Source organism: Bos mutus, chromosome 13 (assembly GCF_027580195.1).
Source record: "Bos mutus isolate GX-2022 chromosome 13, NWIPB_WYAK_1.1, whole genome shotgun sequence".
Taxonomy (NCBI): domain Eukaryota; kingdom Metazoa; phylum Chordata; class Mammalia; order Artiodactyla; family Bovidae; genus Bos; species Bos mutus.
The window spans coordinates 48,725,332-48,797,113 of record NC_091629.1 but is presented as its reverse complement, the minus strand read 5'-3'; the positions used below and the strand labels follow the sequence as shown (position 1 = coordinate 48,797,113).

The window sequence follows — 71,782 nt, the reverse complement described above, 5'->3', positions numbered from 1 at the left end:
GCTCTTAATCTGGTACTTAAATGACCCATTTTATGTCCCAAGACATTTATATAGACTATATTCAGAGCAGCCAGATCAGACCAGTTATTATTTCCCAAAGATATGGTGCTCCTTCACCCTGTTTGCCTTTATGCTATCATATCCATCCAAAATCCACTCATTATTCATTCATCAAACAATCATATATTGGATTCTGTTGTCTCAGAGGCCTCTTATGCTTTCTTCATTTTGTTTTTTCATTCTTTTTTCAATGTTTTGTTCTGTGGCACAGATTTCCACTATTCTATCTTCCGGGTTACTTATCTGTTCTTGGAAGTGAAAGTGAAAGTTTCTTAGTCATGTCCGACTCTTTGTGACCCCATGGACTGTCCAAGTCTACGGAATTCTCCAGGCCAGAGTATTGGAGTGGGTAGCTGTTCCCTTCTGCAGGGGATCTTCCCAACCCAGAGATCAAACCCAGGTCTCCCACATTGCAGGTGGATTCTTTACCAGCTGAGCCACAAGGGAAGCCCAAATCTGTTCTTACGCCTCAGTTATCCTGCCATTGATTCCTTCTAGTGTGTTGTTCATCTCTGTTTGTTTGTTCTTTAGTTCTTTTAGGTCTTTGGTAAATGTTTTTTGCATCTTCTCCGTTCTTTTCCCGAGATCCTGGATCATCTTTACTAACATTATTCTGAATTCTTTTTCTGGAAGGTTGCATATCTCCACTTGTTCAAGATGGTGCACTAGAAGGATGTGTGCTCATCTCCTCCTGGGAGAGCACCAAAATTGCAACTAGCTGCTGAACAACCATTGATAGGAGGACACTGGAACCCACCAAAAAAAGATACCGCATGTCCAAAGACAAAGAAGAAGCTGCAATGGGATGGTAGGAGGGGCACAATCATAATAAAATAAAATCCCATACCCTCCAGGAGAATAATAATATCAAAGACATTTTTCCACTGTTGAGAAGGTTCTGAGCCCCATGTCAGCCTTTCCATCCTGGGGATCCAGCAAAGAGACTGGGAATCCCCAGGGAATCTGACTTTGAAGGCCAGCAGGATTTGATTACAGGACTTCCACAGGACTGGGGGAAACAGAGACTCCAGTCTTGGAGGGCACAAATAAAATCTTGCGTGTACCAAGACTCAGGGGAAAGGAGCACTGATCCCACAGGAGACTGAACCAGACCTGCCTGCTAGCTTGATTAGCCCCCATTTGTTTATTTTTACTTTTATTTCTGTTGCCTTGGGAGACTGACCTAAGAAAACATTGCTACAATTTATGTCAGAGAATGTTTTGCCTATGTCTCCTTACAGAAGTTTTATGGTGTCTTTTCTTATATTTGAGTCTTCAAACCATTTAAGTTTATTTTTGTGTATGGCATGAGGAAATACTCTAATTTCATTTATTTACATGCAGCAGACCAGCTTTGCCAACACCACTTACTGAAGAAATTGCCTTTTCCCCATTGGATAGTCTTGCCTCCTTTGTCAAAGGTTATTGACCACAGGTGAGTGGCTTTATTTCTGGGTTCTCTATTCTGTTCGATTTATCCATAAAACCATACATATTGAATTAAATTAAAAGGAGGGAGAAGACTGTAAGCCAAACTACCCAGAAGGAGGCTTTGAGAATATATGAGGGCATTACTTGTTTAAATTTATTCCAGATTTGTTTACTTACTGTGTAAACTCAAATTGGGCCTTCAGTAGGCTGTCTACTGATGGGTAGGCCTAAGCCAAACATTCTGTGGTTGTTCCAGGAAGAAGAATGGGATTTCTAGAACTCTTACAGTTCCCAAATACCAGCTGTCTGGACTTAGGAACTTAAAATTCTAGTTATCAGACTTGGAAAGTAACTCAGAAATTTAAGTTCCCTTTTGGCAGAGTATGACTTAGCTAAGGACACATAGCTATGAACAAATATTCACATGTATAAGCATAGGCCACAAAGTGAAGTGAAGTCACTCAGTCATGTCCGACTCTTTGCGACCCCATGGACACTAGGCTCCTCCATCCATGGGATTTTCTGGGCAAGAGTACTGGAGTGGGTTGCCATTTCCTTCTCCAGGGAACTTCCTGACCCAGGGATCGAACCCAGATCTTCCACATTATAGACAGATGCTTTACCATCTGAGCCACCAGGGAAGTCAAACCTTCTAGTAACTCTTTACTGTGTAGAACTTTCTAGAAATGAGAATCATATCATCTCCCTAGAAGGTCAGAGTTACTCATCCCACTGTTTTTCAGATGCTTTACCTCTCCTTCTTCAGGATGTGAACAAGAACTTTCAAAAAAACCTGCAAGTAATCCCATTACCTCTACAACTTATGACTCCTGTACCTCTCACAGCATGGTAAAGGAGCACTAACAAAGGATCAAAAGTCAGAAGTCCTAAGTTCTGGTGTCAGTGTTCATACCAGATAACTGTGGAACCTCGGACAAGCTGCTTAGTCTGTCCCAGCTTTAGTTTTTCCATCAGGTCAAGAGTATATGACCTGATGAGAGTATATGGTGTAGGAATGCAAGAGATTTCAGTGCATTAATTTTGTGTCTTGGAACCTTACCAAATTCACTGATTAGCACTGCCATTTCTGGTGGCATCTTTAGGATTTTCTACATATAGTATCATGTCACTTGCAAATAGTGATTGCTTTACTTCTTTTCCAGTTTGGATTTCTTTTATTTCTTTATCTTCTCTGATTTCTGTGCTAGGACTTCCAAAACTATGTTGAATAATTGTGGCAAGAGTGGACATTCTTGTCTTGCTCCTGATCTTAGAGGAAATACTTTCAGTTTTTCACCATTGAAAATTATATTTTCTGTGTATTTTCAATATATGGCCTTTATTATGTTGAGGTAGTTTCCCTCTATGTCCACTTTCTGGAGACCTTTTATCATAAATGGTGTTGAATTTTGTCAAAAGCTTTTTCTGCATCTATTGAGATGACTGTATGGTTTTTATTCTTCAATTTGTTAACATGGTGTATCATATTGATTGATTTGCGTATACTGAAGAATCCTTGCATCCTTGGGATAAATCCCACTTGATCATGGTGTATGATCTTTTTGATGTATTGTTAGATTCTGGTTGCTATTATTTTGTTGAGGATTTTTGCTTCTATGTTCATCAATGATACTGGTGTGTAATTTTCTCTTTTTGTGTGTGTGTGATATCATTGTCTGGTTTTGGTATCAGGGTGATGGTGACCTTGTAAAATGAGCTTGGGAGTTTTCTTCTGTAGTTTCTTGGAAGATTTTGAGAAGGATGGGTGTTAGTTCTTCTCTAAATGTTTGATAGAATTTGCCTGTGAAGCCATTTGGTCCTGGACTTTTATTTGTTGGAAGGTTTTTAATCACAGTCTCAATTTCATTATTTGTGATTGGTCTGTCCATATTTTCCATTTCTTTGTGGTTCAGTCCTAGAAGCTTATGCCTTTCTAAGAATTTGTCAATTTCTTCCAGGTGATCCATTCTATTGACATATAGTTGCTTGTAGTAGCCTCTTATGACCCTTTGTGTTTCTGTGGTGTCAGTTGTAATTTCTCCTTTTTCATTTCTAATTTTATTGATTTGGGTCCTCTCTCTCTTTTTTTTTTTTTCTTGATGAATCTGGCTAAAAGTTTATCTATTTTGTTTATCTTCTCATAGAACCAGTTTTGGTTTCACTGATCTTTGCTACTTTTCTTTGTTTCTATTTCATTTATTTCTGCTCTGATTTTTATGATTTATTTCCTTCTACTAATTTCATTTGGATACACTAGCAATAAAAGACCAGAAAAAGAAATTAAACTGTAAGATACTGATGAAAGAAATCAAAAATGACACAGATTAAGAGAAGTACTATGTTGGTGGATTGGAAGAATCAATATTGTGAAAATGGCTATACTACCCAAAACAACCTAGAGATTCAATGCCATCCCTATCAAATTGCCAATGACATTTTTCAGAAAATTAGAACAAAAAAAACTTACGATTTGTATGGAAACACAAAAGACCCTGAATAGCCAAAGCAATCTTGAGGAAGAAAAACAGAGCTGGAGGAATAAGGCTCCCTAATTTCAGACAATACTAAATAGCTACAGTACTGGCACAAAAACAAAAATATAGTTCAATGGAACAGGACAGAAAGCTCAGCGATAAACCCACACACCTATGATCACTTAATCTATGACAAAGCAGACAAGAATATATAATGGAGAAAAGACAGTCTCTTCAATAAGCACTTCTGGAAAACTGGACAACTATATGTAAAGAAAGAAATTAGAATACTTCCTAACATCATAACAAAAACTCAAAATGGGTTAAAGACTTAAATGTAAGGCTGGACACTACAAAAACTTCCAGAGGAAAACATAGGCAGAACACTCTGACATAAATTGCAGCAAGATCTTTTTTGACCCACCACCTAGAACAATGAAAATAAAAATAAATAAATGGGACGTAATTAAACTTAAAAGCTTTTGCATAGCAAAAGAAACCATAAACAAGATGAAAAGACAACCCTCAGAACAGGAGAACATATTTGCAAACAAAGCAACTGATAAGGGATTAATCTCCAAAATATACAAATTAGCTCATGCAGCTCAATGCCAAAAATAACAAGCAACTCAGTCAAAAAACAGGCTGAAGGGACTTCCTCGGTGGTCCAGTGGCTAAGACTTTGAGCTCCCAATGCAGGGGGCTCAGGTTCAATCCATGATCAGGAAACTACATCCCACATGCCACAACTAAAGATCTAACAACTAAGACCTGGAGCAGTCAAATAAATAAATAAATTTAAAAAAAAAAAAAAAATGGGCTGAAGACCTAAACAGACATTTCTCCAAAGAAGACTTACAGATAGAAAGAGGCCCATATTTCTGTTTTTGTGCCAGTACCATGCTATCTTGACTGCAGAAACTCAGTCCCATATTCAGGCTGCATTTCTACGTCTAGTTCTCTTGCTATTTCCACACCATCTGCAGTTGCTTTCTTTGCTGAAGTCTTGAACTTTTCAAAGTCACCTGTGAGGGTTGGAATCAACTTCTTCCAAATTTCTGTTAATGTTGCTATTTGACCCCTTAATATACATGTTTTTTTTTTTTTTTGACTGTGCCAAATGGCATGTGGAATCTTAGTTTCCAGACCAGGGGTTGAACCCCACCCCCTGCACCGGAAGTGCAGATTCTTAACCACCGGACTGCCAGAAAAGTCTAGCGTTGTCTTAAATGTCTTTAATGGCATCTAGAATGGTGACTTTTTTCTAGAAGGTTATGAATTGACTTAGCCCAGATCCATCAGAGAAATCACCACTATGGCAACTATAGGCTTATGGAAAATATTTCTTAAATAAAGAAAGTTGAGGTTGAAATGACTCCTTGATCCATGGGCTACAGAATAGATGTTGTGTCAGCAGGTATGAAAATAACATTAACCTCATTGTCTATCTTCAGCTGAGCTCTTGGGTGACCAGTTGCATTAATGAGCAGTAATATTCTGAAAGGAATCTTTTTAAAATTTTTATTCCAAAGAAGTGGGTCTCAACAGTGGGCTTAAAATATTCATCAAGCTCTGTTGTAAACAGATGTGCTGTCATCCAAGCTTTGTTGTTCCATTTATAGAGCATAGGCAAAGTAGATTTAGCATAGTCTTAAGGGCCCTAAGATTTTCAGGATAGTAAATGACCATTGGCTTCAACTTAAAGTACCAGGTGCATTAACCCCTAACAAGAGAGTCAGCCTGCCTTCTGAATCTTTAAAGCCAGGTATTGACTTCTCTTCTCTAGCTATGAAAATCCTAGATGGCATCTTCCAATAAAAGGGTGTTTCTTTTACATGGAAAATCTGTTGTTCAGTGTGTACTGCTTTGTCTATGTCTATGGAATTCTCCAGGCAGGAATATTGGAGTGGGTTGCCATTTCCTACTCCAGGGGATCTTCCTGACCCAGGGATAGAACTAGTGTCTCTTGTGTCTTCTGCAGTGACAGGCAGATTCTTTACCACTAGTGCCACCGGGGAAGCCCACTTGTTTAGTGTGACCACCTTCATTACTTGGTAATTTGCTGCAACTTGTACATCAGCCCTGAATATTCACTGGAAGGACTGATGCTGAAGCTGAAGCTCCACTACTTTGGCCATCTGATGTGAAGAGCCAACTCGGAAAAGACCCTGATGCTGGGAAAGATTGAAGGCAGGAGGAGAAGGGGATGACAGAGCTCCGGGAGATGGTGAAGGACAGGGAAGCCTGGCATGCTGTGGTCCATGGAGTCACAAAGAGCTACTGAACAACAGCTACATCAGCGTTTTTGCTTTACCTTGCACTTTATGTTGCAGAGATGGCTTCTCTCCTCAACCTCAGGAACTACATTTGCTAGCTTCAAACTTTTCTTCTGTAGCTTCCTCACCTCTCTCAGGCGTCATAGAATTGAAGAGTCAAAGTGAAAATGAAATTTGCTCAGTGGTGTCCGACTCTTTGTGACCCCATTGACTATACAGTCCATGGAATTCTCCAGGCCAGAATACTGGAGTGGGTAGTCTTTCCCTTCTCCAGGGGATCTTTCCAACCCAGGGATTGAACCCAGGTCTTCCTATTGCAGGCAGATTCTTTACCAGCCGAGCCACCAGGGAAGCAAGTTAGGGCCTTATTCTGGATGAAACTTTGACGTAGGGAATGTTGTAGCTTGTTTGATCCTCTCTCCAGACCAACCTTTCTCCATATCAGCAATAAGGCTGTTTCACTTCCTTATCATTCATGAGCTACTGAAGTAGAGTTTTTAATTTCCATTAAGAACTTTTCCTTTGTAATCACAACTTAGTTAACTTTTTGGTACAAGAGGTCTAGCTTTCAGCCTATTTTGGCTTTCAATATGCCTTTCTCACTAACCTTAATAATTTCTAACTTTTGATTTAATGTGAGAGATGTACAACTTTTCCTTTCATGTAACACTTAGAAGCCATTGTAGGATTATTATTGGCCTAATTTCAATACTGTTGTGTCTCAGGGAATAGAGAGGCCCAAGGAAAGGGAGTGAGACAGAGGAACGGTCAGTTGGTGGAGCATTCAGAACACACACACACATTTAATAAGTTTGCCATCCTACATAAGCAGAGTTCATGGAGCCCCCAAACAATTACAACAATAACATCAAAGATCAGTGATCACAGATCACCATAACAGATGTAATAATGATGAAAAAGTTGAATTGTGAGAATTAACAAAAATGTGACACAAAGACAGGAGGTAAGCAAATGCTGTTGGAAAAATGCCTCTGGTAGACTTAATCAATGCAGGGTTGCCACAAACCTTCAGTTTGTAAAAAACTGCAATATGTAAAAGAGATAGGTAGTGGGAAGTTGCTGTATAAAACAACTCCCAGTCTGGTGCTCTGTGAAGACCTAGAGGGGTGGGGTGGGGGATGGGAGAGATGCTCAAGAGGGAAGGGATATATGTATCCTTATGGCTGATACACGTTGTTGTACGGCAGAAACCAACACAATATTGTAAAGCAATTATACTCCCATTAAAAAAAAAAGAATACCAAAAAATAAATAAATAAACACAAACCCACAACTCTGCAACATCTGCGAGGTGTAATAAAGAAAACACAATAAAACAAGGTACACCTGCATTGAGATATAACTCACACACCATGAAATTCATCCATTTAAAGAATGCAATTCAGTGTTTTCTCTATCTTGGGCAACTATCATCACAGTCCAAGTTTAGAGTATTTTCATTACCCCAGAAAGTAACCCTGTATCCTTTAGCAGTCACTTTCTCTCAACACCTCCTCCTCCCAACACTAAGCACCACCAATATATTTTCTCTATCTATGGATTTCCCATTCTGGACATTTCAGGTAAATGGAATCATGCAAGGTGTGTTTCTTTGTGACTGGCTGCTTCTTTCATTTATCATAATGTTTTCAAGGCTTATCCATGTTGCAGCACGTATCAGTACTTCATTCATGTTTATGGCGATGCAATATTCTGTTGTAGAAACACACCACAGTTTGTTTATCCATTCATCAACTGATAGATATTTGGATTGTTTCCACACCCTTTGACTGTTATGAACAATACTGCTATGAACATTTATGTAGAAGCATTTGTGTAGACATATTTTCAATTCTCTTGAGTACATTCCAGGAATGGAATTGCTGAGTCAACTGAAAAGTATGTTTAACTCTTTGGGAACTGCCAAATGTCTTCCAAAGTAGGTGTGCCATTTTATATTCCCAACAGCAGTGTCTGAGGGTTCCACTTTCTCCACATTCTCACCAATACTGGTTTATTGTCTGTCATTAAATTTTAGCCATTCTTGATGGTGTGAAATGGTATCTCAGTATAGTCTCAATTTGCATTTCCAACATGGGTTTGGGTGAACTCCGGGAGTTGGTGATGGACAGGGAGGCCTGGTGTGCTGTGGTTCATGGGGTCACAAAGAGTCCGACACGACTGAGTGACTGAACTGAACTGAATGACTAATGATGTTGAACATCTTTTCATGTACTTTTGACCACTGGCATATATTCTTTAAGAAATGCCTATTCAAGTTTTTTGCCTGTTTTTATATTGGATTATCTTTTTATTTTTGTGTTGTAAGAGCTCTTTATATATTCTCAATACTAGATCCTTGTTAGATATACGATTTACAAATATGTTCCTCTATTCTGTGGGATACGTTTTCATTTTATTGATAGTGTGTTGTGAAGCACCAAAGTATTTTATTTTGATGAAGTGCAATTTATCTATTTTCTTCCTTTGTTGCTTGTACGTTTTGTATTATAGCTAAGAAATCAGCACCCAATCTTAGGCCGATATTTATACTTACATTTTCTTCTAAGGGTTTCATGGCTTATATTTAGTACTTTGATCCATTTTGAGTTAATTTGTGTTTTTAGCATAAGGTTGGAATTCTGACTTCATTCTTTTGCATGCTGATATCCAGCAGTCCCAGCACCATTTGTTGAAAAAATTATTCTTTCTCCATTGAATTACTTTAGCAAATTGTAGAAAATCAATTGACCATGATATAGGGTTTATTTCTGGAGTCTTAGTCCTTTTCCATTGATCTATATGTCTGTTGTTATGCCTGTAAAACACTGTGTTGATCATTGTAGCTTTGTAGTAAGTTTTTAAATCAAGAAGTGTGAGTCCTCAACTTTTTTTTTCAATACATTTTTGTGAGCTATTTTTGGTCTCTTGCACTTCCATATGAATTTTACCAATTTCTACAAAAAAAAAAAAAGGCAGCTGAGATTTTAATAGAGACTGCATTGAATCTGTAGATTAGTTTGGAGACTATTGCTGTCTTAATATATTAAGTCTCTGATCAAGGAATACAGGCTGTTTTTCATTTATCTAGAACTTCTTTAATTTTTTTCGATAAAGATTTTTACTTTTTGTTGTAAAGATCTTATGTTCTTTTTGTTAAATTTATTTTTAAGTATTTTATTCTTTTTCATGCTATTATAAAGGGATTTTTCTTCTTTAATTATTGTATGGTTTATTGCTAGTGCATAGAATTATAATTTGTTTTTATATATTGATCTTGTATTCTGAGATGTTGCCAAATTTGTTTATTAGCTCTAAATAGTTGTTTTTGGTAGATTCTTTAAGATTTTCCACATATAAAATCATGTCATTTCTGAATAGATATACTTTTATTTCTTCCCTTCCAATCTAAGTGCCTTTTATCTTGCCTGATTTTATTCTTACCTGTAGAAACTGAAGTATTGATACAGTATTTTTAAAAAGTAGGTAGAGCAGAAATTCTTGTTTCTGATTTTAGGGAAAAAGTTAAGTATGATGTTAGCTGTGGGCTTGTCTGTAGATAATGTTTATAAGGTTGAACAAGTTCCCTTCTGTTTCTAATTTGTTAAGTGTTTTTCATGCAAGGTATTGGATTTTATCAAATGCTCTTTCTTCATCTACTGACTGGGTTGATTTTGTCTTTTATTTTATTGATATGGTGTATTACACAGACTGATTTTCATAAATTGAGCCATATATTTATCCCTGGGATAAATCTTACTTGATCATAGTATGTCATCCTTTTTATATTTTGTTGGATTCAATTTGTTAGTACTTTGTTAAGAATTTTTGTGTCTATATTAATTAGATAGCTGTAGTTGTCTTATAATTCTGTATCTGGTTTTGGTCTCAAAGTAATACTGGCTTCATAGGATGACCTGGAAAGTGTTCCCTCTCCTATTTTTTGAAAGAGTTTATCAAGGATTAATGTTAGCTCTTCTTTAAATGTGGTAGAATTCACCAGTGAACTAATTTGGGCCTGGGCTGGCATTTTTTTGTGGGAAGTTTAAAAATTACTAATTCAACATCTTTGCTTGTTATAAGTCTATTTACATTTTCGATTTCTTCTTAGTCTGGGTCAGTTGTTCGTATTTTTTAGGAATTTGTCAGTTTCCTCAATGTTACCTAATTTGTTGCCATACAGTTGTTTGTACTAATCATTTTCATTTCTGTGATAACATTTGTAATTTGATCTTCTCTTTTTTCTTGATAAGTCTAGCTAAAAGTTTTGTCAAATTTGTTTATTTTTTCAAAGATCAACTTCTGTTTTACTTTTTATAGTCTCTATTTCACTTATCTACTCTAAAGCTTATTAATTCCATTCTTCTACTTGATTTAGGTTTAGGTTGCCCCTCTTTTTCTAGCGTCTTAGATGGAAGCTTAGGTTACTGATTTGAGCTATTCCTTCTTTTTTAATATAGGCACTTAAACCTATACATTTCCCCCATCTCTACCTACCTAGCTACATCTCATAAGTTTTGAGATGTTTCACTCACCTCAAACTATTTTCTAGTTTACCTCACGAAATTTTTTTGACCCATTTTAAAATTTAGGAATGTGTTGTTTACATACAAATCTGTGAATTTTCCAAATTTTCTTTTTATTGATTTCTAATTTAATCCCACTTAATCCCAAAGAACATACTTTTAATGATTTTCTTTTTAAATTATTGAGACTTGTTTCATGGCCTAACACATGATCTGTCCTTGAAAATGGTCCATGTAAACTTGAGAAGAATATATATTCTGCCGTTGTAGGATGGAGAATCCTATAGATGTGTATTAGGTCTAGTTGCTTTATATTGCTGTCCAAGTCTTCTGTGTCATTATTGATTTTCTATAATTATTAAAAATGGAGTACTGAAGCCTGCAACTACTATTGCTGGATAGGAGTTTGCCAGGGAGAGAAAAGAACACGGCATGGAATGGCATGACCAGAAAGGACAAGGTATGGTGGGAAAACAAGGGTGGCTTGAAGGGGATAGAAGGTAGGTTGAGAGAGGGGGAGGATACTGTAGACTAAATGTTTGTGTCTCCCCCTCCCAAATTCAGATGTTGAAACCTCATCCTCATTGTGGTGGTATGTGGAGGTGGGACATTTGGGAGGTGATTAGGTCATGAGGGTAGAACATTCATGAATGGGATAAGCACCCTTAGAAAAGAGACTCCAGAGAGCTCCCGCCCCAATTCTACCTTATGAGAACACTAAGAAGATGGGCACCTGTGGACCAAGAAGTAGGCCCTCATCAGACACTGAATATGCCAGCAGCTCAGTCTTGAACTTCCTAGCTTTGAGAACTGTGAGAAATAAATGTTTTTTGTTTAAGCCACCCAGTCTGAACAGACTGAGACATAGGGGCTGACGATGAAGCTAGAGAAAAGGTAGGTTGGTGCTGGTTCATGGAGAGTCCTGAACTCCAAACTAAGGAATTTAAATTTTATCCTATACACAAGGGAAGAACTAAAGAATTCTGAACTGAAGACTGGCATGTTATAGAAAGCATTCTGATGGCAACTTTTTGAGGGGACTAAAAGAGAGTCAGATCTAATTCTAACAACTCAAGTTAGAGGTGGTGAAAGCCTGAACTACTGCAGCTCCAGCATTGATGAAAGGGGTGATGTAACATCTCAGAGAATTAGTACATCTGACTCACACTCCAAGACTTCACTCTTCCAGCTGGTTTCTTCCCACCTTCTCCTTTCCCTTTTGCCTCCTAACTTGGGAGAAGAGTTGGCATAGTCTTGATCTGGACAGTGTCCGTGCCAGGTCCTTAAGCTTAGGGTCGATGGGCCTTAGTCTATCTGCAGCCGAGGACTTCCCTGGTGGTCCAGTGGTTAAGACTCCATGCTCCCACTGCAAGGGGACAGGGGTTCTGTCTCTGGTCAGGGAACTAAGATCCCACATGCTGCAGGGTGTGTCCAAAATAAATAAATAAATACAATGCAGCTGAAAGGGGAAAGAAAACTTCAGCAGTTTTCTAGCCAACAACATGTGATAATTTTCCAGGTTTTTTTTACCACCTAGAGAATACTCCTTCACCAGGTATTAGAGGTTCAGTACAACAAAACCCCAGCATACTCTCGAGTCTCATTTTCCACTCTTCTATTCTCTAGTCCCACTGGGCTGGTTATCCTTCCTAACATCTACTCTTTTTTTTTCTTTTTCTTCTAACTCTAAGCCATTATTTAAGCTGCTCTATGTTTTCTATCTGTGCACAGTCAGATCTTACCCTCCATAAAACCCACCCCTTCCCCCCACACATTCCTCTGATGCTCTATTTTGGATGAGTTGAAAAACCATAAATTCCAGAACATGAAGACATGGGTTTGAATTCTGACTCTGCCACTTACTTTGTTTACTTACTTTACTTTTTATACTCTTCTAACTAAGCCTGTTTCCTAATTTAAAATGAGGAGACTGCCTTTCTTAAGAGATCTTATGCAGTATTAAATGATAAATGAAAGTTAAAGAATTTAAAAACTATAAAGCACTATGTAAATCACACCATAGCATCTTTATATGTTTCTTCCAGATATTAGGATATCTCAACTTTTTTTTTTTTTTTTTTTTGGCCCTGGGTCTTTGCCGTGGTGCTTGGGCTTTCTCTAGTCGAGGCTCATGGGCTCCGGAGCATGTGGGCTCAGTAGCTGCAGTTTGTGGGCTTAGTTGCCCCATGGCATGTGGGATACTAGTTCCCCAACCAGGGATCGAACCCGAGTCCCCTGCATTGCAAGGCAGATTCTTAAGCACTGGACCACCATGGAAGTCCCTTGTGTTGTATTATTTTTATTTGTGTATGTTTTATCTTGCCAAGTAAACAATGAGCTTCTCAAGAAGGATCATGTCTTAATCATTTAGTATCATCTGAAGTACATAGCATAAACCCTTGTATGTGGAAGTTACTGACAAACATTTACTGGATGAGTAAATGCACTGATAAATAAATGAGTAAATACAATAAGAGATATAGGAACATTTAGGGCTTTGTTTTGGTTTTCCAACATCTAAAGCCTGTCCTCTGTGCAAATCTTAACGAGAGATAGGGTCCCATCTCCCACAAGAGAAACCAAAGATGCTTAAAGTTTCCCTCTCCATCACCCCCTTGTAACTATGGCAAAGGCAACACGATCCAGGCATGGCCATTTGAATGCTTCCACCAGGACTTTGAATCTTGAACAAATAGTGTAAGACACAGGGTAGAATTTCTTTAAGATGGCACCATGCAGTGGTGATGAAAGCAGTGACTCCAGCTGTGGTATCCTTAACTAGATCATTACAAAAATGAGTAAGAGTCTATCATCATGGTCTAGTCAAAAGACTGAGAAATTTTCTCAGTTTGGAAACAGACACAGAGAGAGTCAGTCATAGGTTGGAACTTTGGGAAGCAGATGCCAAGACAGGATTTGAGGTGCAAAACATTAACTCGGGTCAGGAAATAAGATTGAAAAGAGAAGAAATCAAACTATAATGTAGGTCTGACAAAGACCCAGCCAACCTGGTGGGGAGCTCAGGAGTGAATACAGCTCATCAGAAACACAGTGCTGTTTCGCTGTATTTCAGTGACTTCCCTGGTGTTCCACTGGTTAAGAATCTGCCTGCCAAGCAGGAAACAGGTTTGATCTCTGGTCTGGTAAGATTCCGCATGCCCTGGAGCAAGTAAGCCCATGTGTCACAACCACTGAGCCAGCACTCTGGAGCCTGTGAATCGCAACTACTGAGCCCGAGTGCTGCAATTACTGAAGCCTGTGTGCCTAGAGCCTGTGCTTCACAACAAGAGAAGCCATCGCAATGAGAAGTCTATACACTGCAATGAAGGGTAGCCCCCACCTGCCACAATTAGAGAGAACCCAAGCACAGCAACAAAGACCCAGCACAGCCATAAACAAATAAATAAAACTTAAAAAGAAATACAGTGGGTCAGAATGGCTGAATCTTTATACTTTATACCCTGGTTTTGCTCAGTCACTGGGTGAGAACACTCCCAGGATGAGCATGACCTTGTGCAGGACTGTGCTCTGAAGTGAGACAGACACTAAGGGAACGGGAGTCTTTAGAGGTTATCTGCTGATTATCTTTCCTTGAAGGCAGAACTGGGTGGGATACCTGTTGTGCCTACCAGAGAAAGAGATGAATTATGACATTGTGAACAAAGCAATAGAGTGGAATGGAGGGAGAGGATTCTACAGATACTGTATTTTGTAGGTGGGGATGAAGGGGGAGTAAACGAAGGTTAACACTGAGGTCTCTACATTGATATGATTTGATGGTAATTCTGTTTAACCTGGAGTAAACAACAGATGAGAGAGAACAGGATTGAAGAGAAAGATAAGGAATATCATTTTGAACATGTTGACTCTGAAATGTCTGCAAATATTGAGGTAGAGATGATTTCAAAAATCAAGGCAAATGGGGGAGGATCAGGAGCTCAGCAGCAAGTGCCAAATTTATTAAGTATACATATATTGTCTTATATGGTGGTATGGTGGTGGTTTAGTCACTAAGTTGTGTCTGACTCTTGTGACCCCCATTGACTGTAACCTGCGAGGCTCCTTTGTCCATGGGATTTCCCAGGCAAGAAAACTGGAGTGGGTTGTCATTTCCTCCTCCAGGGGATCTTCCTGACCCAGGAATCGAACCCACTTCTGCACTGCAGGCAGTTTCTTTACTGCTGAGCCACCAGAAAGCCCATTTATCTTATATATATATATATATATATATATAAAATATATATATATAAAATTTAATGCCTAATGCCTCTATTAGGTAGGTATTGTTATACCCTTAAGGGTTATTTATTATATCCTTTTTGTATATTTTATTATACCTTTTGTTTATGAAGTGAGGAAGTTAAATGCCTGGCTCAAGGAGGTAAAACTTGAGTCTGTCTTATGACAAAGCACATGCTCTCAAAGACACCATGATGTTTCCCCACGGAAACCACCATATGTAGACAGTATTTGAAGTCATGGAAGTTAACAGGTCACCAGAAATGGTACAGTTTAAGGGGGCACAAAAGGAGCCAAAAAAGGAATTCTAAGGAAGTCACCATTTCAAAGGTGAATTGAGGAAGCTGACACATGCAAATGGACTGACTAAGAGGCCAGAACAGTTTTTAAAAGTGAGAAGTATGCTATCTCAGAAGTTAGGGTAAAAAGAAATTCCTAGTCCACAAAGTGAATTGTTGCAAATGTCATGGAAGATGAAGGTTTCACATGTAGAGGTCACTGATGATCTTAGAGCAGTTTATAGACAAGTCAGACTGCAGTGGGTTGGATAGTGAGTGGGAGATGAGGAAGCAGAAGCAAAGGGTACAGGTTAAGAAATTCTCTGGTTAGGGAACTAGATCCCACGTGCTGCAACTAAAGATCCCACATGTTGTAATTAAGACCTGGCACAGCCAAATAAGTATTTTTTTAAAAAGAAGTTTTCTCTTTCTTAAAAAAAGGTGGGGGGCGGGTGTATAAGTTACTTTCCCCAAAGTTTTGCAAAGTAGAGGAAATAATAATGCTGTATACATAAGTAAGGAATTTTATTAGTTATTATTATTGATTACTTAATAACTCCTTGCTCCCATATTACTTGAATTTCACACTTTCATCATTTCTCTGGTTACCACTACCTCTATTGCACCAGTGTCTCTTCCCAAATCTAACATCCCTGAAAGCACAGAATGTTGGTTATTTGGGTTGCGGATGACTTGTTTTACTTGGTTGTGTGTTTTGAATGCCTCAGATTCTGTCTTTGAAAGAAGGGCCATAGACCACCTCCGTTGCCCCAACTCCATCATCTGTTTTCCACAAATACAAATAAGCATTCACTTCCCAGACCAATTCAGCAAAATATAGGAGTTCTTTGGTTCTTAGCAAGCCGAGTACCATGTCTACCTAGGCTCCTCCCCTTCCTTCCCCCAAACTCTTGGTGGGCAGATCTCAGAGAAGAAATGAGCTGCCACTCTAAATCTTCTGGAATATAATGTCCCAGATGGAGAGTGTGCACAGTTCTGCAGTGAGCTGAATCAGTCTAGCCTTTTTCCAGCGAGGGCTGGAGAGAATCAACACCGCCGCCGTCCACCTGTGCACAGGAAGATGCCTACAGCCACTCCAGTGACGATGAAACAGCCCACCAGGACGCCCAGGACCAGTGAAGTGTAGGAACGGCCTGTTTGGCTTCCTGCTGAACGTGGGAAGAGTTAGCTTGAAGAACATACCCCCAAACAAGTGAGTCCATGGTTTGAGTCAAACCCCAAAGGATTTCTTCCCCAAAGGAAGTAGGGGAGGGGCTAGTTTACCAATTCACATAAGATGTGTGTACTCAGTCCCAAATCGCCAGCCCTGGGCCTCCTGTTGCTCAAGAGGTATCCATCTTTCAGTTCCACCCATTGGCCTGGAACCCACCCAACACATAGGTCCCTCCCTGAGCCCATCATACCTTTCAAGTTGTTCGTGGTGATGTGTTTCTGTATGTATTGCACACAGGTGTCCTGTAGAAATTCCCTCAGTTCGTACCGAGTTCGATTGTACTTGTTTAGCTGGTCAACCGTGTAGGTGACCACTCTGGATGGTGCATGAGGTTCCGCCACCCATGAGGCTGTTTTTGGCTGGAAATTTACAAAGGAGCTCCCATTCACAGCCACTTCGAAGAAGACACGGGCTTCCGAGCCCTCAGGAGGCAACTCGCAGCCCAGGAAGCAGCGAATGATCAGAGGAACTGTAGGTAGGGGATTCAGGATCAGGGGACAGTGTGGAAAAGGTGTCAGGTGTGAGGAGGAAACGGAGATCAGGGTGCAAGGTGGACCAGGGACAGGGACTCCCAACAGGGACTACCCCGAAGCCTTGCCAAGCAGGAAAAGGGCCTGAGGGACAGTACAGTACGTCAGCTAGGATACCGACTCTTCTCCAGCCTCAAGCACCCAGCCCAGTACTCGGCCCGACTCTTTCTTCCATAAGCCCGCCCCCTCGTTATGGCCCGCCCACAGGCCACGCCTCCCATCTCAAGAGGGCCCGCCCTCGCCAGCCCCGCCCCATGTGCTTCACTCACAGGTCACGCCCCGCTCCTGGTGCACCACCTGCACCAAGCCCACGAACTCCTCCAGGTAGCGATTCAGGTATCTCTTCGTGAGTGCCCAGCTGTCGGGCTCCTGCAAGGGCTGCAGCTGTTGGATCGAGACATTGTGGCCTGGGCCTTCCAGCACGTGCGTCAGGACCCCCCCCAGCGTCGCGTTGCCCCGGTGCCACACTTGAGAGGGGTTGCGGAAGTAGGAGACCTGGGTCATGTGGAGGTCCCACGGGCCTGGGGGCGGAAATCAGAGCGTCTGGTCCGGGCCGGCGTGGGAGGGGTCAGCGTGTAACTCGAGATAATAACCCCCTACCCAGAGGTCAGCCGCCCACCCTGGCCCTTTATAAACATAAATTGCCCTCCTACCCTTCCACCCATTTGACGCTGTCAAGTAACCCTGTCAGGAGGGCAGGACAGGGGTTATTATCTTTGTTTTACATTTGAGGAAACTGAGGCTAGACGTGCAGAAGCCACTTGCCCCAGGATAATCCAGACGAGTGGAAGAGCCACTCTGACATCCTTTCAAGCTCTCACCCCTTCCTCCCCCGACCCCCTCCCCATCCCCCCGCCATTTCCAGTTAGTTATTAAATCCTGGTGGCTCAGACACCTGCAATGAGGGAGACCTGGGTTCAATACCTGGGTCCAGAAGATCCCCTGGAGAAGGAAATGGCAACCCACTCCAGTTTTCTTGCCTGGGAATTCCCATGGACAGAGGAGCCTGGCGGGCTACAGTCCATGGGGTCGCAAAGAATCGGACATGACTGAGGGACTAACACATGTTCACATGAAGACCCAATTTCATCTCCTATTCTCTGCCTCTTCTGCCGCTGCCCTACTTCAGGCCTTAGTCGTTCTCATCTGGACTGGAGTAGTGATTTCCTTATCCCCTCCACTCATCCTTTAGTCTCTCCGCTTTTTATCTGACCTCCACCCGGCCCAGAAATAACACTACAGCCTTCTGCTTAAAATCTTCCAGGGACACACTCCTCTATCAACAGCAACAACAATAATAGCTGCTGCTGCTAAGTCGCTTCAGTCGTGTCCGACTCTGTGCGACCCCATAGACGGCAGCCCATCAGGCTCCACCGTCCCTGGGATTCTCCAGGCAAGAACACTGGAGTGGGTTGCCATTTCCTTCTCCAATGCATGAAAGTGAAAGTCACTCAGTCGTGTCTGACGCTTTGAGACCCCATGGACTGCAGCCTACCAGGCTCCTCTGCCATGGGATTTTCCAGGCAAGAGTACTGGAGTGGGTTGCCATTGCCTTCTCTGAATAATAGCTATTGAGTGCTTATTATGACCTGGGCACTATACTTTACATGCACTATTATCTTATTTGTGCCTTCCTCCCATTAAGTTGATGTAGTAGCTACTATTATTAACCCCATCCATATGGAAAACAGACAAGTGGCATAGGAGAGTTAAGATTAGCATGCAGGCCGTCTGAATCCACTCAACTACACTGTCTCCCTATAAGCTATCTGTCTATAGAATCAATCTAAAGTCTTTAGCCCGACATTCAAAGCTTCCCGAAGGCTGGTTCCCCCACCACCCCCTCGCCATCTCCCCCTCCTCCCAGCTCTTTTGGTCTCTTCCCTATGCTTAGATAGTACATCAGTACTTGGAGTCTGTCATGCTGCCTTTCGGCTGACATGTGAATAGCATGGCAGGGTTGCTCTGCCTCTTGGCAAACTTCTATTCATGCTTTAAGGCCCAGCTCTATTGCCCTGTCCTTAGAGAAGTTTTCCTAATGCTTCTCCTCTTTGCCCTCCCATACACAGTGGGTCAATTTCAGTAATCCCAGATTCTGCATAACTATCTTCAAACACACAGACTTCCATCCCTCTTGGTGCTGGAATCATGTCTGGTTATCTCTGCCTCCTACACCTGCCAAGGGCCTGGCATGGAATTGGTGCCCAGAGAATGTCTGAGGAGGGAATGAGTCCCAGGTTGTAAATCTGTGTGGGGGGGGATGTCTCTGTCCATGTCTGCATCTGAGAAGTTGTGCTCTGTATCTGTAGATGTGAATAAGTATATCTGTGTGGGTCACCCCCAGACAAGGTTCTTACCTGCTAGGTGACCAGTCTCCTTTGTAAAATGGAGATAATAGTATTACCCACCTTGCAAAGATTTTGTGGAGGTTAGATGAGTCAATACATGTCTTAACTGTAGTGAGCACTCATTGAATACTGGTTATTTGCTGTCTCTCTGGGGCAGGGGGTAGGGGAGACTGAAGCTACAGGGACTGCAGGAGAGGAGAGAGGAGGCCCTTGTGCAATTATAATACAGGGTAGAAACTCCCCTTCTCTGCTTAAATGGAGCCACTGTGACAGCCTGATCCCCATTAAGTTTTCCTACTAACTACAGCTTGTCTTTCCCCTGAGTTTCCTCTCACCAGTCTTCCTCCACTGTCTCTAGTCTCCTCTTCTGCCTCACAGTTCTCAGTCCGAGTCTTTCCCAAAAACTCCCATCACTTCTCCCAGTGTCTCTCATTCCTTCCATCTCTCATCTCATCTCTTTTCCCATCTTCCCTAAACTCACCTCCATCCACCATCACCCTCAGACCTCTCCCTCTCCAGACTTTACCCACCCACCTCTCCCCTCTACCCATGGCTAATTCTCTCACCCTTTCTACCAGCCCCTTTCCCATTTGTCTAGTTTTGTTTCCCCCTAGCCTCCTCCATCTCCCCCTTCCCAGGAGCTGAACTGTAACTTCCTCAGCTTGGCTTGGGGACACAAACCAGTCCCTAGGATCGCCTGCCCACTGGAGAGATCCAGCTGGCTGCAGGCCCAGAACCTGGGGATAAACTCTCCTCTGGTCTTGCCTGGGTACCCAGACAGGCTGAGAGTCCCTGGAACCATCCCAGGACAGGACATATGCCATCGACTCACCATCTGAGGCTTCCTGGCTGCAGAGGGCCCAGCCGGGCAGGAGCAGTGGCAGCAGGGGCAGCAGTGTTGTCAACATTCTTTGCTGAGGTTCTCAACCCCACCTGGGCTCTTGGCTCTGGCAGACTGGGGGCTCCGGCCGGCTGCTGCCTAGGGGAAGAAGAAATGAGGACTGTCTGGGAGGGGAGAAGGCTGGACGGAGGAGGCTGGAAGGTGGCCAGGGCTTGGGAGGAGAAAGAGGGCGGCAGGCTTATAAAGCGTTATTCTTACCCTGTCTCATTTCCTACTAGGGGGCTGGCCTCCCTCTTCCCCTCCCTCTGCCCCGCCCGCATCACACCCTCCTGCCCAGACCTGCCTTTTCCCTTTTCCCTGGGCCACTTCCGAGGAACAGTGAGCGGAAAAGGGGGAGAAGGGCCAGAGAGAAGTCCTGCCCTCGCTGAGTCAGGGGGTGGGGCATCCACTTAGAGCAGATTTTAGGATGTTGAGATCAGCATGCTTCTGATGAGGAAACTGAGGCCCAGAGAGTACCCAAAGTGTGTACATCATGGTGATGACAGATCCGGGGTTAGAATTCCGTTTTCCAATATGTTGACTACATTTTATCAGAATTTTTAGTAAATAGTAATTATACAGTCAGGGATCTTGTTCTCAGAAATAGTCACAAAATGAAGTAAAGCAGCTTCATGCAGCATTGTTTGAAACAGGAGAGAATCACAAACAATCTAATTCTCAGCAGAGAACTGGTTCCTTATAGTAATATTTTTCAAAATGAAGTCACAAACTATTAGTGGGCAATGAAGACAATTAGGCAGATTATGATTAGCAGGGTTTTTCCTTTGAATGAAATAGACTTGAATGAATAGACTTCTTTCCTTAGAATGAAATAGTATAAAAATTTTCAGTGCATCACCCTTAATCAGGGTAAATATTATTTCATGAAATATTTGTTCAACTGTATGTGTGTGTGTATTGGTTTTGTGCATGTAGGTTTCTATGATGGATATTAAATAGCAGTATAAAGTGTATTTCTTACTCGAGGAAGCAAATACAGTAAGTCCCCTATACACAAATGAGTTCTGTTTCGAGATTGCGTTTGTAAGTCCAATGAAGTTAGCCTGGGTACCCAACTAACACAATTGGCTATATAGTACTGTACTGTAATAGGTTTATAATGCTTTTCAGAGAAATAAAGCAAGCACAAAAAATAAAAAATTTTAATCTTCTGGTACAGTTCCTTGAAAAGTACAGTAGTATAATACAACAGTTGGCATACAGGGACTGGCATGCATGTTTGCATCTTTGAACATTTGCAACTTGAAAGTTCATATGTAGGGAACTTACTACCAGTGCCCGCTCTATTTTCATCATATTACTTAGCACTACCTGAAATTATATTACTTACTCATTTACATGTTTATTGTCTGAATGTCCCATCAGAATGTAAGCTCCATGAAGATAGAGGCTGTCCATCTTATTTGCTTCTATACCTAGAACAGTGCAAATAATAGCATAATAAATAATAAATATCAGCTAGTGGATGACAGAGTGAGATAGTTATAATATGTAGAAATCATCAGGAGTAAGTTATGGAACATTATGTACAGTTTAGAACCACTTACGTGTCAACCATATACACAGCAACTAAACAACCTATTTCTTTGTGGGAGTAAATGAATCTGGAAGGATATACATCAAATATAGCAATGGTTTATCTCCAGGGAGGGGCCTGAGATTAAGAGAATGTGTGTGTCTGTGGTGTGTGTGTTAGGGATGGCAATTTTGTGAAAGGTTTTCTCTATTTTGTGAAGGATTTTATCATTCTATCTGTACTGTTTGAAAATTTTGCATCTAGAATGTGATCATGTATCTCTTGTTGAATTAAAAATAGAAGTTTCAGTAACAAATTGTGGTAGAAGAAGGTGGCAAATCACTATGAGCTGATGTGTTGACTTGAGACACTGATAAATGAAAAAAGGAAGTGTGGAACAATACATATAGTATTGCTGTGCTGTATTTAGTCACTCAGTCGTGTCTGACTCTTTGCGATCCCATGGACTGTAGCCCACCAGGCTCCTCTGTCCATGGGGATTCTCCAGGCAAGAATACTGGAGTGGGTTGCCGTGCCCTCCTCTAGGGGATCCTACCAACCCAAAGATGGAACCCACGTCTCCTACATATAGTATTGGGCTGGCCAAAAAAGTTCATTCAAATTTTTCTGTAAGATACTACAGAAAAACCCAAACAAACTTTTTGGCCAACCCAATAAAATTCCGTTTATTTTTAGTTTAAAATTTTTACTTCTGTCCATGTAATCCATATATAATTTGATTATTATATTAAAAGAAACTTTATGTGTGTACCTATGTATTTGTATATGCATAGAAAAAATGCCTGCAAGGGGACTATCAGTAGAGAGTACCTCTGGGAAATGGGATTAGGTAAAGGGCTGATGGGGGAATTTTAACTTTTTATTTTACATACTGTTTCTCAGAGGGAGAATTGATGTCATAGAATTGGGGCAAATCTTGGGTACATACCAGGCTCCCAATTTCTGAGCTGAAAATATACAGGAGTATCCATACTCACCTCTCAGTTGTTATAAAACAACATAGAAAAAACAGTTTTTTCCAGCTCATCAAAACAATCTAGTCTGAAGGAGAAGATGGGCTTTGTTTTCCTGAACTAGGGCTCAGAAAAAGCAGAAGAATTTAAGTCACTGCCAATTATATTGTCTCATCTTTTATGCAAAATTCAGATCAGTTCAGTTCAGTTGCTCAGTCGTGTCCGACTCTTTGCAACCCCACGGACTGCAGCACGCCAGGCTTCCCTGTCCATCACCAACTCCCAGAGCTTACTCAAACTCATGTCCATCAAGTCAGTGATGCCATCCAACCATCTCATCCTCTGTTGTCCCCTTTTCCTCCCGCCTTCAATCCTTCCCAGCATCAGGGTCCTTTCTAGTAAGTCAGTTCTTCACATCAGGTGGCCAAAGTATTGGAGTTTCAGCATCAGTCCTTCCAATGAATATTCAGGACTGATTTCCTTTAGGATTGACTGGTTGGATCTCCTTGCAGTCCAAGGGACTCTCAAGAGTCTTCTCCAACACCACAGTTCAAAAGCATCAATTCTTCAGCACTCAGCTTTCTTCATAGTCCAACTCTCACATCCATACATGACTATTGGAAAAACCAAAGCTTTGACTAGATGGACCTTTGTTGACAAAGTAATGTCTCTGCTTTTTAATATGCTGTCTAGGTTGGTCATAACTTTTCTTCCAAGGAGCAAGCGTCTTTCAATTTCATGGCTGCAATCACCACTTGCAGTGATTTTGGCGCCCAAAAAATAAAGTCTGTCAGTTTCCACTGTTTCCCCTTCTACTTGCCGTGCAGTGATGGGACCAGATGCCATGATCTTAGTGTTCTGAATGTTGGGTTTTAAGCCAACTTTTTCACTCTCCTCTTTCACTTTCATCAAGAGGCTCTTTAATTCTTTGCTTTCTGCCATAAGGGTGGTATCATCTGCATATCTGAAGTTATGATATTTCTCCCGGCAATCTTGATTTCAGCTTGTGCTTCATCCATCCCAGCGTTTCTCATGTTGTACTCTGCCTATAAGTACTCTGCATATAAATTTATACAAAATTAGTATGAAATAATTCATACTTGAAGAAGTCATTCACGCTTGAAGAATTTTATCACATACACACACAAGCCCCCAGCACTCAGTGTAAGAAGTAAAATATTACCAATATAATTGAAGCCCCTTCTATACTCCTCCCTAATGCATCTCTCTCCCCCATGGCCCACCACCAAAGTAACCACTAATCAGATTTTGTTATTTTTTACAGCCTTACATTTCTATATTCCTATATGGCATATGCATTTACTCTTAAGTAATATATGGTGGTATTCTGCAAAAGTTGGGCTTTATGTAAATGGTATTGAAGTGCTTGTATTCCTCTGCAATTTGCTCTTTTTCACCTGACACATTAATAAGGTTCATTCATGCTGCCATGTGTTGGTCTATTCATTTCCACTGCTTTATGACATGTCATGATTATGAACATATCACAATTTATTTATCCATTTTCCTATTGTTAGACATTTCAGTCTTTTTTTTTTTCCTAGCTCTTTGCTATTATAAACAACATGAATGTTCTTATAAACATTTTCTTGTGCATGTGTGGGAGAGCTTTTGTAGATACAAACCTGGGAGTGGAATTGCTGAGTCAAGGGTATATGCACATCTTCAGTTTGACTAGATATCGCCAAACTGCTTTACAAAAAGTTTGGGCCAGTTTAGCCCCTCATAGTACATGAGAGTTCCCTCATCCGTCTCCCGGCAGGCTGTAGACATCGTCAGATGTTGGGTATCAAATGGCACTTGGTTTTGGTCTTCCTTTGCTTTATCTGGTTCCTAGTGAGTCTGTGCATTTTTGCTTTGCCTTTTGTCTCCCTTGGGGGCTTGAAGGGTACTTTGGGATAAAGTACATGATTGAACCAATTTGGAATTGAAGGCTGTGAGTCTTTGATCTAAGTAGATAGGGCCCGGGTTACTGGGATTATTAAAGTGGATCCATACCAGAACTTCCCTGGTGGTCCAGTGGTTAAGACTCCATGCTTACAATGCAGGGGATGAGGGTTTGATCCCTGGTCAGAGAGGGAACTAACATACACGTGCCAAATGGCCAAAAACATAAATTAAAAAATAAATAAAAATTTTAAAAACTGGATCCACTCCAATACACACAGAGCTAATTACAGAGAGGTCTTTCCCACCAAGCTAAGATCTGTCGTGGACACAGTGGCAACAGCCACAGCTGTTTCCCAAGCACCCTCTTCACACACCAGTGCCCTGAAAATTAAGCAGCAGAGATAGCAATTGTTATAGGTAACATTTATCGTGGCTAGGAACAGTTTTAAGATCTTTATACAAATAATCTCACATTATTCACATGCCAGCCCTACCAGGTAGGTTTTATTAACGTCATTTTATAAATAAAGAAACAGAGGCTTTGAGAGGGTAAATGACTTACCTAAGTTCAGTTCAGTTCAGTTGCTCAGTCGTGTCCGACTCTTTGTGACCCCGTGAACCACAGCACGCCAGGCCTCCCTGTCCATCACCAACTCCCGGAGTCCACCCAAACCCATGTCCATTGAGTCGGTGATGCCATCCTAAGATCATATAACAAAAGCTCTAATTTGAAACTACAACTCTCTGATTCTGAAGTTTGTGAATTTAAGCTCCACATAGTATCTCAAAAACTCGGGGAGCTAACTCTCCATCAATATATTTTTGAACACATGCTTCCAACATGCTTGAATATTTATGTTATGTATATCATGCCAAAAGTTCATACCAAGTGTTAGACCCTTAAAGCTTCCTCTGGGGCAGGTAGCCCCAGGCTCATTGTCTCCATGTGATAAATTGGATAATTAAAACACAGAAAGGGTAAGGAACTTGCCCAAGGTCACAGAGCTGAGAAGTGCAGAGCAGGGACTAGAACTCGAAGAGGATGGGGTATGGGATTGGGCACAGGAAGAACAAAGAAAATATTGGGGGTGAGGAAGCTGGTAAGTGGGGGCAGCCCATTCCCTTTCTAAAGCCAGGGATGAGAGTGGTAAGAGAAGAGAAACACTGCGCTTGGAGCCAGAGCCTCTGCTGCACCTGGCCTGGGTGGCCGAGGGGGCAGAAAACCACCAAGCAGAGTGGGCATGGGGCCAGACGCTGGAATTTGACTGAGACCTAAAGAATGAGGGTCCTGTGAGCAAAGGGAAGTGAAGGAAACAAGTGGTAGGATTTCCCACTGCAGAGAGCACCTGCGGGGGAAAGATAAGGGAGACAGGAAGCTGAGTGGGGGCCAGAGCTGGTGCAAACCCAGTGGGCGAGGAGAGGCCCTGCCAGGGCCGCAGGAGCTGGGCTGAGCTGGGGACTGGCAGGGTGCCCCGCTGGACTTCCGAGGACCAGCCCTCTGCCTCTGTGTGAGCTACTAAAGAGAGGCAGCTTAACCAACCAGGTCCAACTCAGATAACAACAAATAACAGGAGAGTGTGCTTCCTTCAGGGATCACCTCCCCCTGAGGATGTGAAAAAACAACAATAATATGTATTGAAGCTTATTATGTGCTAAGCATTAAGTCAATAGAGTACTTGTGTTTTATTTTCACTAGTGCCCTATGAAAGCTGTGAAGGCACAGTCATTACCCCCATTTCACAGATGAGGACACAGAGGCACAGAACAGTGAACTGACCTGCTGGAAGACACCCAACTGGCAAAGACAGATCTTAAATCCAGGTGAGCTGTATCCCAAATATGCTTTCTTAACTATGAAGCCATCCTAAAAGGGTAAATGAGATGACTCATACAAAGTACCAGAACACAGTACTTATTCAGTAGGTGGGAGAGATCAGAAAGGAACTTGGCTTCGGGGGCAGCAAACAGAACTGACTGTACAGCAGGAAGAACGGAGGATAGACATTAAGTAGGATGTCCTGAAAGAGAGGCAAAGGAATAGAGATGAATCTTGGTCAGGATTTCGCCTTGTACACACTCGCACAGCCCAACTTAGGAAACACGAAAAGATGCCCCTAAAGTAGGATGATTCCAGCTCCTGCCTTCCCAGCAAGTGGTGGGAGCCTAGCATTCCTGGCTTGGCACCTGCCCATCTTTCCAGCCTTATCTTTCCACGTATTCCAGTCTCAGCCAAATCTGCTCCTCTTGGTTTCCTGAGCAGAGAACACACAAATGTTATCCTTTCACTTTATCTTGTCTTTAGATAAACAGAAGTTTCTAACATTAGCCTAATCAACTTTATCATCTTTTCTGTTAGTCTGGGAAATCCTTCCCTACCCTGGGATCATGAAGATATTCTCCTATCTATTTTTAAAAGCTTTATAGTTTTGTCTTTTGTCTTTAGGTGTATGGTGTGAAATAGAGATCAAGATTTGTTTCCTGTATGTGGAAAGCCAATTGTCCCAACACCACTTCTTGAAAGTCTGCCCTTCCTTACTAATTTGCAGTGACATCTGTGATTTATAGTTAGTTTCTTTTGTTTCGATGGCCTATTCTTCTCTCCCTGCCCCAATGCCACATTCTCTCAATTAGTATAAACATAATACATCTTCATATCTTGCAAATCAAGTCTTCCCACCTTGTCCTTCGAGAGTGTCTGTTGAACTTCTGTACATAAATTTTGGAATCATTTTAACAAGTCACTGGGATTTTAGTTGCTTTTATTAATTCATATAACATGTTAATGGCTTTGGGGAAAATTGACATCTTCACAATATTGAATCATCCAACACCTGATAGAGTATATTTCATCATTTATTTATATCTCTGCTAGTGTCCCAGTGATAAAGGATCCCTAGTGATAAAGAATCCACCTGCCAATGCAGGAGATGCAGGAGACCTGAGTTCAATCCCCAGGTGGGGAAGATCCCCTGGAGTAGGAAATGGCAGCCCACTCCAGTATTCTCGCATGGAAAATTCCATGGAGAGAGGAGACTGGCAGGCTACAGTCCATGGGGTCAGAAAGAGTTGGACATAATTGAGTAACTGAACAAGCACGCTGCTAGGGTCTCCCAGTGTTATATGAGTTTCTCTCTAGACATCTTGCCCATATTTTGTTACATTTCCCCCCTATGTCCTTCATATTTTAAAATGTTATTGACAATGGTGGCTGTGAAAGTCATTCAGTCGTGCCCAACCCTTTGTGACTCCATGAACTATACAGTCCATGGAATTCTCCAGGCCAGAATACTGGAGTGGGTAGCCTTTCCCTTCTCCAGGGGATCTTCCCAACCCAGGAATCGAACACAGGTCTCCCACATTACAGGGGGATTCTTTACCAGCTGAGCCACAATGGTATTTATAAGAAATTTCATGTTCTTACTGTTTATTGCTATATATAGAAATACTGGGACTTCTCTTATGGTCCAGTGGTTAACCCTGGTCCAGAAAGATTCCATGCTGTGGGGCAACTAAGCCTGTGAACCACAACTACTGAGCCCATGCTCTAGAGACTTAAAGCCTGTGCTCTGAGCCACATGCCGCAACTGAGCCTGAGCACCCTAAACCCTATGCTCTGCAGCGAGGGAAGCCACCACAGTGAGAATCCTGCACGCTACAACTAAAGAGTGGCCCCCACTCGCTGCAACTAGAGAAAGCCTGCCTGCAGCAATAGAGACCCAGTGCAGCCAAAAATAAATAAATAATTAAGATACTGATATTTTTGGTTGCATTGATTTTGTATATAGAAACTTTAACTGTTTTATTTATTCCAATAATTTTGGGGGATTCTTTTAGATTTTCTACATGCATAGTCACATCACTAGTAGAAAGTGACAGTTTTATTCCTTCCTTTCTAATTTTTATATAGTTTCTTTTTCTTAACTTATTGTTTTGGCTCTGATCTCTAGTACAATGTTAAATAGAAATGATAGAAAATATAGATGAGTATTCTTGTCATTTTCCTGCCTTTAAAAAGGAAAGTTTTTTGTGATGTTTGTTGTATAAAAAAAAATAGATACCCTTTATTGGCATAAAGAAGGTTCTTTTTATTTCATTTGCTGAATTTTTATCATAAATCTTTTGAGTTTTTCAAATCCTTTATCATCTAATGAAATGATCATATGATTTTCCATCTTTAATTTGTTAATGGGGCAAATGGATTAAATTTCTAGTGTTAAACAAACCTTGTAATGTTGAACAGTTCTTCATGAGGTATTATCAATATAACATATATTTTACTATTCTGATGTTTTTCTCAACTTTCCCAAATGGAGAGTGAGTCCTTCAAAGCTCTCCTTGGAGATCACCTCCTTCTGAAAGCCTTCCAGCATGCCCCCAGCTATGGAACCAATGGAACATTGCCTCCCTATGTAGCTTCATCGTTGCCATATTGTCACTTTTTATCCCCTTGTCTTCTCTCATGGACTGTAAACTTCTTGAGCGATCTTTGTGCACTCTTCTCAGCCTTCTTCCTCCTCCCAGGACCCAGAGCAGAGGTGGTATCAAGTGTAACACCAAGGATGAGGCCATAGGTTCTGGGGTAGAGCTGCCTGGGCTCACATCTCAGCTTGGCCACTTGTTAGCTGTGGGATTTAGGGCATGCCACTTGGTCTCCCTGAGCCCATCCGTTAAATAGGGAGAATAATAGTACCTAACTCATAAAGTGGTTTTGAGAATATTTTTCTTGTTATCTTAGTCCATAGCAATTGCCACTACAGTCTATGCTGCTCTCCCCCTCTTTTTTCTGTGCTTCACTTGCTCTGAACTACTCACAATTTATTTCCAAGAGTCTCCTTTTCCTTTTTTTTTCACCACACCACTGCTTGTGGGATCAGCTTGTAGGATCTTAGCTCCTCAACCAGGGATCCAGGGATTTAAATTGGGCCACAGCAGTGAAAGCACTGAGTCCTAACCACTGGACCACCAGGGAACTTCTTATTTCCAAAGGCTTCTGAGAGCCATCTCATCTTCCTTTGTTTCCTCTAAAAACTGTTCTTATGCTGCTTTGTTCTTTCATTCAGTGGGCATTTATTGAGCAATTACTTTGTGCTAGGACCTGAAGCAGACAACCAAGCAGAGGAGAGAGACATAGAGGCGATCCCTGATAACACAATGTGACAGATGTTAAGAGAGAGGGCCAGGGAGATGGAGGACTGGAGCTGGGAAGCATGGATGGGGATTGAGTTTATGTGAGTAGAGTCCTCTAATTTAGCCTGGGGATTAGAGAAGACTTCTCTGAGGGCTTGATGCCTAAGCTGGTCCTGGAGGGTGAGTGAAGGATGGGAGGTGGGGGGAAGGCAGAAGGTGTGGGAAAAGTGATCTCAAATAGAAGGATAAAGTGCAAAAGAAAATAATGCAAAAAGAGAAAGAATATAACATGCTTGAGAAATTGGTAGTACCTAATTGTTGACTCATTGGAAAAGACCCTGATGCTGGGAGGGATTGGGGGCAGGAGGAGAAGGGGACGACAGAGGATGAGATGGCTGGATGGCATCACTGACTCGATGGACGGGAGTCTGAGTGAACTCTGGGAGTTGGTGATGGACAGGGAGGCCTGGTGTGCTGCGATTCATGGGGTTGCAAAGAGTCGGACGTGACTGAGCGACTGAACTGAACTGAAGCATGACCAACTTGCCTTGATTCATGGATCTAACATTCCAGGTTCCTATGCAATATCACTCTTTACAGCTTCGGACTTTGCTTCTATCACCAGTCACATCCACAACGGGGTGTTGTTTTTGCTTTGGTTCCATCTCTTTATTCTTTCTGGAGTTATATCCCCACTGATCTCCAGTAGTATATTGGGCACCTACCGACATGGGGAGTTCATCTTTCAGTGTCCTATCTTTTTGCCTTTTTATACTGTTCATGGGGTTCTCAAGGCAAGAATACTAAAGTGGTTTGCCATTCACTTCTCTAGTAGACCACATTTTGTCAGAACTCTCCACCATGACCCATCCGTCTTGGGTGGCCCTACATGGCATGGCTCATAGTTTCATTGAGTTAGACAAGGCTGTGGTTCATGTGATCAGATTGGTTAGTTTTCTGTGATTGTGGTTTTCAGTCTATCTGCCCTCTGATGGAGAAGGATAAGAGGCTTATGGAAGCTTCCTGATGGGAGAGACTGACAGAGTCTTGTTCTGATGGGCAGGGCCATGCTCAGTTCAGTTCAATTCAGTTGCTCAGTAAATCTTTAATCCAGTTTTTCTGTTGATGGGCGGGGCTGTGTTCCCTCACTGTTATTTACCTGGGGCCAAACTATGGTGGAGGTGATGAAGATAATGGTGACCTCCTTCAAAAAGTCCCATGCACGCACCACTGCACTCAGTGCCCCTAACCCTGCAGCAGGCCACCACTGGCCACTGCCAACCCATGCCTCCGCTGGAGACTTCTGGACACTCCCAGGCAAGTCTGGGTCAGTCTCCTTGGAAAGAAAGTTATGACCAACCTAGACAGCATATTAGAAAGCAGAGACATTACTTTGCCAACAAAGATTGGTCCAGTCAAAGCCATGGTTTTTCCAGTAGTCATGTATGGATGTGAGAGCTGAACTATAAAAAAGCTGAGTGCCGAAGAATTGATGCTTTTGAACTGTGGTGTTGGAGAAGACTCTTGAGAGTCCCTTGGACTGCAAGAAGATCCAACCAGTCCATCCTAAAGGAAATCAGTCCTGAATATTCATTGGAAGGACTGATGCTGAAGCTGAAACTCCAATACTTTGGCCACCCGATGCAAAGAACTGACTCATTTGAAAAGACCCTGATGCTGGGAAAGATTGAAGGCAGGAGAAGGGGACGATAGAAGATAAGATGGTTGGATGGCATCACCGACTCAATGGATATGAGTTTGAGTAAACTCCAGGAGTTGGTGATGGACAGGGAGGCCTGGCGTGCTGCAGTCCATGGGGTCGAAAAGAGTCGGACACGGCTGAGCGACTGAACTGATTGAAGCGTGACCAAAACAGACCAGGTGGTGGGGAGAGAGAAGAGGGGGAGTGGTGTGAAAGAGGTAAGCGGGAGTCAGATGAAGAGTCTGTCATGCTACACTAAGGAATTGAGACTTTATCTCCTTTTTTATTTTTAAAGATTATTTATTTATTTGGCTGTGCCAGGTCTTAGTTGTGGCACCAGGGACTGAAGCCTGGGCCCTCTGCATTGGGAGCTTGGAGTTTTAGCCACTGGACTACCAGATTTTATCTTGAACTAATTCTCACCCCTTTCTTTGGCCCACCTAACACCTGAGTGCGTGTCACCTACTCCAGAAAGCCTTCCCTGACATGCATGCAAGTCTGTCTTGCATATTTCCTCTGTTTTACCATAGGCCTTTCTTTTTCCTCATCACAGCCCTAACTTCTTTCCATGATAATTGTCTAAGCATCTTTCCTCCACATCAAAAGCTGTAAGAGAGCAGGGAATACTTTAACATTTCTGTAACACAAGACTAGTAGAGTACCTGGAACATAGTAAGTGCTCAATAGATATTTATTGGATGAATGAACAAATGAACAGAACAACTAGGGAAGGAGAGAAAATTATGAGCCGCAAAATGCCTGGCACAAAACTGGCCCTTAGAAAATGATTTAATCTTTTAGCATGTATCAGTTTTTTATCTGGAAAATGGGGATAAAAAAGAAATTACCTCAACAGGATATCATGGGTCTGTGAATTGCTTAACCCAGGATGTGACGCTTAGTGTAAAGGATAATTCTCTGCGTGTTAAAAACGTAATTCTCATACAAATAGACAGTGAGCTTGGGTCAAAATTTCATTTAACTCATTAGTAAGGGGGCTAGCAGGATGACAAAGCCAGTTCAAAACAGGTTTTTTATAGTCAATGAAAAATAAAAAATTTGCAATGAGATTGCTAATTTATATACAAAAGGATTAATGTCCTCCAGGGTTAAAAAAAAAATAACCTTTAGGATCATCTTCTCTACCAGACAGAAAAGGAAATCATCTCATCTTATTACTTCACAGAATTGTGAAATGTCTGGCCCCAATCATTTGTGTAAATAGTGTTAAATTTCTCTTCGGAGGCAAATGACTTCTTTTTAATTGGTAAGTTTGTTTGTTTGTATTTATTTTTTAACTGTACTGTATGCTCTGTGGGATCTTAGTTCCCCTACCAGGGAGAGAACCCTCACCTCCCGCATTGGGAGCAGGGTCTTAACACATGGACTGCCAGGAAAGTCCCTGAGGCAGATGACTCCTAAGTAGATTTGCTAATCAACGTTTTATTATGACATCAAAAGGTCACATAATCATCTTTTTAGTTTAGTAACATGTTTTAGATAGTTTTTCTTAACTGGTAAGTTAAGTTTAAACTGGTAAGTTTAGTTTAATAGATACCATTATTATAATAAAAAGTGAAAGTGAAGTCTCTCAGTCGTGTCTGACTCTTTGCGACCCCATGAACTGCAGCCCATCAGACTCTTCTATCCATGGGATTCTCCAGGTAAGAATACTGGAGTGGGTTGCCATTTCCTTCTCCAGGGGATCTTCCCGATCCAGGGATCGAACCCGGGTCTCCCGCAATGTAGGCAGACACTTTACCATGTGAGCCACCAGGGAAGTCTGTTTACTCCCAGTAAATATTAGTGGAAAGAATTTTTTTTGTTCCATTAGGCTTTTTTCCTTCTCTTCAGCATCAGAGTTTGGGATCTACATTACTGGTAGACTGAGGGGGAACCCTGCAGGGCCCTTGTGCTCTTTCTTCCCTCAGCCTGGGGCGGTGTCAGGCTAATTATGTGTCATTTAACAGGCAGAGGAAGTATCTGCTTTGGGCATCAGTAAAGCAGGCACTTACCCCTCTCTTCTCCCAGGATAATTTTTTTTTTTTGGTAAGAACTGGATATTTCCAAAAAGGTAGTGAAGTAGACACCATGGGAAAAAATCAGAAAATTTGAGTACCACTATACTATCCATTTTTAGGGGTCTATTTTTCAATTTAGAAAATTGTGGTAAATGGGAGGGATTGGGGGCAAGAGGAGAAGGGGACGACAGAGGATGAGATGGCTGGATGGCATCACTGACTCGATGGACATGAGTCTCAGTGAACTCCGGGAGTTGGTGATGGACAGGGAGGCCTGGCGTGCTGCGATTCATGGGGTCACAAAGAGTCGGACACGACTGAGCGACTGATCTGATCTGATCTGATCTGATATATAACATAAAACTTACCATCCTAACCATCTTAGATGTATAGTTCAGTGGCATTAAGTATAGTCACATTTTTGTGCAGCCATCCATCTCCAGAACTCTTTTCATATTGCAAAACTGAAACTTGGTACCTATTAAACAACAACACATTGCCCTGACCCCAACCCCTGGCAACCATATTTCCGCCTTCTGTCTGTGAATTTGACTACTCTAGGTACCTCATATAGATAATGGCACACGATATTTGTTCTCAGGGACTTCCCTGGTAGTCCAGTGGTTAAGACTCCTTGCTTTTGAGGGACATGGGTTCGATCTTTAGTTGGGGAACTGAGATCCCAAGTGCTGTGTGGTGCAGCCAGATTTTAATACATAATGTAGCATCAAAATATTTTTTAAAAATTTGTTCTCTTGTGACTGACTCATTTAACTTAGCATCATGTCTTCAAGGTTCATCCAAGGTAGCACGTGTCAGAAGTTCCTTCCTTTTTAACACTAAATAATATTCCATTGTATTTATATCACATTTTGTTTATCCAGTCATCCATTGATGGTTACTTGCATTGCTTCCATCTTTTGGCTATTGCCTTCTTTTATTTTATAGTATAAGATTGGTTTTGTTTTGAATTGCATTTGAGGGATGGATACCATTTTCAGGGCTTGAGATCTCAAATATTGTAATCTGGCTCAGAGCCTGGGACTGACTAGACTGTGAGACCATCTGTAGTCACTTCTTAATTCTGTACTTTTGCCTTAATACAACCAGGATGACTAGGTTTCTCTAGGCAGATTTAGCCACATGTCCCTATTTACATGGAATACATTAAAAACGTGTTCTTGGGCTCTGATGTGCTCTAAATTGTGTATACACTGGGGACAAGGGGAATTCAAGCATTTCGACAAAGGAACAGATGGAAAATTTCCCAGGGATAAACTAGTTATTTCTTGGCAGTCCAAAAGTATGTCATTTGCAAGCTCTGCTCTGGGAGTTGGGAGAATACACTTGAAACACATGACCTCTTGATGCTAGAAAAGGAATTCCCAGATACTTCCCTGATAAAAGTAGTGAAGAGTATGGGGTCAAATGAGGACTAAAATGCTTTGGCTTCCAGCTTCAGTGAATTGAACCTTTTTTTTCCCTTATATTCCAGCACAAAGAAAGGGAATAGTGATTGTATCCCCACTTTTTAATTCTGTTTTGGACTTCTATTTATACAATGGTCATCAGTTTCATCAATGTAGTAGAATATAGACTAGCTCTGAATCTTGGCTCTATTACTTGTTCAGTGTGAGATACTGAACTAAACTCTCTAAACCTCTAAACCTCTCTTCAGTTTTTAAAATCTATGTCTCGATTTTTAAAATCTTTAAAATGGTTCTAATAATAGTATTGTCTCAGAGTATTGTGGTGGGGACTAATACCCCAGGAACAGTGCCTGGGACATAGTAAATGCTATATAAATTCTTACTCTTATCAATATATTTTTGCCTCCTCCTCCTCCTTTCCTCTTTGTTATTATTACCATTATTATTTAGTTGGTAAATAACAAAATTTTATTTTATTTGGAGTGTCTTCCTATAGTTTCTGGGGGGAAATTTATGTAGTTAATGTGTATTGAATTCTGCTTTCTGAGTTTTTGCAATAACTCTATGAATCTGTTAATATTAATATTTTCCTTGTACTGAAAGGTAGTCTTATTCTTTCATTTTCCAGATTTGGAAACTGAATCCCCAGAAGGGAAAGCGACTTGCCCAAGAGCACACAGAGACAGTGACTAAAGGACTTCTGACCATCAGTCCACAGCTTGTTCCACTTGACACAGAGTCCAAGAATACTGACCTTGTATTAATAAAAACACTCTGCCCATCCTCCAAACACCCACAGGAAGACTTAAACGCTCTATGATTCCAAGTAGTCTCCAAAAGATGTCTTTCCTTTCTATCAAAATTGCGAGCATTTCAAAGGAAAGGTCTGTGCTTGACTACCTTATCATCGTCATTGTATGCCCAGCACTATGCTTCAGGCTCTTGAGGGCAGAAATTATTGCCTAACACCTAGGATTGTTAGGGGCAAATGCTCAATAAATAGGACTAATTAATACACCCCCACTTTTAAAAAAGAGGAATAAGGTAGTGGAGAAAAGAGAATATATATTAAGAAATCAATATGTTCTGGTCACTGCATTAGAATTTTCACCACTCTTCCATTTCCTCCCCAGATATTCTTTACAGCATTATCAATTTCCAGATTTTGAATCAAGAAATTAAGGTTACTCTGAGTTTTCATGACTAAGTATTCAAGACTGACATTCCTCTGGTGGACTACAACCTTTTAGAATCTCATATGATAACCATGGAGTGAGAGGTAAAGCCAGGAATGAAGAGACCTAATACTTTCCAGAAGGTTAAAAAAAAAAGTTTTTGTCATGAACAACCATGAAATCCACCATATAAATTGTGAAAATAAAAGTCATGATCGTATTTGCTCTGACAATGTGGAAACATACATTTTCATCAAGCTAAGAAAAAGAAAACAGGGACTTCCCTGGTGATCTAGTGGTTAAGAATCTGCCTTCAATGCAGGGAATGCAGCTTCCATCCCTGCTGGGAAGCTAAGATCCTACATGCAGTGAGGCAACTAAGCCATGGGCCACAATGTAAGATCCTGCATGCCACAGTGAAGATCCCATGTGCTGCAACTAAGGCCAAATACATTTTTTTTTAAAGATCTATATTATAAAAAAGGAAAAAACAAAGAAAAATTATGAATATTTCAATCATGCTAATAAAGAGAGACCCATCATTACCAAATCCAGTTAACCTGATTCCACTCTCCCTGCGAACATCATGCTTGAAGTGGAGAAGTTTGTGTTTTGGACATCTGAGAAAGGCTAAATCCCCAACCTGCCACAAGGCTCCTTTTGCAGGTCTTGTTGATGTGATAGAATCAAAGCTTTGTGATGTCTCTCCTTCCAGGAAGGACTGAAGTAGAACTCCTGTAGGTCCAGGTAGCTCCACGGCCTTTGCAGTCATGCTTGTGTTAAGACTCCGGGTCTATCACTCACCATCTGTTTCTTCTGAACCCCTTTCTACATCTGTGAAAAGGGAATGATGTCTAGTTTGGAGAGTTGCTAGAATTCCACGAGAAGGCGCACAAGTATACCCATGACAGGAGGTTCGCGGCGCCAACCTGGCCCGCCTGCTCTGCGGTTCACGCTCTGCGGTTCACGCTCTGCGGTTCACGCTCTGCGGTTCACGCTCTGCGGTTCACGCTCTGCGGTTCACGCTCTGCGGTTCACGCTCTGCGGTTCACGCTCTGCGGTTCACGCTCTGCGGTTCACGCTCTGCGGTTCACGCTCTGCGGTTCACGCTCTGCGGTTCACGCTCTGCGGTTCACGCTCTGCGGTTCACGCTCTGCGGCAGCTGTGCTGGCACTGCAGGCTCTTTGGCTGTCACGCTGCCCCTTCCGACAACACAGCACCATGAACTCGTGAGCCTGGTGCTGTCCGGACTTGGCAGCATTGACAGCAATGGTGTGTGATTCCACTTGCTAACTGTGACGCTGTTTCCTTGAGGCCACGACCTGTCTTCTTTGCTGATAAGGCCACGACTAGTCAGATATTGGCTTTTCAGTGTTCTTTTTCTCATCACCAGCTTGCTGGCGGCTTTAGTGATTCTGTTCTGTAGTTGTTAAGGTGAACCTTTTACTTTCTTTTCTTTTCTTGGTTTGGCCCAAATTTGCAGGATTTTAGTTCCCCAACCAGGATGGAGCCTATACACTCAGCAGTGGAAGTGAGGAGTCTTAACCACTGGACTGCCAGGGAATTCCTGTGGTGGTCCTTTTCTTTGAAGAAGTGGACTTGTTTTATAAAGGGTAGTTAGGGGTGGGAGCCAGAGAAGGCAATGGCACCCCACTCCAGTACTCTTGCCTGGAAAATCCCATGGATGGAGGAGCCTGGTAGGCTGCAGTCCATGGGGTCGTGAAGAGTCGGACACAACTGAGCGACTTCACTTTCACTTTTCACTTTCATGCATTGGAGAAGGAAATGGCAACCCACTCCAGTGTTCTTGCCTGGAGAATCCCAGGGACAGGGGAGCCTGGTGGGCTGCTGTCTATGGGGTTGCACAGAGTCGGACACGACTGAAGTGACTTAGCAGCAGAGTTTTTAATGGAGACAAGATAAACTACAGGACTTGTATGGAGAAGAACAATTAGGCCTGGGCAAGTTTCATAGCGTGAAAGGGCTCAGACCTGAAAAATGCTTAATACCTGTGCTAGGCTAAAAATAAAAGTGGTCCCCTAAAGGTAATTAGGTCCTGTGTGTGTGTTAGACGCTCAGTTGTGTCTGACTCTGCAACCACATGGATCGTAGCCCACCAGGCTCCTCCGTCCACGGAATTCTCCAGACAAGAATATTGGAGTAGGTAGCCATTCCCTTCTCCAGTGGATCTTCCCAAACCATGGATCAAACCCAGGTCTCCAACATTATAGGTGGTTTCCTTACCATTTGAACCACCAGTGAGGCCCAGTTAGGTCCTAGTCCCTGGAATCTACAAGTATGCCCTATTTGGATTTGGAAAAAGGGTCTTGGCAAATGTGATCAAGTAAAGGATCTTGAGATGAGAGATTACACTGTATCATCTAGGTCAGCCCCAAATGCAGTCACAAGTGTCCTTAGAAAAGCAGAGAGAGGCAGAGGGAGGTATGATACAGATCCACAGAGGAGGAGTTGGTGTGAATGTAGAGGCAGAGATTAGAGTGATACAGGCCAGGAATGCCAGCAACATTCTCTTCTCCCGGAGAAGCTGGAGAGGCAAGCAGCAGATTCTTCTCTAGAGGCTCCAGGGGGAGTGTGCCGGTGCTAATATCTTGATTTTGGCCCACTGGAACTAATTTCAGACTTCTGGCCTCCAGAACTGTGGGAGAGTACATTTCTGTTGCTTTAAACCAACAAGTTTATGGTAATTATAATTTACTAATACCGTGCCCCTGTGTTGTTATCCAAGTCTCAGTTTACTGTCATCTCCTTCCCCTTCCATCTGGTACTTCCAAGAAGAGTTTCCAAAAGCATCCTAGAGTTTCCAAAGCATCCTAGCATCCTTTTGTTTATCTCTTCTGCCAGGCACTGTGACAAGTACTTTACAAGTTCACTGAATCCTCATAAATCCTATTAGGTAGATCCTAAAGTTATTCCTGTTCTACAGATGAGTAAGATGAAGTTCAGAAGAGAAGCTGGTGAAGCCATACTCATAATAGATGATGGAGCTAGTATTCCAACTCAGGTCTGCTTAGATTTAAAGCTCACACTTTTAACTTCTATATTGTACTACCTCCAGCTCTCTGGATTAAATCAGGGTTTTAATTCTCATATCTACTGCTGATGTTTTGGCAAGTTCATCTGAGGGATATTTTCAAGGAGTCTGTACCAATGGAGACCAAACATGTCTTTGTTCTAGCTCAAGGAACCGAAGTGCCATTTTTTAGAAAAGAGAAGAAAATGGCCAATTCTAGCATCACAGAAAGCTCAGTTTAAAAAGACATCAGAGATCCATTTATTCAAATTCCTCATTTTATATATGATGAAGCTGGGTTTACAGAAGGAGAGGGGCTTGCTTACGGTCACCTATAGAGGCTTTAACTGGTAAAGTTGGAATTGAAGTCCCAGTTGCACTTCAAACCTGGGGTTGATTATTCTGCACTGTTCAAAGTCAAGTGTGTTGCTATGGTCTAAAAAGCTGATGAAATTCTGGGAACTTGCAAGCAGGAAAATGGAAAAATGGGTCCCATCTTTCTTAAAGCTATGGTGCCCAATTTTCACCTAGGATAACCCACAGGGCTGCAGCCACTGAGCTGGTCCAGAGGATTAGGAGGAGAAGCTTCTGCACTGGGATAGAGATTGAAGAGACCATGATAATGTGACCATGTCCCAAATGGGAAAAAAGATATGACAAGAATTCATGAATTCCTAGAACTGAAGAGATTTCTGAAAATCTTGACAGTAGCAGCTTTGAACAAATAAATGGAAGTAAGTTGTATCTTACACTTAGCAAGGTACTTGTTTGGGAAACTCAACATGTCTAATTATAGTAAAGGGTGAACATTCTTTATTCATCTTTAAATGCATCCACTAATAAATATTAAATCCCTGCAGATCTCTGCTTTCATGCATAATAAGGTGGTTTTTTAAAAACATAATATATTTAAAGTACTGCATACAGTCTTGGTAACAAGTCCTTTAAAATGCTGTTACTAAGAAAGAACTTGAAGATGTCACAAACAGATGGAAAGATACAGTGTGTTCTTGAATTGGAAGAAATAATATTTTTAAATGGCTATACTAACCCAGGCAATCTATAATTTGATACAGTCCCTACCAATCTACCAGGGCATTTTTCACAGAACAAGAACAAATAATTTCAAAAACTATATGGTAATACAAAAGACCCTAGATAACCAAAACAATCTTGAGAAAGATCAACAAAGCAGGAAGAATCATGCTCTCTGACTTCAGATCACACTATAAAGCTACAGTAATCAAGACATTATGGTATTGGCACAAAAACAGAGACATTATGGTCAATTAAACTATGACTAAGAGTCGGACACGACTGAGCAACTTCACTTTCACTTTTCACTTTCATGCATTGGAGAAGGAAATGGCAACCCACTCCAGTGTTCTTGCCTGGAGAATCCCAGGGATGGGGGAGCCTTGTGGGCTGCCGTCTATGGGGTCGCACAGAGTCGGACACAACTGAAGTGACTTAGCAGTAAGGAAGCAAAAATATGCAAAGAGCAAAGACAGTCTCTTCAATAAGTGGTGCTGGGAATACTGGGCACCTAGATATAGAAGAATGAAATTAGAACATTCTCTAACACCACATACAAAAATAAACTCTAAATGGACTAAAGAGCTAAATGTAAGACCTGAAAACATTAAACTCCTAGAATAAAACATAGGCAGAACATTCTTTGACACAAATCATAGCATTGTTTTTTGGATCAGTCTCCTACAGCTAAGGAAATAAAAGCAAAAATAATCAAATGGGACCTAACCAAACTTACAAGCTTTCGCATTGCAAAGGAAACCATTGATAAAACAAAGTGACAACCTACTGAATGGAGTCACTTCCCTGGTGGCTCAGTTGGTAAAAGCATCCACTTGCAATGCAGGAAACCCAGGTTCAATCCCTGGGTCAGAAAGATCCCCTGGGGAAGGAAATGGCAACCCACTCCAGTATTCTTGCCTGGAAAATTCCATGGATGGAGGAACCTGATAGGCTACAGTCCATGCAGTCCCATAGACTCGGACACGACTGAGTGACTTTACTTTCACTGCATGGAATAAAATGTTTGCAAATAATATGACCAATAATAGGTTAATTGAAAATATATAAACAGCTCATACAACTCAATATCAAAAAAACAAACAACCCAGTTAAAAAATGGGCAGAAGATCTGAACAGACATTTCTCCAAAGAGGTAATGCAGATTACCAATAGGCACATGCAAAGATGCTCAAAACTGCTAATCATCAGGGAAATGCAAGTCAGAATCACAGAGAGCTATCACCTCCCATCCGAAGGAATGGCTGTCATCGATAGGACCACAAACAGAACTACCATATGACCTGGCAATTTCACTTCTGGATATACATTTGAAAAAAATGAAAACACTAATTGAAAAAGATACATGCACCCTAATGTTCATACCAGAATTATTTACAATTACCAAGATATGGAAGCAACCTAAGTGTCAATCAACAGATGATTGAATGAAGAAGATGTGGTATTGATATATTTATTTAATGGAATACTACTCAGTCATAAAAAAGAATGAACATTTTGCCATTTGCAACATCGATGGATTTGTGAGGGCATTCAGTTCAGTTCAGTTCAGTCGCTCAGTCGTGTCCGACTCTTTGCAACCCCGTGAATCGCAGCACGCCAGGCCTCCCTGTCCATCACCAACTTCCAGAGTTCACTCAAACTCGTGTCCATCGAGTTGGTGATGCCATCCAACCATCTCATCCTCTGTCGTCCCCTTCTCCTCCTGCCCCCAATCCCTCCCAGCATCAGTCTTTTCCAATGAGTCAACTCTTCACATGAGGTGGCCAAAGTATTGGAGTTTCAGCTTTAGCATCAGTCCTTCCAAAGAACACCCAGGACTGATCTCCTTTAGGATGGACTGGTTGGATCTCCCTGGAGTCCAAGGGACTCTCAAGAGTCTTCTCCAACACCACAGTTCAAAAGCATCAATTCTTCGGCACTCAGCTTTCTTCACAGTCCAACTCTCACATCCATACATGACCACTGGAAAAACCATAGCCTTGACTAGATGGACCTTTGTTGGCAAAGTAATGTCTCTGCTTTTGAATATGCTATCTAGGTTGGTCATAACTTTCCTTCCAAGCAGTAAGTGTCTTTTAATTTCATGGCTGCAGTCACCATCTGCAGTGATTTTGGAGCCCCAAAAAATAAAGTCTGACACTGTTCCTACTGTTTCCCCATCTGTTTGCCATGAAGTGATGGGATCAGATGCCATGATCTTCGTTATCTGAATGTTGAGCTTTAAGCCAACTTTTTCACTCTCCTCTTTCACTTTCATCAAGAGGCGTTTTAGTTCCTCTTCACTTTCTTCCATAAGGGTGGTGTCATCTGCATATCTGAAGTTATTGATATTTCTCCCAGCAATCTTGATTCCAACTTGTGCTTCTTCCAGCCCAGCATTTCTCATGATGTACTCTGCATATAAATTAAATAAGCAGGGTGACAATACACAGTCTTGACGTACTCCTTTTCATATTTGGAACAAGTCTGTTGTTTCATGTCTGGTTCTAACTGTTGCTTCCTGACTTGCATGTAGGTTTCTCAAGAGGCAGGTCAGGTGGTCTCGTATTCCCATCTCTTTCAGAATTTTCCACAGTTGATTGTGATCCACACAGTCAAAGGCTTTGGCATAGTCAATAAAGCAGAAATAGATATTTTTCTGGAACTCACTTACTTTTTCCATGATCCAGCAGATGTTGGCAATTTGATCTCTGGTTCCTCTGCCTTTTCTAAAACCAGCTTGAGCATCTGGAAGTTCACAGTTCACGTATTGCTGAAGCCTGGCTTGGAGAATTTTGAGCATTACTTTACTAGCGTGTGAGATGAGTGCAATTGTGTAGTAGTTTGAGCATTCTTTGGCATTGCCTTTCTTTGGGATTGGAATGAAAACTGACGTTTTCCAGTCCTGTGGCCACTGCTGAGTTTTCCAAATTTGCTGGCATATTGAGTGAGCACTTTCACAGCATCGTCTTTCAGGATTTGAAATAGCTCAACTGGAATTCCATCACCTCCACTAGCTTTGAGGGCATTATGCTAACTGAAATAAGTCAAAGAAAGATAAATACTGTATGATATCACTTATACATAGAATTTTTTAAAAACCCAACAAATTAGTAACTATAACAAACAAGAAACAGATTCATGGATATGCAGAACAAACTAGTGGTTACCACTGGGGAGAGGGAAGTGAGGAGGGGCAATGTTTTAAGGGTAGGGGATTAAGAGGTACAAACTGTTATGTATAAAATAAGTTACAAGGATCTATTTTACAACACAGGGAATATAGATGATATTTTATAGTAACTATAAATCGAGTATAACCCTAAAGATTGTGAATCACTATACTGTAACATATAATATTATACATCAACTATACTTCAATAAAAATAATTATTTAAGAAAGCTTTAAAACATGCTGTCGCTGCTGCTGCTGCTGCTAAGTCGTTTCAGTCGTGTCCGACTCTGTGCGACCCCATAGACGGCAGCCCACCAGGCTCCCCCGTCCCTGAGATTCTCCAGGCAAGAACACTGGAGTGGGTTGCCATTTCCTTCTCCAATGCATGAAAGTGAAAAGTGAAAGTGAAGTCGCTCAGTCGTGTCCGACTCTTCGCGACCCCATGGACTGCAGCCTACCAGGCTCCTCCGTCCATGGGATTTTCCAGGCAAGAGTACTGGAGTGGGGTGCCATTGCCTTCTCCGATGCTGTTGCTAAAACATTAATTAATAATAGTAGCTGTAACAGCCACTATCTTTAAGACACGTTCGCTTCAGAGACTATATATCCCAAGCTCTCTTTGCTTGCCTTCCATCGCCCATTGCATTCTGGGGCTTGTAGTCCGGAAGTGAGTGGATGATTCATGGGCACGCAGGCGTAGTGTCGCAAACTCCCGGAAGATCCCGCTGGGGCTCGCAGGATGAGCGGGTGGTGGTGGCTGCTGCTGCAGCGGCGGCGCTGACAGGACACGAGCTCTATGCTTTTCCGGCTGCTCGTCCCGCTTGGCCTCCTGTGTGCACTGCTGCCCCTGCACCATGGTGCACCCGGCCCTGATGGCACCGCACCCGACCCCGCCCACTACAGGTGAAGTGGGGGGTCGAGCTCCCTGCCCTTCCATAGTTGGGGAATAGGAAGCAAAGACTTGGTCCCTTCCCTATTCCCTCCATTCCGGGACCCCCATCCTGACCTGCTGGCACCCAGCTTACTGGGCTCCTGGCAGAAACCAGGTGACAATTCCCACTTTCCGCCCTGTTTCTTGTCCTTCCCCTGCCTGGTTTCATTTGGTGACCCTCTGCCTTATTTCTCGTACCCTGCACAGGGAGCGAGTCAAAGCCATGTTCTACCACGCCTACGACAGCTACCTGGAGAATGCCTTTCCCTACGATGAGCTGCGGCCTCTCACCTGTGACGGGCACGACACCTGGGGCAGGTAGTGCGAAGGGAGGAGCAAGGGGGAGGCTTGGGTCTAGCAGTCTGGTCCTAGGCCGGCGGGTCTGCTGGAACTGGTGGCTTCATGGTCTCCTCACGGGGTTCCAGAAAAAGCTCCTAGCCAGGGTGGGGTCGCATTCCCCTCAATTCAGGCCCACGGCCACCAAGATCCACCCAGCCTCCTGGAAATTTGTATCACAAGGTGGGAAAAGGCTGGGTTATCCTAGTGGGCTGGATCTCTGGGCTCTGGCCACAGCAGTAACAGACATCAGCTGTTGGGACTTGGGCAAATCTCTGGAGCCATAGGATGTGTGGAAGGGCTTCAAGAAGTCAGAAGACCCAACCCCTTCATGTTGTAAGTAGTCAAACAGGCCCAGGAGGAGCTATAACTCTTCCAAAGGTGAAACTTCAGAGCCTTGGTAAGTGTAACTGAAATGCACTTCCTCCTTTATCCTCACATCCTTGACTGCTTCTTGAGATTTCAGCTCAAACTGTCACCTTAGTGTCAGTTCCCTTAAATACCCATCCCCTACTAGTCAGTCTCACAAACACACTTTTTTATCTTCTTTGTAGCATTTCTCACTCTGATACTGTCGTTTTCACTTATCTGCTAGTTTGTGTTTCTCACTTCCACTAGAATAAAAATCTATGAAAAAAAAATCGATGATATGGAATCCTCTGTCTTGGTCCTTGCTGAGTGAGTGAAGAATCATTGCATTTAGCGAAACTGACATTGAGGAAACACTGTGCTAAGCATTTTCCTTGCCTCATCTCGTGTAGTTAACATCCCTAGGCGTTAAGTGCTGTTATCTCCATTTTACAAATGAATATGCTAAGAACTGGAGAAATTAAGTAAAGTGAAAGTCGCTCAGTCATATCCAGCTCTTTGGGACCCCATGGGCTATGCAGTCCATGGAATTCTCCAGGCCAGAATACTGGAGTGGGTAGCCTTTCCCTTCTCCAGGGGATCTTCCCAACCCAGGGATCGAACCCAGGTCTACTGCATTGCAGGCAGATTCTTTACCAACTGAGCCACACGGGAAGCCCAAGATACTGGAGTGGGTAGCCTATCCCTTCTCCAGCGGATCTTCCTGACCCAGGAATTGAACTGGGGTCTCCTGCATTGCAGGTGGATTCTTTACCAACTGAGCTATGAGGGAAGCCCCCAAAATTTGTTGGGTTGTTTTTTAGTTGAAAAACTAATGCACGAGAATGGCAAATTTAAGCAGTACAATGTCATATAATAAAATAAATATCTCCCATATGCTAGAACTCCAATCACTGTTAACTTTCTTGTGGGTCCTTCCAGAAATATTTTTGATTTATACCATCCTATAGATATGTATATATGTATCTTTCTAAATTAACTTTTAGAAAGTGTAATTTACATGAAATGCACCCACTATAAGTGTGTAGCAACCACCATCATAGGATAGAGAACCATTTCTGTCACCCTAAAAAGATCCCTTATGGCCTTTTATAGTTAATCCCTCCACCACCACTGGCCCAAAAAACTGCTAATCTGCTTTCTGTATATATGTCTGTTTTTGACAATGCAGTTAGAACATATGACACTACCTATTCTGTAGCTTGTTTTTTTCATTAAACTAGATAATTTGAATATTTTCACATTAGCCCATAGAACTCTTGATAACAATCTTTTTGACAACCTCATAGTTTTGCACTGTTTGAATATATTACGATTTGGTTACTCACTCTTCAACTGGTGTAGATTTGGGTTATTTCTAGCTTTTTGCTGTTCTAAAAACAATACTGCCATACGTATTCTTAAGCCTACAGTTCTGTGCACTGTGAGATAAAGTCATAGATGTGGGAGGCCTATGCTGGGAGCTGCAATCTTATACTGCCTCCCTATGGTAGAGAATTCCAGAGAATATAGGCGATGTGTTTGACTACAGTCAGCTGCATCTGCCCACCTCCCAAGTGCCTTAAAAGGGTCAGAGGTTCCTGGCGATTTTCACTATGGCATCTCTTGTGACAGCAAGTGGGACTGGCAGAGGTATTGCTGTGCCTCACTTATTAGTTTCTGGGGTATCTGATCTGAGGCCTTGATATCTGGTGCTTGATTTTGTTGCTAAGCAGCTGATATTTTTGTCCTTTTACAGTTTTTCTCTGACTCTGATTGATGCTCTGGACACCTTGCTGGTAAGTGTCTCATCTATTCCTTTTTCTCTCTAACATTGCATAACCAATATTCTTCTTTTGGCAGCTTGGCTGTGGGTGAAAAGTGAATTCTTCACCTGGGCTTTTGAGTTTCATCTTTCACTTTGATCTTTTTAATTTGAGGGCAGTGGAAAGCCACTGGCATTTTTCAAGATGAGGACAGGAAATTAGATTTCTGCTTTGAGAAGATCACTGGCTACAAGGTGGAGAAAGATTCATGCAATCATTTAACAAATATTTTTTGAGTAATTGTCTCATGCACTGTGCTCAGCCCTCTGGGGGAATGTAGGAATGAGTGAGGCTCCTGCCTGTGCAAAGATTCTCATCACATGGAAAGAAATAGATGCCTCAGTGTTGTGGGGATAAACTTAACTGGATTCTTTTGAAGGAAGAAGAGGTCAATTTCAGCTGGGGGAATCAAAAACTTTCTAGAGAAGGTAACATGTAGACGATTGAGGGTAAGTTGGATTTGTAAATGGGAAGACTTGGGGTGTGATTTCTAGTAGAGGGAACAGCATGTCTGAGGTTAGAAAATCAAGGAATAGTAGATACAGTTCTACTGAAGTGGATGAGATGAGGCTAGATGAACAATGAGAGACACAGAGGATAGATTAGGTCTAAATCATAGAGGGTTTTAAATGCTGAGATAGGATTATTTGGGTTGCAAGTGATAGATTTAGACAGGGAGGAAATTTACTGAGTCACATAGCTAAAAAGTCCAGGTAAAGACTGGCCTTAGACCCAGCTGGTTCCAGACAATATAAATAATGTCAGTAGGAATCTCTTTCTCAATCTCATTTCTGCCTCCTTTGCTGGCTGTATTCTCAGGCTCTCCTTATGCTGACAGGGTAACCACTGGTAGCTCCAGACTCACATCCCACTCATTTAGTAACCTGTGTGTGGAAAGAATTAGTTATTTTTCATTGATTGCCATGACTGAGTCTCAATGATCTGGCTTGGGTTACACATCTATCCCTGAACTAATCAGTTGGCCAAGAGATTTAGTATGCTGACTGGTGTAGGTGAAGGAATGGAATCAGCTTCTTCAAATTATAAGAGTGACTGTGGAAGAAGGGTGATTCCTCAAGGGACAATTGGAGCAGTCATATCAGAATAAAAGGTATCGGGATTGCATTTGACTTACAGTTTAAACAAAAAGGGTTTAATTTTCTCAAGTAAAAGTAAATCTGAAGGTATTAATAATGTCTAGCATTGGGTCAGCTGCTTAACTGTGTCATCAGAAACCCATTGTCTTGGTATCCTTCCATTTTGCCATCATTAGTATATTGACTTACATTCTCATGCTTCATACCTCATGGTCTAGGATGGCTGCCACAGCTCCAGAAATCAAGTCTGCTTTCATGGTAAAAGCCATGCCAATGGTGTCTTGTCTCTTTTTATTAGGCCATTTCTAAGAAGTGCCCTTAGTAGACTACAGCGCTCAGAATTGACTGGATAATACAGTCACCTCTAGTGGCAAATGAGGCTGTGAAACAAGTAATCGGATTTCTAGCTTCTATGGCTGGAAGCTACAAGTATAAAGAAGATTGGAAATCAGTGTTGGGTCAACCAACCTGCAGTATTTTCACCAGGATGAATGTGACAAGGTTAAAAACAACAGATATCCACTGAAAATGTCAAACTAAGATTTCCTTATGTGGTCTACAGTCTTTATATTGGTTTCATTTAAATGAGTACATAGGATTCTTTTTTTTTTTTTTTTTTGTGGAAACTAGGGAGCTTTATTGGTTACATATTGTGCTGCAGAGCCAACAGACTGCATTAGAGCCAGAGGATACATGCAGACAGGCAGCTTCAACTATACACATGCACCCCAGGAGCCCTGAGTCACTGCTTATGGCTTTGCCCTGGTTTCCAGCCACAGGGTCTGGCCTCCTCAGTCCCGTGCTTGGAGCAGGAATGTAAGAGAAGCTGCTGCACCCAGCCTCCAAGGGGCAAGGGAGTGGCCAGAGGACCTGCCTGAGCAAGTAGGTGTAGACCGATACATTGATGTGTCCCCAGCGAGGGGGCCTATGAGGTAATAACAGTTTATTTGAGGGCTACTTCCCTAGCCCTCCCAATCTTTAAAATACAAAAAAAAAAAAAAAGTAGACTGTATTCTCTTAAAAATACATTCCATTCAGTACATGTTCTGAGCTGTGAAGCAGCAGGAAAATAGGGCCCCTTTCCTATGATCTTGGCTGTGAGGCTGTTAGAACCCTGTTCCCAACCTGGGGTACTTAAAAGGGAATCCCTAAAAGCAGCTCTTCCAAAGCTGGAACCAAAGAATTTACTAATGTCTTGATACTGGGTCTGTGTGATTTCCAGCTCTCAGTGTTTTGAACTGTTACCAGCAGTTCTAGAACAGAAACTGTAGGTCTTAAGTTGAAAAAGTGAGAGTCACACCAGCATAAGATCCTAGACTCTGATCTAGCATCTCCAGTGCCTACAAGCCTGGGAGCCTCATTCTCAGGTCTCTCTTTCCTACAGATTTTGGGGAATGTCTCAGAATTCCAAAGAGTGGTTGAAGTGCTCCAGGACAATGTGGACTTTGATATTGACGTGAATGCCTCTGTGTTTGAAACCAACATCCGAGGTGAGGGGTGCCTTCGAGGATCCTTGTAAGAAAGGAGACTGTGGAGTTTTGGCCTCCATATAAACCAGGAGGTGGTAAATAGGATCTTAAGGGCCAGCCTTTCCAGGCCACTTGACTCAAAACAGATCAACAGAGCTCTTCCGTCCTGGGGGTGGGGTAGGGAGGTCTCAGGATCCCTCATCAGTTTTAGACATGAAAGTGAGCAGGGGACAGAGAAAAGACTGAAGAGAAACATGCCAGGATTACTCACATATTTAACATATACTTGGTACTAGGCTTTCAGCCAAGAGCAAGAAAGATGTAATCCTTGCCTTCTCATAGCTTATTGCCTAGGAAGCACTACCCATAGAACTTTCTGCACTGATGATGGAAATGTTTTATATCTCTGTTGTCCAGTCCAGTAGCCACATCTGAAACATGTTTGAAAGGGAAAGTGAAGTCGCTCAGTTGTGTCCAACTCTTTGCGACTCTATGGACTGTAGCCCGCCAGGCTCCTCCATCCATGGGATTTTCCAGACAAGAATACTGGAATGGGTTGCCATTTCCATCTCCACGGGAAATGTGTTTACTGCAACTGTAGAACTGAATTTTTAATTTTATTGAATTTTAATGAATGCAAATTTAAATCATGGCATGTTTTTACTATTTGCTGTATTACATAGCGTGAGTCTTGGGTATTAGTTTCCAAACCTGGATGCTGATCAGAAGCACCTGGGACCTTTTTAAAAGTTCAGCTGTCTAGACTCCACTCTAAATCTAATGAACTGGAATCTTTGGGTTGGGTCCTAGAGTCAGTATTTTTAGCAGGTGCCAATGAATCTTTTTTTTTAAATGATTCGTTCCTTTTGTTGAGGTGCATTTACATATACTGAAATGCACAGATTTATACATTTCAGTGAATTTTGATCCAATGATTCTTATGAAAGTAGTACAACCCTTCTTTTCAGTGAGCTTCTAGATCATTGGTGGCTTAACAGCCATCACCTCTGGATGATAGTTATATTTTTTCCTCCTCATTTTGCTCATCTTTATTTTATATGTTATGTGCAATGAAATTTGTATTACAGACATATATATTTTTTTAATTAAAAAAAGCAGAGGGACAGCATGGTATAAAATCCTGGTGTAGGGATCAGACCTGAGTTTGAGGCCATACTCAATGCTGTGTCCCAGAACTGCTGAGCCCAGATTGTCATCTATGAGTTAAGGTTGTCCTTAAGTCTCTGCTTCTGATACCCATGTAATTGTATCAGCCTTCTTTTGGTTGACATTTGCCCAGTATGTCTTTTTCTTCTCTTTTACTTTCTATCTGTCTGAATTTTATGATTAGCTCTGTCTTTTGTAATTTACATAGTATGTTTATCCCTTCTGACAATCTTTTCTTTTAACTGAAGCGTTCAGTTCTTTTACATTTACTGTAACTACTGGTACATTTGCATTCATTTCTATAGTATTACTTTGTGCTGTTTGTCCCATCTTTCTCTCTACTCTTTCTCTTTTTCTTTTCAATTTTATTTTTTTGGCTGTGCCATGTGGCATATGAGGTCTTAGTTCCCCCGACCAGGACTGAACCCACCCGCGCCCCATGCAACGGAAGCATGGAGTTACCTAACCAAGGACCGCTGGGGAAGTCCCTCTTTTTTATGCCTTCTGTAGGTTGAGTTGTTTTCCCCCTCATCCCATTTTTCTTTACTAATCTAGAAAGTATGCAGTATATCTAGCTTATTAGTTTTCTTGGAAAATTTAACAAACATAGTCTAAAATTAATGAAGATCTTTATTCTTCTCCTGAATAATATAAAACCTGGCTCTGAGGATTATCTGTACCTGTATGCCTTAGTTATATATTTTAATTATTTCTTTTAAGCCATCCATATATTATTGCCATTCTATAGAATTGAAGGTTTAGATTTACTACTATTTGCCACTTGGGAACCATCTTTCCTTCTTGTATCACAGACCTTACATCTGTGGTCCCTTTCCTTGTATCTGAAAAACGTCCTTTTGAATGTCCTTTAGTGCAGGTGCGTTCTTTCTCAGCTTTTCTTAGTAGGAAAATGTTATTATCTCACTGCCTTTGTTTGGCCTTTGAAGGGGGGAAACTGAAGCCCAAGGTCACCAGTTTCGCCATATTTCCAGATATGTAAACTTTAGGTCTTTTTTTATAAGTCCTAAATATTATGTAATAAATTGAAATAGAGAAATGAATAAAATGAAGGTAATAAGTATCTTTCCCTTCTTCTCCTGGCGATCGGGAGACAGTGACCAAGTACAGTGAGCATGGGCTTTGGAGTCAGGCAGACCGGGCGACCCTGAGCAAGTCGCTTTACGCCTCTGAACCTCAGTATCTTTGAAGAGGGCACAAAATACCTGGTGTTTGGTGTATGTGCGTGCATGCTAAGTTGCTTCAGTCGTGTCTGACTCTGTGCAACCCTATGGACTGTAGCCCGCCAGGCTCCTCTGTCCATGGGGTTCTTCAGGCAAGAATACTGGAGTGGGTTGCCATGCCCTCCTCCAGGGGATCTTCTTGACCCAGGGATCAAACCCACATCTCTTATGTCTCCTGCACTGGCAGGCGGGTTCCTTACCACTAGTGCCACCTGGGAAGTCCTGTTTGGTATACCCTAGGGACTAAAGTGATAGTCATTGTTTTTGTGACCTACCAAGAGGAAAAAAGACTTGGTGACCTTAACACTGTACCAATATGGGTGTTATGGACTCTTCTTTCCCTCGGTAGTTCTATCCGCTTCCCAGTGAACCACCAAACAGAGCATTGGGTTTAATTTGCACAAGGGAAAGACTGGTCCTTGGGAGTCTGACACTTGCTTTTTGTGCCATCTGTAGTGGTAGGAGGACTTCTGTCGGCTCACCTGCTATCAAAGAAGGCTGGGGTGGAAGTGGAGGCCGGATGGCCCTGCTCAGGGCCTCTCCTGAGGATGGCGGAGGAGGCAGCCCGGAAACTCCTCCCAGGTAAGACCCATGTCAAGACAGACCAGAGAGGAAGTCCAGGAGGTCCTGCTGCTCTTGCTGGAGAAGAGAGTGGCTGAATTATTATACCAGACACTTGATATTTCTACCTTTCAGCGCCCACCATGGAAATCAGGGGAGTCCTGGGCATTTGGAGGGCTAGACTAGGATGGACAAGCTGACCTCATGACTGTGGGCAGGGAGCCTGGCGGCTGCAAGGCTCTTGCCCTTATTTGAGTGAGTGCTGATGCCCCCTCCCAGGCCCACACAATGCTGGGATGAAAGGATTCCAGGTCTGAGCATTTGCAACCCCAGATTCCAGATTTGGCTCTGCCAGCCAATCTCTTGACCCATATCTCTCCTTGGTTCAATTTCCCCATCTATCAGATGACAGTCATGATTCCTTCCTCCCTCTGGGGAGACATAAAATGAGGTCAGAATGGAGAAAGTTCTTGGAGAACCTCAAACACCACTGAGACACGAGAGGGACTTGTTTTGTAGCTAAGCCATGTCCAGGGCTGCAGGCCAAGCCACAGTGTTTGTCTGGTGGGGCAGTAGCTGGGCTCAGCAGCATCAGCTGGACACTGTGTTCTCTTCAGGGTGTGGTGGAAGTTCTGAGTGCTGTTCACACCCAAACACATCATGCTGTGCTTTCCACCAGCCTCTTGGCCATGTCACTTCTCCCCTTCACCCCTACTTGCCTCTCATGCTTGGGGACGAGCTGAGGAGAATGAGCGATCCCAGTTCAGGCTCGCTGTCTTACAGCCTGCATGTCTCCTTAAAGCTTCATGTTCTGTGTGACTCATCCTTGGAGGAAACTTTTCTTTGGCATTAATTTTTTTTTTTTAATTGAGAAATATACATATTGCAAAGTACATGTTGAAGTCGGCACCCATGTTTCTACCATTCAGGTCAAGAAACAGGATTTAGTCACCACCCCCCTCTCTTTTTAAGACTGCCTGACTTTTCCGAGCTATCTTTTTGGGGCCTTCTTGGTGGTGACTTGAATCGTCCTTGCTTTCCATTCATGTCTGCCAGATAGCAAGTTTCTCCTCCTACAGTAGAGTTGCTGGGCCTTGTGGTTCTTGGAAGTTTTGTCAGCTTTGTTCACAGTTTGGTGACGCACAGGCTGCTCTGGGGTTGTTTGACCTTTCAGCCTGGAGAGGAAGTCTCTGCCTCTAGCTTGCTGTCTAGATCCTTGCCTGGAATCAGAAAGCGCTGGGGTGGGGTGGGCAGGGCACTGGGCCTGTGGGGAGGGAGCAGGGAGCGGGCACGTGGCAGTCATTCTCATCTTAGCGCCATTTGGCTCGCTGTGTGACTTTTGAGTCACTTCTTTGCAAGCATGTCTTTTCCTACCTGTGAATTGAGGATTGGACTACAATCAGCAGGTTCATGGTTTATATCCTTTAAAAAAAATAACATAGCCACTAGCTATCTATTTTACACATGGTAGTGTATCTGTGTCAATGCTAAGCTGCTGTATAGCACAAGGAGCTCAGCTCAGGGTTCTGTGATGACCTGGAGGGGTGGGGTGGGGGGAAGTGGGAGGGAAACCCAAGAGGGAAGGGATATATGTATATGTATACCTGATTCACATTGTTGTACAGTAGAAGCTAAGACAACATTGTAAAGCACCTATACACCAATTTAGAAAAAAGAAAGAATAAAAAATAGCCCCCAAGACTCTTTAGAGCAGGAATCCTGAACTGGCTCCTCTAAGTCTGCAGATATGGTTCATTTGTCAGAATGGTGTTTTAAGAAGTAGATGAATGGCTTCCTCATTGTGCCAACAGCCCCACCACTGCCTATGGCTTAAGCCCCACCTGCTTCACACTAAGTTACCTGCCTAGCCTCTTAAGGCGCAGTACAAAATAAGTAAAAGTAGAGCTGCTCTAGGTACAGTGAGCATGCGTGCCAACCCGGAGCACAGCCTGCTGTTCATTCCCCTCCGCATCACAGGCAAGAGCCCGAGGCATGGGGAGCGGTGTTCAGCAGCATCTGGATTAAGTGGCCACTGAGGTCTCCAGTTGCAACACTTATCCTTCTCTGGCTCAGTCTCTAGCAGATCACCTAGGGCAGGGGTCCCCAAACCCCCGGCTGCTGACCGGTACTGGTGTGCAAGCTGATAGAAACTGGGCCACCCAGCAGGAGGTGAATGGTGGGCAAGCGAGTGAAGCTTCATCTGCCACTTCCCATCAGCCCCCATCACTCATGTGACTGCCTGAAACATCCCCCTGCCCCAGTCTGTGGAAAAACTGTCTTCACGAAACGGTCCCTGGTGCCAAAAAGGTTGTGGACTGCGAACCTAGGGGACAAGAGGGAAGCACTGGCCAAAGCTTCAGGCTTTAGGCCTGTGTCCAACCATCTCCACCTCCCCACTCCTGTCTGGGGTCTTAATTTTGTGATCGTTCAGCCTTTCAGACCCCCACTGGCATGCCGTATGGCACGGTGAACCTGCTTCACGGCGTGAACCCGGGAGAGACTCCTGTCACCTGTACGGCAGGCATCGGGACCTTCATTGTGGAATTTGCCACCCTCAGCAGCCTCACCGGTGACCCCGTGTTCGAAGACGTGGCCAGAGTGGCCCTGATGCGCCTCTGGGAGAGCCGGTCGGACATTGGGCTGGTAGGTCCCGCAAGTTGGCCACCTTGGCCCGTGCTTACGCGGCTCGGGGCTCGGGGCTCTGAGCAACAAATTGCAGTTCAGCTGAAGGAAACGAAGGGTGACCTCAGGAGTGGTTCAAGACTTAGGCTAACAACACGGAAAGTAGATGAGACCTCCAGTTCCTGCTTTGGCACAGAGAGGAGGAGAGCATGAGAGTACATCCTTTACCAGGAAGCGGGGCTGTGACGAGCTCTGACTCCTTGAGCTTCTCTGATTTCTAGGGAGTGGGTCACATGCTTCATGCCCCGACTCACTCAGTGACCTTAGATAATCCGCCTGTCTGGCCCTCATTTTTACATATTTTTGTGAAACTATGATAAGAGACACTGAACTGTTCCATGAAAAAAAGATTCCTGGTCAGTTAAGTTTGGGGAATATTATAAATAGTATCCTTTCTTTGAAGAGTTATAATGAACACAAACAGCTTAAAGGTTATGAAAACCTCTGATAAATTCATCTGTTTAATTTTGCTTAACACAGTGTTTCATAAACTTATTTGATACCAGGGCTTCCCTTTCCTCTCCACACCTACTAACCCATGAAAAATGTGACCAGTCATCTCTGAGGTCGATTGCAGTTCCTAAACTGGATCATCCAGTGAAATTAACAGTAAGTGAGCCAGAGCTGTCCAGGAAATAGCTCTGATTTAGTCAGAATTGAGATTGAGTTCTGGCTTTACTCTGTTGAAACTGTGTGACCCTGGCCAAGTCACTCAACCTTTCTGATCCACAGTTACTTCAGTAGTAATGTGACATACTTATACCTCCTCACTGAGTCATTATGACAGATGAAGACTGTGTTGTCTGAAAATGATTCAGGTAGGGGCATGTTTTATACAAATTCTGGTTCTAAGTCAGCTTGAAAGTGAAAGTTGTGTGAGGAATCCTTAACATTTCCTTAAGAGGGTGCCACTTTGGGGACCTCAAGTAGCTCCCTCCTTTGAGACCACGTGTCTTTCTCCTAGGTTGGCAACCACATCGACGTGCTCACTGGCAAATGGGTGGCCCAGGACGCAGGCATCGGGGCTGGTGTGGACTCCTACTTTGAGTACCTGGTGAAAGGAGCCATCCTGCTTCAGGATAAAAAGCTCATGGCCATGTTCCTAGGTAAAGAGGGCGGGGAAGGGGGGCTTTTCCTCTTGGTTTCCCCTGTTGAAATATCATTTATTTATAAACTTCCAATTGCTCCCAAGTGCTTGCCTACACCGGAGAAGGCAATGGCACCCCACGCCAATACTCTTGCCTGGAAAATCCCATGGACGGAGGAGCCTGGTGGGCTGCAGTCCATTGGGTCGCTGAGGGTTGGACACGACTGAGCGACTTCACTTTCACTTTTCACTTTCATGCATTGGAGAAGGAAATGGCAACCCACTCCAGTGTTCTTGCCTGGAGAATCCCAGGGACGGGGGAGCCTGGTGGGCTGCCGTCTATGGGGTTGCACAGAGTCAGACACGACTGAAGCGACTTAGCAGCAGCAGCAGCCTGCCTACACAATTAGTTCTGCGTACCGGAGTCTGCATTCAAAACTACCGTGGACTCACACTGCCCACTTGAGGCCCCTCACACCTCTTCATGCTGTCCTGCGAGAGCCCAGCTGAACCGTGCTGCCTGCCTGCAGGCGGCCCTGGATTATTTTTTATTTCCTGGCCGTTGCACATACTGTGTTTCCTTTGCCTTGAATGCCTTTTTTCCTGCCATTATGTGTTCAAATTCTGTTCACCCTTTATGGCTCAGCTTAAATGTCATTATGCCCAGGAAATAGCCTGATGCTGCCTCAGTAAAATTTAGGACCTTCAGCATCTTTTTTTTGCCATCAGCTGTCTTCACAAGTTACAGCTCTACCAGCTGAGTGCAACATCCAGGCTTTATTCATCTTTGTACTTCCCGCAGTGCTTTGCAGGAAGTAGCTGGCAGATGAATGTCTGTTGAATAGAAACATTTTACCCTCCAGTCCCTTAGACACTAGCAATAATGATACTGAGGAATTATTGGGCACCTAGTAATAATTATGGCTACCATTCATTTATTCAGCAAATATTTGTTGGGTACCATTGATGTATCAACTGCAGTGCCAAGCACTGAACATAGACTGTTTCTTTTAATCCTCACAACATTGAGATTGTCTTATTTATTTGGATGTGTTTTTGGTACTTCAGTCAGATAATGTTTTGTTTTAATTTTAAATATCTGCTTTTTAAAAAAATATTTATTTGACCTCATTGGATCTTAGTTTCAGCCTGCAGGATCTTTGTTGCATCATGAGGGATCTTTCATTGAGATGCATGGACTCTCTAGTTGTGGTATTCAGGCCTAGTTGCTCTGTGGCATATGGGATCTTAGTTCCCTGACCAGTGATCAAACGTCTGTCTCCTGCATTGCAAGGCAGATTCTTAACCACCAGACCACCAGGGGAGTCCCCAGATAACGTTTGTTGTGCATATTTATTAGGTACTATCTTCATGTTGGGGATCCTGCAATCAACAAAACAAAGTCCTAACTCTCATGGCTTTACACTCTAGGGGTTGTTATAAGTTCAAGTTGCCACTGGAATGCAAGCTCCCTCAGGGTTGAACTTTGATTTGTTTGCCACTCCCTAGATATCTGGAACCTAGGTGGTTTAGTCCCTAAGTCGTGTCCGACTCTTGCGACCCCATGGACTGTAGCCCACCAGGCTCCTCTGTCCATGAAATTTTCCAGGCAAGAATACTGGAGTGGGTTGCCGTTTCCTTCTCCAGGGGATCTTCCCAACCCAGGAACCTAGAGGTGCTCAGTAAATACTGTTGAGTGAACAAATGACTGCATAATCCCATGAGATGTATAACATTACTTTCATCACTTTATAGATAATAAGACTGAGGCTTAAATCTGAAAAAGAGTGGACATATGTATATATGACAGATTTTATTTTCTTGGGCTCCAAAATCACTACGGATGGTGACTGCAGCCATGAAATGAAAAGACAGTTGCCCCTTGGAAGAAAAGCTATGACAAGCCTAGACAGGGTATTAAAAAGCAAAGATATCACTTTGCTGACGAAGGTCCACATAGTCAAAGCTATAGTTTTTCCAGTAGTCACGTACAGATGTGAGAGATGGACTGTAAAGAAGGCTGAGTGCTGAAGAATCAGTGCCTTTGAATTGTGGTGCTGGAGAATACTCTTGAGAGTCCTTTGGACTGCAAGGAGATCAAATCAGTCAATCCTAAAGGAAATCAAACTTGAATATTTGTTGGAAGGATTGAAGCTGAAGCTCCAAAACTTTGGTCACCTGATGTGAAGAGCCAACTCACTGGAAAAAACCTTGATGCTGGGAAAGATTGCAGACAAAAGGAGAAGAGGGAGGCAGAAGATGAGATGGTTAGATAGCATGGCCATGAATTTGAGCAAACTCCGGAAGATAGTGAAGGTCATGGAGGCCTGGCATGCTGCAGTTCATGGAATCACAAAGAGTCAGACACAGCTTAGCAATTGAACAACAGCATAACTGTTGACTTTATGATATACCTGAAACTAACACAACATTGTAAATCAACTGCACTCCAATAAAAATATTTTTAATTAAATTAAAAACCAAAAACTGAAGCTTAAGAGGGGAAAAACTTGCCCCAGGGTCACAGCTAGCAAGTAGCAGAGCTGGAGCTGAAATTTGAACCTGGAAGTTCGACTCCAGAATCCACATTCCTTCATCTATCTCCTTGCATCCTTGTCTACTTTGAGGCTGGGTCACCCGAGGGTCTTTCAAATGTTTAAATCCATCCCCCAGTTGCCAAAGCCTGCCTTCTGTGTCCCTCATCGTTGACATGTCCATTGTCTTACTTCTGCAGAATATAACAAAGCCATTCGGAATTACACCCGCTTCGATGACTGGTACCTATGGGTGCAGATGTACAAGGGGACTGTGTCCATGCCAGTCTTCCAGTCTCTGGAGGCCTACTGGCCTGGTCTTCAGGTAGGAGCAATCAGAGAGGGTGGTCCTTTTTCTATGGAACGGGCAAAGCAAGCTCATTCTGATGTGTAATCAAAGCGCTTGAGTACGTTTTATTGGAAGGGTGGGTTGGGGAGGGAAGAGAGGCTTAGAGTGAGTTAGACAGATTTAAAAGTTCTGCCAGACTGAGTTTTTCAGGGGGAGCTTTCAGGTGTCAGGAAGTGAACTTCTAGTTTGCTGTGGAATGTTGTACCATTTAAAGTACACAGTGTCTTTTCTGGGTTGGCGGTCATAGCCATTGGCAATGACCATTTCTCCATTGGACATTTCTGTCACATATCCTCATTCTTGACAGCTGGCCTAAGAAGGGTGTGAATGCATCTGGGGCCACTCTGCTGCCATCATTGTGTCTTCCCATTGCATGGTCTGATAGCATTGCAGTGGGAAGGGATCTTAGAGCCCATCTAATCCACCCTGTGGGTGTCCTCAAATATTTAAAATATTTTTATAAGCTGTAAATATTTTTAAATACTTTATATTTAAAATATTTTTATAAACTTTTTTTTTAGCCTTAAGAAGTTAAAAAAAGGTTAGAACATGTAGGGGCTTCCCTGATGGCTCAGATGGTAAAGAATCTGCCTGAAATGCAGGAGACCTGGGTTCGATCCCTGGGTTGGGAAGATCCCCCGGAGAAGGGAATGGCTACCCACCCCAGTATTCTTGCCTGGAGAATTCCATGGACAGAGGAGCCTGGCAAGCTACAGTCTATGGGGTCACAAAGAGTCGGACACATAGATGAGTAGTAAATTTTTTCAGCATAAAAAGAAATGCCCCCCAAAAGAGGAATACAGTGATAAATAAGTCTCAAGCCCCCACCCTCAGATTCTCTCTCCAAGCCAGCCCTTATTGCCAGTTTTCTGTACCTCTTTCCAGAAATCCATATACATAGATATGTGTATATTTATGGCCCCTTTTTTTCTTTATATAAATAGGAGTATTTTATTACTTTTCACTGACTGTCTTGGAGATCATTCTTTACTGATACATATAGATCAATTTTACTTTTTTAAACAGTTGCATATTATATTCCATTGAATAGACATAGCATCATTTATTTAACTAGTTTCCCATTATATACTTTTAGCCAACCCTTTCATTTTACAGATGGGGAAAGAAGCTCCTAGAGAACTTGTGGATAATATTGAATATTGGTCCAGCTCTTCTAAGATCTCCAAATTTTATTACTTGAGTATCCCCTAAAAAAATTTTAAAAAATTGTAGTGTCCCTTGCATATTTTTAATCTTACGAATTTAAATAATGGCATACCATTCCTTTTTCTCCTCCAACTCATATTTCCATCCTACTACCTCAATAGGATTTTATCCTAATTATAATTTTATGCTGAAAGCATTTTATTGGACACCCTATATATGGCTCTGTGACAAAATGTATTCATATGTAGAAATTTAAAACGTTTTAAAATTTCCCATGCCCACAGGCTCTGAGTATTTATTTTCTTCTGGATTTAGTTATCATTAGTATGTAAATGATTAAAACAACATTTATAGCTTACAATTTTTGATGATTATTAACCTGAAAGCAACTTAATTGGAGGTTCATTTCTTAATGAGATTTTTGGGGCTTTTTAAAATTTTAAGTAGTTCATGTATTTGTGCATGAAGAATGTTGTTGTTTTAGTTGCTCAGTCATGTCCGACTCTTTTGCAACCCATATGTGCTAAAACGGGGCACAGTTACACATCAATTTTACTCCTGCTTTTCACCTTTTTTAAATATAAGTGCTGAGGAGCCTGAGCACATAAATAAGTAGATGGATGGAAGGAGTTTGATAATTGCAGTATCATTCAGTTCTTTGAAATCATTAAGTTAATAGATTGAACTGTATAAAATTGCCAGCATTCAACCATTTTTTGACCTGAAGAAGTAGCAATATTATATTGTTCAAAGAAAATCACATAATGATCTGTCATCAAAAATTATTTTTAATGATGTCTCTGCTGACAACTTGACCAGTTCCTCTCTTCATTTTTTGAAAGCAAAGAATTGAAAGCCATCTGATTTGCAGAAGGATTTGTTACCCAGTGGTTAGAGTCGTTCATTTTTCTTAATACCTAAGCTAATATTTTTTTTGTTTTTCATTACACTAATATTTTAAATTTAACCTAGTTGAGTGTTCAGTGTTCCACAGGAAGGTTGGAGATTGTTGGTGGGTCCACCTTGCTTTTGTCAAGTGGTAGAAGGACAGTTGTGAAAGAGACAGAATGGGTAGCCTGCCTTTGTGTCGGTGATACATTTTAGAAAAGTTGAGGATCTGGAAATCTATTTCCTTAAAACCATTTGTGCCTACATTCCCCTTAAAAAACCTGCTTGTACCAGCCATCCATATAACTGATCACACCTATTGACTTTGCATGATTTTATTTCTGTGCATATTTTCCAAGAAAATAATTGATCAGGGAAAGATGCAACTCATATATGGGTATTTCTAGCAGCAAAGTTTATGACAAAGAAAAACTGGAAATGATCCAAACGTCTAGTAATGAAAGAAAAATAAATGTATTTTTTTTCCTTTTTTTAAATTGTGGCAAAATTCACACATCATAAAATTTACCATCTTAATCCTTTTAAGTGTACAGTTCGATGGAATTTATATTCATGTTGTTATGTAGACCACCATCCATCCCCATAACTCTTTTCATCTTGTAAAACTAAAACTCTACACCTTTTAAACACTAACTCTCCATTCCGTCTTTCCCAAGCCTCTTGACAACCAGCATTATAACTTCTATCTTTATGATGTTGACTACTCCAGGTATCATATCAGTGGAATCACATGGTATTTGTTTTCTTGTGACTGGCTTATTTCATTTAGCATAATGTCAAATTTCATGCTTGTAACCTATATCAGAAATTCCTTCTTTATTAGGCTGAATAATATTCCTTTGTGAGTATATATCACACTTTGCCATCCCAGTTTGTATAGGATTTGTGTGCTTTGTGTGTGGCACTTTTCCTGTTTTGAGAAAGGTTTCTGGGGTTATTTCTCTGTGAGGTTATAATAACACTAATAGCTAACATTTAGCTGACAGTTTGGTACATAGAGGTGATAAATATTTATGAAAGAATGATTTATGTGTTGGGCATTTTATACAGAATCATCATAGCCCATTGAGGTGATGTTCCATAGATGAAGAAAGGAGGACATTAAATTTGTTCATATCCTCAACAGATATTTGGGTGCCTTCACGAAGTTCATAGAGAGTGAAACACAAAGAAAAACTTAGACAAATTCATAAAATAATAAGTTGCAATTAAGGAAACAAATAAGAGGCTAAAAGAGAGAATATTAGATGGGGACTTACTTTAGATAAGAAGGACTCTCAGAAGTGGTGATGCTGAAGCTGATATTTGAAGAAGTAGGGGTGGGGGTGATATTCCAGGCAGAGGAAACATGATGTGTGAAGGTCTTGGAGGCAGGAAGGAGTCAGGTGTTTATCAGGGACAAAAGCAGGATGGCCACAGTCCAAGGAAGGAAAAGAACAGTTAATGGAAAGTCAGCAGTGGCCAGATTGCACAGGGCCTTGAGGGCCATGGTGGCATCTTGACCTTATGCTGAGTCTGGTCAGCATAAGCCTCTGAGTAAGACAGTTACTCTGGCCGTACTGGGGAGAGTGGACTAGAGAAGACAAGTCAGAGAACCAGTCAGTGAGGAGGCCTTTGAGGTCATCCCAGTGCAAGATGCTAGTGAACAAGTGGTAGCTCTGGAGATAAGTAGAGAAAAATCTTGATGTTTTAGAGAGAGGGAATTGATGGGTGTTGCTGGTAGAATGGATGTAAGGGTTGGGGAAGAAGGAAGAGCCAAGGATGACCCCCAGCTATCTAGCCAGAGTGGAATCAGTGGAAGGTGGTGCCATTTACTGAAAAGGGAGAGAGGTGAGAGTAGAGATGCAAATTTGTGAGAGAGTGAGGGAACCAAGAATTTAGCCTGGAAAATGTCATTTGTTCTATCCCTGAGACATCCAGTGGAGATGTCAGGAAGGTCAGCTGCTTCCCTGTGAGCTTATATTAATATGAATAGCTACTTAGAAGCACTTAGTAAAATGACAAGCACCTACATCCTCTGATTCAGCAATCCTAATTCTGGAAATGTATCTTAGAGATACACTTCACATGTTTGAGTTGACATAAGTACAGGGTTATTTCTTGTAGCATTGATTATTATAGCAAACAGCAAAAGATTGGAAGCAAGTCAATTAACTATCAATAAGGAGCTAATTAAATTGTGATCCAAGCAGTGGGATACTTACTATGCAACTGTATAAATAGGAGGAGGGAGATGTACTTACTTGGAAAAATTGAGTTGTATTGTTAAATGATAAAGGAAACTGCAGAACAGTATATTGAATAAGCTGTATTTCATGTAGGGGAAGTAATATATACTTATACACCTTTGCTTATGTTACAAACTAATGCAAAATGATTACGTTCTGGGGTATAGGGTAGGAGTGAAACTTAGTATAATCAACCTTTTTCTTATTAGAATTTCAAATCAGATGGCTGACTTACCTATTTAACTATTAGTAGCCAGTATTGACTGAGCAAGTACTGATGGGCAGGGACTTTGTATACACCCTGTGTCCCTTACAGCAAAATAAAATATACATTATAATTGCACATTGTACATGAGGCTCAGAAAAGTTAAGTATCTGATTTGAGGTTGCACAGTGAGTAAATGGCCAACTCAGGGTTTGATCACAGGTCTTGATCTCCAAAGCCTTTGCCTCCTCTTTCCCCCGAGGGTGTGTGTGAGGTTCTGTATGTGGGTTTCCTGCCTGGTGGCTGCTTTCCTGACAACCAGTTCTCTCCTGCAGAGCCTCATTGGGGACATTGACAATGCCATGAGGACCTTCCTCAACTACTACACCATCTGGAAGCAGTTTGGGGGGCTCCCAGAATTCTACAACATTCCTCAGGGATATACAGTGGAGAAGCGAGAGGGCTACCCGCTTCGGCCAGGTAAGCAGCATCTCTGGCCCATGGCCAGCTCACAGCCTCCAATTCTCCGAACCCCAAGCCCTCAACATCTCTATGAGGTTCCATGCCTCACAAATGCTCACAGCTCCATTTTTTTCCCCCATCTGCTTCTTCCAGTGACTCTGGGTGGTTTTCCTGCTAGGAATTCTATATCCCTTTTATTTTCAGAGAAGGAAATGGAAGGCTGGTTGGTTGCAATGGCTTCCCCAAGGCTGTTAGGTGTAGAAGCTAGGACTGGAACCCAGGTCTCTTCATTACATCTTATGCTCTTTCAAACTTGGACAAGCAAGTGAGATGGACAAAGCCAGGTTGATGCCTTTTGAGTTCCTGCCATTGGGATTTTGGACGCATAGGCAATCTTAATCATAAGTCAATGGATCAGGTCAGATAAACTGTGCATCTGTGGAATGTTGGGACTTTAGGAATGGACTTTAGGAGTGAACTATCTCTTGTCCCCCACCTCCTCATTTGCAGCTCAGTCCTCAAGACATAGAGAAGGAAGGGCTCACACACTCGATAACTCTCTTATGTTCTTTTCCAGCTCCGATCTTCTGATTCACTGAAGGAAAGTTAAACATTACAAGGAGGGGAAAGGAAAGGGGGGCAGAGGAAGGAAGCTGAGTCAGCACACAGTCACCCTGCCCCCCCACCCCAAAATAGCTTATGTTCCCATTGTTTTTGACTCCTCCCACCTGAATGCCTTTTAACTGTGGGATGGGCCTTCTAGTGGCTTCTGCCCATTCTGCCCTTCTTTACCCCACTTCCTTCCTCCTCTGACGTGCTAATCTTCTCAATCATTGTTCTAAGAATCTTGGAGAAGCAACAGAAGTGGGAATAAAACAGCAACTGGAAAGAGCAAATTAGTCATTTTTGACTCCTTGGAGGCTGCTGTTTTTACTATTGCTCATGAATTTATTCTCATAGCTTTTGTTTTTTTTTTTAACATAAAATGGTCAGATTGTATTGATGCCATGTTACTACTAAATAGGATGAAGACAGAGTTTGGGACTAAATGTGAGACCTAGGCTTGTGCATTCTCAAAGATAGAGGGAACCTGAGAGGTCTTCTAATCCAGTGGCCCCAACCTTTTTGGCACCATGCATCAGTTTCGTGGAAGACAATTTTTCCATAGACCAAGGTTGGGGGAGGGATGGTTTGGGGACGATTCAAGTGTATTACATTTATTGTGCACTTTATTCTATTATTATTACATCAGCTCCACCTCAGATCATTGGGCATTAGATCCCAGGGGTTGGGGACTCCTGTTCTAATTGATACCCCCCTGCAATAGCCCCATCATGTAGGTATCTCGTGCCTTTGGTTACCAACAATGACAGAAGGCTCACTACTTACAGAGGCAATGTGTTTTATTTGCAGGATAGGCTGACAGGAAGGCTCAGTGGAAAGTAAGGCACCACAGCCCGGAATCCAGAAATGCCTTAGACCAGTCACTCTTCCTACCCAAACAATAGCAAATGGGAGATAAGGGACTCTTCTATAATTAGGTTGGCCAGTGCCGATGCTCTGGTGCATGCTTCTGACCAGCAGTGTTGGAGCACAGAACCTAGCCTAAAAGCCTCCGAAGGCCTTCACCCTCACCTAAGTCCAAGTCTAAACCTTGGGCTCTCACCCTCTTGCAGAGAGTTGACCAGATACACCAGAAGTTACAGCAGTCACTAGCAGGCGCAGGCCTATGTGTGAGGAAGAGAAAACAAGAAACAAGATGCTTGGCCCTGGGTGCGCTGAGCCAGACAGCTGCGAGAAGCATAAGGGGAGGCTTCCCACGAAGGCACCATCTTTTCCATCTCTGAACACACACAGTGTGTTCATCTACCAGTAAATGTACCCCCATCTATGCTTAGAATATGAGCAATTAGATTAGTAAGTGTCCACAAGCCTGTGGGTTAAAGGGAGGGAGAAGTAGGAGAACACTGGGGAGATCGGCAGCGGTATTTTCTCCCAAAATAAGAAACAGATGGGACTTCCCTGGCCGTCCAGTGGTTAGGACTCTGTACTTCCAATGCAGGAAGCCTGGGTTTGATCCCAGGTCAGGGAACTAGGATCCCACATGCTGTGTGGCATGGCTTTAAAAAAAAAGAAATTGAATATAAAACAATTCTGATGTCTTCTCAACTCTGCCAAAATGAAATGGAATAATAATTCCTATTGAAACAAACTCTATAAAGCCAATGTGTTTAATTCCTTGAATTACACATAAAAATGTTCAAGGGACTTCCCTGGTGGTCCAGTGGTTAAGACTCTGCATTTACATGACAGGGGGCACAGATTTGATCTCTGGTCAGGAAACTGAGATCCTGCATGCCGTGGCCAGGAAAAAAAAAAACAAAACTAGAAATAGAATTTACAGTAATAAATCATTAGGGAAAAAAGTACTCATCAGGAGTCAGGAGGAAATAGGAAGCAGAACATGAGGAGGAGAGGCTGTGTAGGGAGAGGAGAAGAGTTCTTTCCTGTCCGAGTAAAGACAGGTGAAGAAGTAGCAAAGTCTGTGGAGCTGTAGCTTCTACCCACCGAGCCCACCCCAGAAGTCATGTCTTTCTTTTCCATAACAGCCTTCGAGATATCTGAAAGCAACAAACACATTGTGCTGGGTTTTCTTTTCTCCAGACACATAGTCCCATCCAGTCCAGCTCCTGTTGGCTAGTTGGCTAATATTCATCTTATGATGGGGCTCATGTCCGAATGTCAGATTCCAATTGTGTAGAACAAGGCAAGACTGTTGTCTTGCTCTGGGCACAGTGAACTGATGGCTGGATCTTTGCTAGATTGTAAGTTGGTTCTTGAATATCTCAACCTTCATCTTTTTGCCCATCCCATCTTGGAAAGGGCCTTATAATGACAGAGTCAGACTCTTTGAAGCTTTAGGATCAGTTAGGCTGTAAGTGGCAGAGAAAAAATAGTAGCTTAATTAAAATAGAAGTTTATTTTGGGGGGACTTCCCTAGCGGTCCAGTGGTTAAGACTCCTCGCTTCTATTGCAAGGGGCCTGGGTTCAATCCCTGGTGGGGAAACTTAAGATGCCATACCATGTGGTCAAAAGAAAAACAGGAAATTTAACTTGTTCTCTGATTTTCCGGCCTTATGTGGTACTCTTTGGTGTCAGTTCAGTTCAGTTCAGTCGCTCAGTCATGTCTGACTCTTTGCGACCCCATGAATCGCAGCATGCCAGGCCTCCCTGTCCATCACCAATTCCCGGAGTTCACCCAGACCCACATCCATCAAGTCAGTGACGCCATCCAGCCATCTCATCCTCTGTCGTCCCCTTCTCCTCCTGCCCCCAATCCCTCCCAGCATCAGAGTCTTTTCCAGTGAGTCAGCTCTTCACATGAAGTGGCCAAAGTACTGGAGTTTCAGCTTTAGCATCATTCCTTCCAAAGAAATCCCACACCTGCCTGCTGGGAATAGTTGTTAATCCGGGGAGCCTTGTGCTTGAGTAAAGTTAGTGATTCTGTTACTAAGGAAGAAGGCGGGAACAGATATTGGGAGGTGGGCAGCAGCCCCTTCCCCCTTCTGCATCCCAGAACCTGGCTGCCTGTCTCTCCCTTGGGATGGGAATCCATGATCCATTTTAATGCTGGTCTTCACTAAGCCTCAGATTGTGTGTGGATTGGCTCTGAAGATTCAATTCAAGGGAGTTGCCCCAGTTCCCCTTAGTTGGGACCCTGTGGACACAGTAAGGAGGGGAGGAGTCTCTCGCTGTGCCAGGCAGGCTCCTAGCCTTCCCTGCCCAGCCACTGGATGAGAAGGGTCCACTTTGAACTTTGCAGAACTCATTGAGAGTGCCATGTACCTCTACCGTGCCACGGGGGATCCCACCCTCTTAGAACTCGGAAGAGATGCTGTGGAATCCATCGAGAAAATCAGCAAGGTGGAGTGTGGATTTGCCACAGTAAGTGTTTCCACGGGCCCAAGAATTGGGAAATGTCTCCCCCTGCCACTAAAGAGCCTCTGGAATATTAACATTGGAAAGACTCTTAAAGGTGTAAGTAGTGTCTTTATTTTATAGACGGGGCGGCTGAGGAACAGAAGCGAGCCTGGCTAAAGGTCCCAAAGCAGGTAGAGGTGGAGCTAGGATTCATTCCCAGGGGTCTAGACTCCATGCCCTTGGCCTTCTCCTTACTTCAGAGACCCTCTAGCTATCTGAATAGGCTACTTTGCAAAGAAGTGTTTTGTGAAACATTTTGTGAAAAGGCCTATAAAATGGATTTTAGAAGAGAATTACAGTCCCATAGCCTTATTTGCAGGGAAACCTGATGGCTCAGCAGTAAAGAATCTGGTTGCAATGCAGAAGACACAGGAAATGTGGGTTTAATCCTTGGGTCAGGAAGATCCCCTGGAGGAGAAAATAGCAACCCACTCCTGTCTTCTTGCCTGGAAAAATTCCCATGGACAGAGGAGTCTGGCTGCCTGCAGTCCATGGGGTCACCAAGAGTTGCACATGATGGAGCAGCTAAGCACACATGCACACACACGCACACAGCCTTATTTGTGGGCTTCCCTGGTAGCTCAGTAGCAAAGAATCCCTCTGCCAAACAGGAGATGTGGGTTCAATCCCTGAGTTGGGAAGATCCCCTGGAGAAGGAAATGACAACCCAATATTCTTGCTTGGAGAATCCCATGGACTGAGGGGCCTGACTGGCTACAGTCCATGGGGTTGCAGAAGAGTTGGATACGACTTAGCGACTGAAAAACAACAATAAGCCTTATTTGCAAACCCAAGGATCCTTAATGAAACAGCCTTACTGGTCTCACGGATATTTACTGAGTGTCTTTCACGGGCCAGGTGCTGTGCTAGACTGAGGATTATAGCAGTGAAGAAAGACCAAGCTCCTGAGCTGACATTTCAGTAAAAAAACAGTGAATGTGTATCTAGGAGACAGAAAGGAGGCCATTGAGGCTGGAGGTGGGTGAGCAAGGGGGAAAGTGGGAGAAGATACATCCCCAGAAGTAGGCAGGGGCTAGATCACATAGGGCTTTGTATTAGCCATGAGGAAGAGCTGGGATTTCATTCTGCTGGGAATGAGAAGCCTTGGTAGGATTTACAGCAGAGCAGTGACATGCTATATTTTAGAAAGATCACTCTGGCCCCTCTGTGGAGAATGGATTGAAAGGGTCAAGGAGGAGAGCCGTATCACATCCTTAGAGGACCCAAGCAGGCAAGATAGAAATAAACAGTGGTTGCAGACATGTAAAAACCAGATGTTGAAGCAAATAGTCTGGAAGGAAATTCACCAAAAAGCCTACAGAGGTTTTTTTAGGGTATGGAATTAAAAACAATCAAATCAGAAAAAAACTCTTCCTTTTCAAAAAGTTGTAATTGATTATATTCTATGAGTAAAACATAGATGCATATTTTTAAAGAGAAGACCTGTATGTGTAGGAGAAATATAAAGCAAGGATGTGCTTTAATTTCTAGTATGTTGTATTTTGTGAAAAGCCAAAGTGGATGAGTTCAGTGGGGCCTTAGAACTCTTGACTTATTTCCATGAAAATGAAGTCTTTTGGAGCCCTGCCGAGGTGAATGATGGGAATAGGCATCTGACTCCTTGGCCTTTGGGAAATGGGACAAAAGAATAATAATTCCTGGTACATCAAGTCCATATTTTAGTCACATTTTTTGGGTATAAAATAGATATCTACTGAGAACTAGTTTTGTTTAAGAAAATGCATTGCTAATTCTAAAATAAATACTTATTTTAGAAACTAAAATAAATGTTTGTAGCAAGTAAACCTACTCATCCCCGACTATAAACTCAGTATGAATTTTTCTTTGTAAAGACTCCTAATCAGTTGTGTACAAGAGCAAAAAACTTGGTAACCATCTTTATGTCCAATAAGTAAATGATGCTACATTTTTACATCATTAAGAGACGTAAACATTAGATCAATGTTTGGAGTCAAAAAAGGATAGGATAAAGGGGCTAGGATATTTGTGTATCATGTAGGGGGACCAAGAAAGATAGTTCTGATGAGGCAGCATTTGAGCAGAGACCTGCCGGAAGTGAAGGAGGGGGAAGATACCTGAAGGAAGGTGGCGCCAGGCTTCAGGAACACCACTGAAAAGAACTGGGCCAGGCATGAGCATGTTCACGGAATAGAAAAGCTGAGTGGCTGGACCTGTGAGAGCCACAGAAAGAGCAGGAAAAAGATGAGGTCAGCAAGGAGCAGGAGCCAGATCAGCAAACACCTGTTAGGCCACGATAAGGACTTTGATTTTAGTTTGCGGGAAATGGGATGTTAATAGAAGGTTTTCCATAGAGGATTGACAGGTAAGACTTAAGATAAAAATATCCTTGAGCATAGCGTTTCCCAGGTGGTTCAGTGGTAAAGAATCTGCCTGCCAAGCAGGAGATACAGGTTCGATCCATGAGTCGGGAAGATCCCCTGGAGAAGGAAATGGCACTCCAGTATTCTTGCCTGGGAAATCCCATGGACAGAGGAGCCTGGCAGGCTACAGTCCATGGGGTTGCCAAGAGTAGGATACAACTTAGCGACTGAACAACAACAACCAATCCTTTAGGGTAAGAATGGAAGAAGGAAGCCCAGTTGAAAATTGTGATAAGCTTGGTGAGCGATGACGTTAAGTGATTTGCTCAAAGATCCGTAGCCGCCTAGTGGCAGGAAGGCCTGACGGGGTGCCCCACCCCGGGGTGCCCCCCCGCCCCCGACCCTTTCTCCTGCTCTGATGCTAGTCTGACTTACTTCCCTCTTCCACGTGGCAGATCAAAGATCTGCGGGACCACAAGCTTGACAACCGCATGGAGTCTTTCTTCCTGGCCGAGACTGTGAAATACCTCTACCTGCTGTTTGATCCGGACAACTTTATCCACAACAACGGCTCCACCTTCGATGCGGTAATCACCCCCTACGGGGAGTGCGTCTTGGGGGCTGGGGGTTATATCTTCAACACAGAAGCACACCCCATCGACCCCGCTGCCCTGCACTGTTGCCGGAGGCTGAAGGAAGAACAGTGGGAAGTGGAAGATTTGATGAGGGAATTCTACTCTCTCAAACGGAAAAGGTCGAGATTTCAGAAGAAAACTATGAGCTCGGGGCCATGGGAACCCCCAACAGGGCCCGGAACATTCTCCTCCCCTGAAAACCATGAGCAGGCAAGGGAAAAGAAGCCGGCCAAGCAGAAAATCCCACTTCTCAGCTGCCCTAGTCAGCCTTTTACCTCGAAGCTGGCATTACTGGGACAGGTTTTCCTAGATTCCTCATAACCACTGGATGATATTTTGTTTTTGAAACTAAACTGTAACAATAAATCGGCTTTTGATGATCGTGGTTTTCTATTTTACAAATTGGGTTGTTTCATGAGATTTCATTCAAAGATAGGGTGTACAACTAAAAACAATTGCAAATCTACTTTTTCTCTTATGGTTGGAGAAATAGCTGAACATAAAGTTAGCCAGCTTCAAAGACCCCAGGGCTTGATACTTGAATCTCCCTTCCTTTCAAGGTTCCCATTTTCTGGAGAGTGTTGTAAATATATTTGTTAGTCCTTTTTGGGGGGGTGGGCGGAGAGATTTTCATTTTTTAATTGAAGTATAGTTGACTTACAACATTCTATAAATTCCATAGGGCTTATATAATATAGAACTATATAAAAACTATATGTAGAATTTAGTAAATAGATATTTTTATACATTACAAAATGATCATCACAAAAAGCCTAGTTACCATCTGTCACCATACTAAGTTATTAGAGTATTACTGACTATATTCCTTGT

General features: G+C 42.5%; 2 protein-coding genes across 3 annotated transcripts; one reads left to right on the top strand and one right to left on the bottom strand.

Moving 5' to 3' along the window:
• Window positions 1–15,792: 15,792 nt before the first annotated feature.
• On the bottom strand, window positions 15,793–20,475 carry PROCR (protein C receptor). Of its 2 annotated transcripts, none has more exons than XM_070382120.1 (4): window positions 20,229–20,475; window positions 17,318–17,569; window positions 16,709–16,987; window positions 15,793–16,453 (listed from the first exon to the last, which is right to left on the bottom strand). In XM_070382120.1, exons 1-4 carry the CDS (start codon window positions 20,302–20,304, stop codon window positions 16,332–16,334), a joined length of 729 nt encoding a protein of 242 aa, XP_070238221.1. In that variant the 5' UTR covers window positions 20,305–20,475; the 3' UTR covers window positions 15,793–16,331. The 2 variants fall into 2 exon arrangements, with proteins under 2 accessions (XP_070238221.1, XP_070238222.1); XM_070382121.1 differs by having other exon boundaries at window positions 15,793–16,450; window positions 20,229–20,471.
• Window positions 20,476–44,104: 23,629 nt separating this feature from the next.
• Window positions 44,105–71,336, top strand: EDEM2 (ER degradation enhancing alpha-mannosidase like protein 2). The gene is made up of 11 exons (XM_005900424.2): window positions 44,105–44,297; window positions 44,533–44,643; window positions 46,769–46,808; window positions 49,317–49,422; window positions 52,266–52,391; window positions 54,802–55,013; window positions 56,017–56,158; window positions 58,874–58,998; window positions 63,867–64,011; window positions 67,817–67,938; window positions 70,772–71,336. Exons 1-11 carry the CDS (start codon window positions 44,191–44,193, stop codon window positions 71,270–71,272), a joined length of 1,737 nt encoding a protein of 578 aa, XP_005900486.2. The 5' UTR covers window positions 44,105–44,190; the 3' UTR covers window positions 71,273–71,336.
• The last annotated feature ends 446 nt before the right edge of the window (window positions 71,337–71,782 follow it).

Bases quoted from the DNA above. Each gene is read 5' to 3' on its own strand.
- EDEM2 (XM_005900424.2), top strand. From the start codon at position 44,191: ATGCTTTTCCGGCTGCTCGTCCCGCTTGGCCTCCTGTGTGCACTGCTG. The intron at 44,298-44,532 runs GTGAAGTGGGGG...TACCCTGCACAG, and splicing joins CCCGACCCCGCCCACTACAG to GGAGCGAGTCAAAGCCATGT. The intron at 67,939-70,771 runs GTAAGTGTTTCC...TCCACGTGGCAG, and splicing joins TGGAGTGTGGATTTGCCACA to ATCAAAGATCTGCGGGACCA.
- PROCR (XM_070382120.1), bottom strand. From the start codon at position 20,304: ATGTTGACAACACTGCTGCCCCTGCTGCCACTGCTCCTGCCCGGCTGG. The intron at 16,988-17,317 runs GTGAGTGAAGCA...CCCTACCTACAG, and splicing joins CCAGGAGCGGGGCGTGACCT to TTCCTCTGATCATTCGCTGC. The intron at 16,454-16,708 runs GTATGATGGGCT...TCCCACGTTCAG, and splicing joins CACCACGAACAACTTGAAAG to CAGGAAGCCAAACAGGCCGT.